The sequence below is a fragment of the Pristiophorus japonicus genome, chromosome 20 (assembly GCF_044704955.1).
Source record: "Pristiophorus japonicus isolate sPriJap1 chromosome 20, sPriJap1.hap1, whole genome shotgun sequence".
Classification (NCBI taxonomy): Eukaryota; Metazoa; Chordata; class Chondrichthyes; family Pristiophoridae; genus Pristiophorus; species Pristiophorus japonicus.
Genome location: NC_091996.1, coordinates 68194679 through 68266767, shown reverse-complemented (window position 1 = coordinate 68266767; position 72089 = coordinate 68194679). Strand labels below are relative to the sequence as shown.

Here is a 72089-nt window from a genome sequence, read left to right as displayed (position 1 = left end):
ACCAAAGTGGATAACCTCACACTTATCCACATTATGCTGCATCTGCCATGCATTTGCCCACTCACCTAACCTGTCCACGTCCCCCTGCAGCCTCCGAGCATCCTCCTCGCAGCTCACACTGCCACCCAGCTTAGTGTCATCTGCAAACTTAGAGATATTACATTCAATTCCTTTGTCTAAATCATGAATGTATATTGTAAATAGCTGGGGTCCCAGCACTGAACCCTGTGGCACCCCACTAGTCACTGCCTGCCATTCTGAAAAGGACCCATTTATTCCCACTCTTTGCTTCCTGGCTGCCAACCAGTTCTCTATCCACGTCAATACATTACCCCCAATACCATTTTGCACACTAATCTCTTGTGTGGCACCTTGTCAAAAGCATTTTGAAAGACCAAATATACCACATCCACTGGTTCTCCCTTATCCACTACTAGCTACATCCTCAAAAAACTCTAGAAGATTGATCAAGCATGATTTCCCTTTCATAAATCCATGCTGACTGGACCGATCCTGTCACTGTTTTCCAAATGCGCTGCTATTACATCTTTAATAATTGATTCCAGCATTTTCCCCACCATCGATGTCAGGCTAACCGGTCTATAATTCCCCTAACCTGTCCACGACCGCCAATGGTGGGGCGATGGAAATGGGGAATGCACAAGAGGCTGGAATTGGAGGAGCACTGAGAGTTGTAGGGCTAGAGGAGGTTACAGAGCTATGGAGGAGTGAGGCAATGGAGAGATTTGAAAAACAAGGATGACCATTTTAAAATGGAGGCATTGCCTGACCGGGAGCCAATATACTCAGCAAGCACAGGGGTGATGGATGAATGTGACTTGGTGGGAGTTTTCTATCTACTCCTGCCATAGATGATATTTCGATGAATTCAAATTTACAGAGGGTGCAAGGTGGGAGCTGGCTAGAAGAGTACTGGAATACTGTCAGAGTACTGCCACAGTACCGAAACGGCTCTCATCAACGTCACAAATTACATCCTTTGTGACTATGACAAATGTAAACTATCTCTCCTCATCCTTCTCGACCTGTCTGCAGCCTTTGGCACGGTTGACCACTCCATCCTCCTCCAACACTCTCCTCCACTGTCCAGCTGGGTGGGACAGCACTCACCTGGTTCCATTCTTATGTATCTAATTGTAGCCAGAGAATCACCTGCAATGGCTTCTCTTCCCACTCCTGCATCGTTAACCTTGGCCTCCTCCTATTTCTCATCTATATGCTGCCCCTTGACCCAAAACACGACACCCAGCTCTACCTCCCTACCACTTCTCATGACCTCCTCCATGGTCTCTTAAATTGTCAGACTGCTTGTCCGACATCCAGTACTGGATGAGCAGAAATGTTTTCCAATTAAATATTGGGAATATTGAAGCCATTGTCTTTGGTCCCCACCATAAACTGCGTTCTCTAGCCACTGACTCGATCCCCCTCCTTAGCATCTTTCTGAGGCTGAACGAGACTGTTTGCAACTTAGGTGTCATATTTGACCCTGAAATTAGCTTCAGGCCACATATCCGCAGCATAACTAAAACCGCTTATTTCCACCTCGGTAACATTGCCCATCTCCGCCCCTGCCTCAGCTCATCTGCTGCTGAAACCCTCATTGATGCCTTTGTTACCTCTAGACTTGACTACTCCAATGCTCTCCTGGCTGGCCTCCCATCAACCACCCTCTGTAAACTTGCTCAGGCCTGAGTTTCCAGGGCAGGGTTGACTGCTCCAGCTATTGCTGACATGGACTTCGGTTGGGAGAACTGTGATTAAAGGGCTTCAGTGATCCTATTAGTACCATTCATTCTGAGGATCATAATGAGCCAGTGTTCAACAGCACAGGTGTGGCCAGAACAGACAGAGATGATTGTGCTGTCTCAGAATGGCAGCACATGTAATCCCTCCACACAGCCTCCTCCAGTGGCTGCAGCAATGGCAGAGAGTGCACAATTGCAGAAGTGGCAGAGTCTACAGCTGAGCCAGGGTTCTACAGCCGAAGGGTTTCTTGCTCACACACTGCAGCCAGCCACGCCTTCAGTTCTACCACTCAAGTGGATGTAAAAGATCCCATGGCACTATTCGAAGAAGAGCAGGAGACTTCTCCCGGTGTGCTGGCCAATTTTTATCTCTCAACAATCATCACTAAGATCAGATGCTGTTTGTGGGATCCTGTTGTGCACAATTCCTGCATTACAACAGTGACTGCACTTCAAAAGCACTTAATTAGCTGTGTTGCACTTTGGGATGTCCTTAGGTTGGGGAAGGTACTATATAACATTATCACTCAGGTCATCATCATAGGCAGTCCCTCGAAATGAGAATGACTTGCTTCCACACCAAAAATGGATGAGTTCACAGGTGTTTCAATGAAGGACCTAATATTCCAGGTCCTGAACTACATATTGAAGGGTGGAAGATACCTGTATGTGGATTTTTTTTTTAACATGTGGTGGCCATTGCACACCAGTCACCACACGGGCAGAGGAAATGTTTCAAGGTGTGGGGTTGTAGAGTTGGGTGCAAAGGGTTGAAGTATCTGGTGAGAGCTCAGCAAGATCATCATCATCATAGGCAGTCCCTCGGACTTGCTTCCACTCTAAAAGTGAGTTCTCAGGTGACTGTACAGTCCAATGCGGGAATTACAGTCTCTGTCACAGGTGAGGCAGACAGTGGTTGAAGGAAAGGGAAGGTGGGGAGTCTGGTTTGCCACACACTCATTCCACTGCCTGCGCTTGTTTTCTGCATGCTCTCGGCGACGAGATGCTCGAGGTGCTCAGCTCCCTCCCGGATGCTCTTCCTCCACTTTGGATGGTCCTGGGCCAGGGATTCCCAGGTGCCGATGGGGATGTTGCACTTTATCAAGGAGGCTTTGAGGGAGTCCTTGAAACGTTTCCTTTGCCCACCTGGGGCTCGCTTGCTATGTAGGAATTCCGAGTAGAGCGCTTGCTTTGGGAGTCTCGTGTCAGGCAAGCAGACAATTTGGCCCGCCCCACGGTGCTGGTCGAGAGTGGTCAGTGCTTCGATGCTGGGAATGTTGGCCTGAACAAGGACACTGAAGTTGGTGCATCTGTCCTCCCAGTGGATTTGCAGGATCTTGCGGAAGCAGCGCTGGTAGTACTTCTCCAGCTTCCGATGGCGTTCTGCTCTCACCACAAGAGAACGATACTCACCCCTCTCTCAGGTACAGATCGACAGGGTGCACATTTTCAGGATATTTTCTGTCTCAGGTTTCCAGCATATGTGCGTTGTTTTCTTTTTTATCAGCCCTGAACTTCTTCAGTGTTCGTCTCTGAGCTGCCCCAGGCTCGGTCGAGAGTGATTCTATTTGAAGTTGTTTTGCTGAGATCTGAGCTGGCAGCACTCTGAGAATTTGCATGGTTCACATAATTTGCATACAGCTGTCAGGCTGAGTTGTTTCAGAAAATTTCCTGATGGCTTGAGGCATGTTCTAGTCAGTAAAATATTCTGAGTAAATACCCAGAGTGTATATCTCATCACCTTTCTTTGGATCTGCAAAACACAAAGGTGTCTTCTGTAACCAGCTAAGTACATTCAGTGTGATAACTGCTCAGAAAAGTCGCTTTTCGTTGTATTCTTTTGAGGAGAGTATGCAAATTTTATCTTAAAGGATTTTAACTTGAGTTTTGGGGCCAAAAGATAACATTTAGCTGTGAACATCTTTAGAAGGGCCGTCAAGGCCATAGAGAAGCTGCAGAGAGGATTTACTAGAAGAATGGTACCAGGGATGAGAGACTTCAGTTATATGGAGAGACATACATAGAATTACATAGAATACACAGCACAGAAACAAGGCCATTCAACCCAACTAGTCCATAGAAACATAGAAATTAGGTGCAGGAGTAGGCCATTCGGCCCTTAGAGCCTGCACCACCATTCAAGAAGATCATGGTTGATCATTCAACCTCAGTACCCCTTTCCTGCTTTCTCTCCATAACCCTTGATCCCTTTAGCCGTATAGGCCATATCTAACCCCCTTTTGAATATATCTAACGAACTAGCCTCAACAACTTTGCGGTAGAGAATTCCACATGTTAACAACTCTCTGATTGAAGAAGTTTCTCCTCATCTTGGTCCTAAATGGCTTACTCCTTATCCTTAGACTGTGACCCCTGGTTCTGGACTTCCCCAGTATTGGGAACATTCTTCCTGCCTCTAATCTGTCCAATCCCGTCAGAATTTTATATGTTTCTATGAGATCCCCTCTCATTCTTCTAAACTCCAGTGAATACCAGCCCAGTCGCATCAGTCCTGCCATCCCGGGAATCAGTCTGGTGAACCTTCGCTGCACTCTCTCAATAGCAAGAACGTCCTTCCTCAGATTAGGAGACCAAAACTAACACAATATTCCAGGTGTGGCCTCACCAAGACCCTGTACAACTGCAGTAAGACCTCCCTGCTCCTATACTCAAATCCTCTAGCTATGAAGGCTAACATGCCATTTGCCTTCTTCACCTGCTGTACCTGCTTGCCAACTTTCAATGACTGATGTACCATGGCACCCAGGTCTTGTTGCACCTCCCCTTTTCCTAATCTGTTACCATTCAGATAATATTCTGCCTTCCTATTTTTGCCACCAAAGTGGATAACCTCACATTTATCCACATTAATACTGTATCTGCCATGCATTTGCTCACTCGCCTAACCTGTCCAAGTCATGTTGCAGCCTCTTAGCATCCTCCTCACAGCTCACACTGCCACCCAGCTTAGTGTCATCTGCAAACTTGGAGATATTACATTCAATTCCTTCATCTAAATCATTAATGTATATTGTAAATAGCTGGGGTCCTAGCACTGAACCCTGCAGCACCCCACTAGTCACTGCCTGCCATTCTGAAAAGGACCCATTTATTCCGACTCTCTGCTTCCTGCCTGCCAACCAGTTCTCTATCCACGTCAATACATTACCCCCAATACCATGTGCTTTAATTTTGCACACCAATCTCTTGTGTGGGACCTTGTCAAAATCCTTTTGAAAGTCCAAATACACCACATCCACTGGTTCTCCCTTGTCCACTCTACTTGTTACATCCTCAAAAAATTCCAGAAGATTTGTCAAGCATGATTTCCCATTCATAAATCCATGCTGACTTGGACTGATCCTGTCACTGCTTTCCAAATGCTCTGCTGTTTCATCTTTAATAACATTTAATAACATTAACAACATTTTCCCCACCACCGATGTCAGGCTATAATTCCCTATGTTCTCTCTCCCTCCTTTTTAAAAAAGTGGTGTTACATTAGCTACCCTCCAGTCCAAAGAAACTGATCCAGAGTCAATAGAATGTTGTGCTGGTGTTTATGCTCCACTCAAGCATCCTCCCATCTTTCTTCAGCTAATTCTATCCACGTAACCCTCTATTGCCTGCTCCCTCATATGTTTATCTAACCTCTCCTTAAATGCATCTATACTATTCACTTCCACCACTCCCTGTGGGAGCGAGTCCCACCTTCTCACCACTCTGGGTAAGGAAATTTCCTCTGAATTCCCTATTTGATTTCTTGGTTACTATCTTATACTGATGGCCTCTAGTTATGCTCTTCTCCACAAGTGAAAACACTCTGTGAATACTCCCATCAAAATCTTTCATCATTTTAAGGATACGATCGTTGCCAACGTAACTGCAGGAAATGAATGTCTTGCGCTGCGCACTTGCAATTTAATGACGTGCTGTGATATTCAGTGACTCTGGTCTCTTCTAAGCCACACATGCGCCTGCGATTCTGAAAGTTAAAAAGGTTTTTGTAATATATATATAGCTCCATCCAGTGGATGAGTGTGGCAATGCAGCCATTGCTGTTGACAACAATAAAGAGGGAACAGGTCACTTGACGGGTTCCTGAAGTTATCAGCCATCTTAAAGCTCATGTAACATTGGCGACGAAGGATAGGCTTTCTGGATAACCTAGCTGAAATTTTTGTTGGTAGCTGATTCAGCCAACTGACAGAGAGACTTTGAGGGCTTCTTTGTTTTGATGAACAGCTAAAAATCCAAGGTAAATTACAAGCACACTTGGCTGAACTGACAGAGTCCAGATGGCAGCGCCGATGGGAATAATAGAGCGTTGGGTGAGTTTCAACGTCATTGTGAAACTTATGGAGCGTATGTGGAGCGGCTAGAAATGTTTTTCACCATGAATAGTATCATCGAAGTCCCCAATGATGAAAATCATAACCGGGTGGTGTTGGAAAGAAAACGGGCTATTTTCTTAACTGAAGCAGGCCCCGATGTGTATGAATCCCTGAAAAATTTGCTTGTGCCTGTCAAGCCAAAGGACACATCACTTAAGCAGACAGCACTACAGTCCTGAGCCCCTGGAAATTGCTGAAAGTTATCATTTTGGAATACGAGATCAGTTAACCAACGAAAGAATCAGTGAGTTCATTGTAGCATTAAAAAAGCTATCTATTCACTGTCATTTCGGAAACTTTCAGGACCAAATATTGTGTGACCGCTTTGTTTGTGGGATGGAAAATGAAGCAATCAGAAGAAAGTTGTTGACAACTCCTAACTTGACTTTTGATTTAACTTGTCAGACAGCTATGTCAATGGATATGGCCGACCAATATTCTCGAGAATTTCGTACCATTTCCAGTAATCAGACAACTGAGGTGAAACGCCTGCAGGTTAAAAGTAAAAGGCAGTTGGGCTCCAAGGCCTCAGAAACTGGCCAATGTAACATTACATTGAAGTCATGCTGTCGGTGCCTGGGACAACACATTGCTCAAAGTTGTCCATATGTGAAGGCAGAGTGTTTCTTTTGCAGGAAAACTGGGCATCTTGCGAAGGCATGCCAACTGAAGAGTAAACCAACTTTCAAGGCTATAAGTAGAAATCGCCAGAGACTACATATCATAGAAGAAAAGCAACAGAATGAAGAGATACACATCATCAGGAGCACGAGGGTATCTAACTGCGATTCAAAAAGTATCATCATCCCGTCGATGTTGCAGGAACCAGGATACCAATGGAAATCGGCACTGGTGCATCCGTGAGCGTAGTACCGGAATCGCTATATCTCAACAAATTGCTTGATTCCCCATTGGAGAAATCCAAGATAGAGCTGCGAGGCTACTCGGAAGAGAACATTTCTGTGGTAGGTCGTATCACCTACCGGTGAAATACAAGGATCAATTTCAGAGCTTGCCTCTCTTAGTAGTGGCAGGAGACAAGCCTGTCTTACTAGGAAGAAATTGGTTAGGATCATTGAAGCTGGATTGGAGTGAGATTTTTCATGTTGAAACGAGATTTGCATCGAAGGATGATGTCATCAACAAATATCCGAAGGTGTTCTGTGAAACAAGCAGTCCGATCCAAGGCTTCAAGGTGAGTATCAGGGTGCAGAAGGATGCTAGACCAGTTTACTGCGATCCACATCCCACACCATACGCACTCGAGGAGAAAGTTGAGCAAGAACTCAAAAGACTAGAGACTGAGAACATTATCTCTGAGGTAGATCTATGTAATTGGGCTACACTCATTGTTGTGGTACTTAAGTCAGTTAGTAAGATAAGGTTGTGTGGTGATTATAAAGTAACCGTAAACCAGGTTCTAGAGGGTAATCTCCCCAATACTTTGCCAAATGTAGAAGATTTGTTCACCAATGCTGACAGGTGGTCAGATCTTCTCAAAGTTGGATTTTACAAATGCCTACTTAACTTGAACTAGATGAGGACTCCAAGTCATGCTTGACTATAAATACTCATCAAGGCCTATATCAATTTAATAGGCTACCATTTGGAGTGTCTTCCGCCCCTGCCATATTTCAAGGGGTGATGAACCAGATTTTGCAAGGTATTGAAGGGTTAGTATGTTATTTAGATGACGTACTAATTTCAGCAAAAAACAGGCAAATCCATAATAACATTGAATGAAGTGCTCAAACGGCTAGAGAAGCACTGAATACGAGTGACTGCTCGCAAGTGTGAGTTATTTCCAAACTCAGTGGAGTACTTAGGGTACAGAGTAGACAAAGGTGGTTTACATCCAACCAAGAGAAAACTGGATGCAATTAGAAATGCACCCACTCCCAAGAATGTCACTGAACTTCGATCATTTTTCGGTCTTTTGAACTATTAGGGAAAGTTCCTACCAAATTTGGCTACAGTGTTACATTCACTGAATGAACTTTTGAAAAAACAGGTCCATTGGAAGTGGTCAAAAGAATGCGATGCAGCATTCAAGGAGTGTAAAAGCCAATTGGTAGAGCGTACCATGTTAGTTCACTATGACGTAAGTAAGGAGATCAAGCTAGCATATGATGCCTCTCCGTATGGAGTTGGGGCAGTGATCTCTCATGTATTACATAGTGGGAAGGAGAGACCAATTTCTTTTGCTTCACGCACATTCAGTGCCAGCGAGCGTAATTATGCGCAAATCGAAAGGGAAGCTTTGGCATTCATTTTTGGGGTCAAGAAGTTCCACAAATACTTGAATGGTCATAAGTTTACCATTGTTACGGACCATAAACCCCTGACAGCAATCCTTCATCCAAAGTCCCCAGTTTCAACATTAGCTGCAGCCCAAATGCAGAGATGATTTGATTTTGTCAGCATATACATATGATATTGAATACAGACGATCAACTGATCACAGTAATGCTGATGCTATATCTAGATTGCCTTCCCCATCACAAGTTACACCCAATAATGAAGTTTTCTATTTTTCATACATTGATGAACTGCCAGTCACAGCTGAAGAGATTGATAAAGTAACCAACCGTGACCCAGTTATGTCAAAGGTGTGTAATTATATTGCAAATGGCTGGCCAAACCAGGTAACATAAACATATTCATCCATTCTTCATTCGTAGGAATGAATTGTCCGTGGATAAAGATTGTATCATGTGGGGTGCAAGAGTGGTTATTCCAAATAAATTCAGGTCCAAATTATTAGGAGATCTTGCTTGACCAAGAGTTTTGCACGCAGTTACTTATGGTGGCCAGGTCTAGATAAAGATATAGAGTACATCGTTAGTCATTGTACAACATGTCAATCGGTAGGCAAGAAACCACCATCAGTACCATTACAGCCATGGAAATGGCCTCCCGGGGTGTGGCAAAGGTTACATATCAATTTTGCTGAGCTATGGCTATCATTGTGATTGATAGCCATTTGAAGTGGGTCAAGGTGTTCCCAATGCGGAAAATAACAAGTAAAACATTAAACATTTTGAGACGAGTATTTTCTTCATAGCCTCCCAGAAGAAATTGTTTCTGATAATGGACCACAATTTTGTTCAGAAGAATTTGCACAGTTCATGAGCAAAAATGATGTGAAACATACCAAGGTTCCAACGTACCACCCTGCTTCAAATGGCACAGCAGAGCGCAGAGTACAAATTGTAAAACGTGCCCTCATCAAACAGATGTTGGATCCAAATCCAAAGAAACAACAGTTGTCATTGGATCACAAATTGACTAATTTTCTAATTACGTATCGTAATACTCCTCATACAACTACTGGTAAAACACCAGCAGAGTTGTTTCTCAAACGACAGCCACGAACCAGATACTCGTTGTTAAAACCAAATTTGGCATGGTCCGTAGAAGAGAAACAATTAAGACGAAGAGAATCATGATAGAGGTAGAGTAAAAGAGAGAGAAGTGTGAAATTAAATCAGAAAATGAGAGTGAAGAACTATCACCATAAATAGTTAAAGTGGTTACCAGGAAGAGTGGTGAAGATATGTGGTTCTCGCACATATTTGGTCAAGATGTTTGATCATGGACAGGTTAGGTTTGTTCACATTGATATTTTATCTACAGATGTGGAAGGAGTTGAAGGTTGGAATGATTTGATTATTTTTGACTCATCAGATAGTTTTGATACAAGTAGAGTACCAGTAGCATATCCTACTGGAAACAAGTCCAAGAGAAAGTCAGAATTTAAGTCTGAGTCCGAGTCAGGCAGACAAACAGTCTAAAGTTGTAGAGTTCAAATATAAATCAAGGGCATCCCTTGGAGGAAAACTTTCCTCAGGATCAGCCTAGAATGAGTCTAAGTTCGACACCGTGTTTGGGAAGTTCCGTTCGAGAATGACGGTATCCTCTTCGAAACAGAAAACCAATGGTGAAGCTTGATTTGTAAATATGGCAAAATAGTATAACCATGCAAGTTATGTATTATGATTATTATAATTACTTTTTCATTCAGGAGGAAGAAGTGTAATATATATATATAGCTCCACCCAGTGGATTACTGTGGTAATGCAGCCATTGCTGTTTACAACAATAAAGAGGGAACAGGTCACCTGACAGGTTCCTGAAGTTATCAGCCATGTGAAGCCTGTGTGTTTGTGAGCTCGTACAGAAAATATAACAGTTTTAAAGAAAGGAAGTAGTATCCGTATTGTTAAAATATCGTTGCATGAAAAGTGCGAGCAAAATTTGACTTGAAACTGCCACCTGAAGAGTCGGGGGAACAGGTCTGGATTTATCTCTGTCTCTGAGACGGAATGTAAGTTTGGGATTCATTCTGTGTTCATCAGGCTCTGGTACTTTGTGTGGGGGATTCATTCTGTATCTGTCAGTCTCTGATAAAGTGTGTGAGTGGAATTCAGTCTATATCTGTCAGTCACTTGTCCTTTGTGTGAGTGAGGGATTTAATCTGTACCACTCCATCTCTGGTACTGTTTTGACAGATACAGAATGAGGCTCACACAGTACCAGAAACTTGCAGATGCAGAATGAGTCTCAGTCAGTGGTTCTGTGTGTGTGTGTGTGTGTGTGTGGGATTCAGCCTGTATCTGTCAGTTTCTGGCACTGTGTGGGACTCATTCTGTATCTATCAGTCAGTGGTACTGTGTGTGAGATTGACCAAAAAAAGGTATATTTTAAGGAGTGTCTTAAGGGAGGAGAGGAGATGGAAAGGTTTAGGGAGGGAATTCCAGAGTTGGGGCCTAGAAGTACAACTACCAATGGTGCATTGCCTAAACAGTCATTGTCCCTGTGTGAGCTTGAACATTGGGCATTCAGCCATGGAAGGGGCATCACAGCCCAGCACCTCATGTATGCTTTCCAACATGAGTCACTGGATAGTGATCAGGAGCTGTAGGCTTAGCTAATTTATTTATTTTCCTGACCCAGTGACATTGCAGTGAATTGAAACACGCTGCCTACTGCCTTGGCCTGAGCTGGGATTCTCTGATATGTTGTCTTGGGCCAGTCTTGGGGTGGGATGGCCATATTCTGTGTTGGTAAACAAATTAGAATTAGTGCAGCACTGAGGGAGTGGTGCACTGTAGAAGGTGACGTCTTCAGATAAGATGTTATACCGAGACCCCATTCCCTGCTCGAGTAGATATAAAAGATATGATTCAATGAAGAGTAGGAGAGTTCTCGTTTCCTGGCCTACATTTATCCTTTAACCAGCACTACTTGTTTTTTTGTGGGATCTTGCTGGGGGCAGATTACAGCGTTTCCTACATTCCAACAGTTATTACACTTCAAAAATTATTAATCGGCTTTGGTATGTCCTGAGGATGTAACATATAGGATGAGTGCTTTATAAATGCAAGTGAATTCTTTCTGTACCCAAACTTTTGTTTTAACATCTCATCCAAAGGCTGAATAAAACATAAACACATTACCAATGCAAGTGGATAGGAATATTACTTGTTACGGGTGAAAGCAGGAATATGCATCTTCACTGTCCAGGTTTACTTGATGCTTCGCATTAAATTGTAACAACCCCACCCCCACTCTCTCCATTTGATTGTATTTCATGGGTGTTCGCTGTCATAGGAACAGGAGGAGGCCATTCAACCCCTTGAGCCTGTTCCGCTATTCAGTTAGACCATGGCTGATCTGTACCTCAATTCCATTTACCTGCTTTTGCTCTAAATCCCTAGATACACACAGCATTCCTGGGTTGGGACAAGGCAGCAATGGCTTCCATCGCACTGCCCATTAACACCCACTAGTGCAGCGGTGCCCAACTCCATCAGCACACTTGTGGACCTAGCCATGATGCAGCATCTGTTGGCCAATGTCTCAGTTTCCATTGCAGCACAAGCAGCAGCCACTCAATGTTTGGGTGCTGGAGTAGGATTTCAGACTGCTGTCATACAAGGTCAACTTGCAAAGCAAGCGCTCTACTCGAAACTCCTACACGGCAAGCGAGCCCCAGGCGGGCAGAAGAAACATTTCAAGGACACCCTCAAAGCCTCCTTGATAAAGTGCAACATCCCCACCGGCACCTGGGAATCCCTGTCCCAAGACTGCCCTAAGTGGAGGAAGAGCATCTGGGAAATCAAGCGCAGGCAGCGGAAGGAGTGTGCGGCAAACCAGACACCCCACCCACCCTTTCCTTCAACTACTGTCTGTCCTACCTGTGACAGAGACTGCAATTCCCATATTGGACTATACAGTCGCATGAGAACTCATTTTTAGAGTGGAAACAAGTATTCCTCGATTTCGAGGGACTGCCTATGATGATGATGACTTGCTGCCTTGCAAGCTCAGACTGCTGCCATTGTAGCTCTGGATTCCAGTGTTCAAACTAATTACTAGGATTGCTGAGTTGCCATCCTGGGGAGTGGCAGTGGCTCCGTGGAGGACAAACCTGCTGCCCCCTCTCAGGATGACAGCATTCATCCTCCAAGCACTGCCACTCCGCCAATCTCCTTGTTGTTGTCTGTCAGCCAACCGGTCCGGGCTGCTGGCACCCATGCTGAGATGGTGTAGTCTGCAGCTGGGCCTTCTAGGCCCAGAGCTTATATTCTCCCTGGAGCAGAGTGGGGTGTACTTGGAATCTTAAGAAAACCGTTTTGGTGCATTGGAAGTCCTCTCCATGAAGGTTCAGTTGAATTGAGCATATTTTTTGTTGAGTCCTTAATGTTTAAAGCAAAATGCAAAATAAAGGAACATTACTTTGAAATACAATTTCTGCATTAATTCTGTCTTTTCCCTTTCACATAAAAGTCACTTGCATATTAATGAAGATTTACTAATGGGCCAACTTGAGAATCAAGTTACATGATATTAACAATTTGATTGGGAAAAAGACAATACAACTTTAAAAACAATATTGCATGAACAAAAATATTACTGTTTCAAAGTAAAGAATGCACATAATTTTCTTCATTTATTCACCAGACTATTAAAGGGTAATTTAAATGTTACAAAGGATTGTCCTGTCTGCCAGGTGATTAAGTACCTGTGCTGTTCTGAGATATAAAGACATACATTATATATTAATAACACTTCACACAGTGCTAATATTTCATGCTGCTCCAAACAGATATATTTTTATAAATAAAACCAGAAAATTCTGGAAATACTCAGCAGGTCAGGCAAACAGCGTTTGGAGAGAGAAACAGAGTTAACCTTTCATTTCAGTGACCCTTCCTTAGAACTGAAGAAAGTTAGTGATGTTGCAGTTTTTAAGCAAGTACTGAGGCAGAGCAAGGGGGGAGGGAAAGAACTAAAGGGAAGGTCTGTGATAAAGGGAAGGCAGGCATGATTAAAGGACAAAAGGGATGATGGTACAAGCTGAAAGGAGATGGTAAAGGGAGAAGTAAAAGAATAAAAGATGGGTCTAGAGGAAATGTAAATGGAAATAGCAGAATCAACAGCTGTTGTCTGAAAAAATGGAGGCAGAGGTTATAGTCTGAAATTATTGAACTCAGTGTTGTATCTGGAAGGCTGTAAGGTGCCTGATCTTATATTTTCATGCATTTATATTCATATAAATTTCAATATATTTCCATACACCTCTATGGGGAATTTGTTAACACACTCAGATGGAGAAGCCAAAAAAATTGTTAGGCCAATAGGACTGCACTAAATTAAAATCCAATGAAGCAAGGGAATAAACTATAATCACCAAAGTGATTACAAGTGCTATTTAATAACTTCATACAATACCTATAGTTCAAACAATTGGCTGAGATTCTCCAATTTACGTAAATCTCCAGTGCTTGATTGCCAACCTAATCTTACTGGAGAATAATTTAATATGCAATAGATCCTCTACTGAAAGAATGAAATAAAAGCTTTTTCATCTCTCCTTGATTTTGATTGTAGTAATTCTGGAAGCAGATGACTATATGCACTTGTATTAGACAAGAAATTTGGATGGGTTCAAAATAGAGAGACCATCTTATAAACAAACAAAGAACCTGAACCAACGTTATTGTCAAAAATCATCAATGAGATCCCAGTGATGCTGCAAATTCACTTTCAATTAGCTGTAATTGGGTTCTTGCTCACTTCATTAACAACAACTGGTATTTATGTAGCGCCTTTAATGTAGGAAACATCCCCAAGCACTTCACAGAGATGTAATCAAAAAATGGATGGCAGGAAATAACAGGAGGGGAACTTGGTCACAGAGATGGTTTCTAAGGAGGGTCTTGAAGGAGGAGAAGGAAGTGAAAGGTATAGCAATTTAGGGAGGGAATTTCAGAACAGGTGGGTTAGGTGGCTAAAGGCACGCCCACCAAAGGCGAAGAGCATTTCAGGGCCTCGGGGCAGACCCCGCTCCCTCGTCACAGATGCTGCGTGTGAACAGCAATGTGTCAGTGTTTATATTGTAATGACTCTGGCAACTCTGCCGTGCCGCCTTCGTAAAAGTTGCAATATTTTGATCCAGAGGTTGTTTGCAGTTCCTCTGCGTGAGGCTGGTTTTACTGGGGGGGTAGGGGGGGGGGCATATTTTCTCCTAACTTGAAGGAAGGGGGTATATTTCAGCAGTATTGTCCTTTATTCTAACTGTGGTCTTACTAAGATTTTATATAGTTTTACCATTATATCTCAACTTGACTCATCTTGTATGTAGGTCATGGATTTCTGGGCAAGAATTTTGTGGGCAATTATCATATAATTGGGCATTTTATATACAAGCACATATGGTACGTAACAAAAATGTCATCTAACAGGTTTAAGATAATTGTTTTTTATTTTAAGTTTCTCTACATTATTTATTACAATTTATAATTACAGCACTGCCTCTGTGTCATGCACCAGAGTATTGTTGTATTTTTAACTCAGACAATGCTTCATGGGTTGCATGATTAGACTCCCAAACTCAATCCTGTTCCAATTCAATTCATGTCAGGTCTCCACAGCAGAGCCATCTCCAAGTTTCAATAAACAGATTTGATTTTCTCTACTTTAGTTACACACAAGCATTCTGAATAAATGCGGGGGTGGGGGTTTTGGGGGGGGGATTGGGCGGGGCATTTGAGTACCCCACTCTACGCTCAATTCCAGTCTCTAGGTTGGGAATGCGGGAATGGAATGGGATGGGACCGGACGCTGTCATCATATGAACAATACATATTCTTATCAAAATGACAATCTCCAACACACATTTAGTATCAAAATAAAAAAAGAATTTTCACAACACAAGTGAGTTCAAATTCAACATTTCTTTCAACTGCAAGTGAAAAGGCCTCAGCTACATTTTGTATGTTGGAGGCAGCGGGCATCGATTGAGGCACAATTGCACTATTGGTCATGAGGTGTGGCACTCGGGATCCACTCCACTGGGAAGCAGCAATGGTGGAACCAGCGTGAGCTGCGAGCCACCCGCCCAATCACCCCAAAACCCAATTTCCCCCCCTGGCCAATCCCCCCCCACCCAACCCCTCCCCAATTCCCCCCGAATCCAATCCCCCCCCCCCCCGCCCAATCCCCTCCGCCCAATCCTCCCACCCAATCCCCCACGCCCAATCACCCCCCCTCCCAATCACCCTGCCCAATCCCCCCTGTGAATTTACCGGCTCAGTGTAGCGCTGGCTAGACGAGCCGCTCACGTGGCACAAGCTGCAAAATGGGTAATTTTTTCTTCTTTTACTCGCTGTTTCTTCTGCCTGAATGTTTCCTGTCGGGCGTCCTCGTTGTTTGGTGCACACCAGCCAACAAGCACGGAGCTCCAGGAGGCTCTGCCGTCATGTCGGGTGTCAGAGTTCGCGAGGAAGCTGGTGGTTGTGTGTCAGCGCCATTGTTTTTTTCCAATGTGGCCCGTGAGGTGTCTGGCTCTCCCAGTGTGACAGGCCATTGGGAAGAGGGGGGCCCTGGTGAGCGAAGTAGAGTGGTGTCCAGGCGGGCACACTTGTGGTGCAAGTGCTCAGGAGATCATCACAGGCAATCCCTCGAAATTGAGGAAGACTTGCTTCCACTCCAAAAGTGAATTCTCAGGTGGCTGTACAGTCCAATACGGAAATTACAGTCTCTGTCACAGGTGGGGCAGACAGTCATTGAAGGAAGGGGTGGGTGGGACTCGTTTGCCGCACGCTCATTCCGCTGTCTGCGATTGGTTTCTGCATGCTCTCGCCGACGAGACTCGAGGTGCTCAGCGCCCTCCTGGATGCTTTTCCTCCACTTAGGGCGGTCTTTGGCCAGGGACTCCCAGGTGTCGATGGGGGTGTTGCATTTTATCAAGGTGGCTTTGAGGGTGTCCTTAAAACGTTTCCTCTGCCCACCTGGGGCTTGCTTGCCATGTAGGAGTTCCGAGTAGAGTGTTTGCTTTGGGAGTCTTGTGTCGGGCATGCGGACAATGTGGCCCGCCCAACGGAGCTGGTCGAGTGTGGTCAGTGCTTCGATGCTGGGAATGTTGGCCTGGTCGAGAACACTGACATTGATGTGTCTATCCTCCCAGGGGATTTGCAGGATAGAAACATAGAAAGTAGGTGCAGGAGTGGGCCATTCGGCCCTTCAAGCCTGCACCACCATTCATTATGATCATGGCTGATCATGCAACTTCAGTACCCGATTCCTGCTTTCTCACCATACCCCTTGATCACTTTAGCCGTAAGGGCCACATCCCTTTTGAATATATCTAACGAACTGGCCTCAACAACTTTCTGTGGTCGAGAATTCCACAGGTTCACAATTCTCTGAGTGAAGAAATTTCTCCTCATCTCGGTCCTAAATGGCTTACCCGTTATCCTTAGATTGTGTCCCCTGGTTCTGGACTTCCCCAACATCGGGAACATTTTTCCTGCATCTAACCTCTAAATCCGTCAGAATTTTATATGTTTCTATGAGATCCCCTCTCATTCTTCTAAATTCCAGTGAATATAAGCCTAGTCGATCCAGTCTTTCTTCATTTGTCAGTCCTGCCATCCCGGGAATCAGTCTGGTGAACCTTCGCTGCACTCCCTCAATAGCAAGAATGTCCTTCCTCAGATTAGGAGACCAAAACTGTACACAATATTCAAGGTGTGGTCTCAGCAAGGCCCTGTACAACTGCAGTAAAACCTCCCTGCTCCTATGCTCAAATCTCCTCATTATGAAGGCCAGCATGCCATTTGCTTTCTTTACTGCCTACTGTACCTGCATGTCAACCTTCAATGACTGATGTACCATGACACCCAGATCTCATTGCACCTCCCCTTTTCCTAATCTGTCACCATTCAGATAATATTCTGCCTTTCTATTTTGCCACCAAAGTGGATAACCTCACACGTATCCACATTATACTGCATCTGCCGTGCATTTGCCCACTCACCTAACCTGTCCAAGTCACCCTGCAACCTCCTAGCATCCTCCTCGCAGCTCGCACTGCCACCCAATTTAGTATCATCTGCAAACTTGGAGATATTACATTCAATTCCTTTGTCTAAATCATGAATGTATATTGTAAATAGCTGGTGTCCCAGCACTGAACCCTGCGACACCCCACTAGTCACTGCCTGCCATTCTGAAAAGGACCCATTTATTCCCACGCTTTGCTTCCTGTCTGCCAACTAGTTCTCTATCCGTGTCAATATATTAGCCCCAATACCATGTGCCTTAATTTTGCACATTAATCTCTTGTGTGAGACCTTGTCAAAAGCCTTTTGAAAGTCCAAATACACCACATCCACTGATTCTCCCTTATCCACTCTACTAGTAACATCCTCAAAAAACTCTAGAAGATTTGTCAAGCATGATTTCCCTTTCATAAATCCATGCTGACTTGGACCGATTCTGTCATTGTTTTCCAAATGCGCTGCTATTACATCTTTAATAATTGATTCCAGCATTTTCCACTGATGTCAAACTAACCGGTCTATAATTCCAGGTTTTCTCTCTCCCTTCTTTTTTAAAAAGTGGGGTTACATTAGCTACCCTCCAATCCATAGGAACTGAACCAGAGTCCATGGAATGTTGGAAAATGACCACCGATTCTAGGGCCACTTCCTTAAATACTCTGGGATGCAGACTATCAGGCCCTGGGGATTTATCGGCCTTCAGTTTTCCTAACACCATTTCCTGACTAATAAGGATTTCCCTCAGTTCCCCCTTCTCGCTAGACCCTCGGTCCCCTAGTATTTTTGGGAGGTTATTCATGTCTTTCTTAGTGAAGACAGAACCAAAGTATTTGTTCAATTGATCTGCCATTTCCTTGTTCTTCATTATGAATTCCCCTGATTCTGACTGCAAGGGACCTACATTAGTCTTCACTAATCTTTTTCTCTTCACATATCTATAGAAGCTTTTGCAGTCAGTTTTTATGTGCCCTGCAAGCTTACTCTCATACTCGGTTTTCCCCCTCCTAATTAAACCCTTAGTCCTCTTCTGCTGAATTTTAAATTTCTCCCAGTCCTCAGGTTTGCTGCTTTTTTCTGGCCAATTTATCTGCCTCTTCCTTGGATTTAACACTTTCCCTAATTTCCCTTGTTAGCCACGGTTGAGCAACCTTCTCTTTTTTATTCTTACGCCAAATAGAGATGTACAATTGTTGTAGTTCATCCATGTGATATTTAAATGTCTGCCATTGCCTATCCACCTTCAACCCTTTAAGTATCATCCTCCAGTCTATCCTAGCCGATTCACGTCTCATACCGTCAAAGTTTCCTTTCTTTGAGTTCAGGACCCTCGTCTCTGAATTAATTGCATCACTCTCCACCTTAATGAAAAATTCTATCATATTATGGTCACTCTTCCCCAAGGGGCCCCGCACGACCAGATTGCTAATTAATCCTCTCTCGTTATATAAGACCCAGTCTAGGATGGCCTGCTCTCTAGTTGGTTCCTCGACATATTGGTCTAGAAAACCATCCTTTATACACTCCAGGAAATCCTCCTCCACAGTATCTTGCGGAGACATCATTGGTGGTATTTCTCCAGCAATTTGAGGTGTCTACTGTATATGGTCCACGTGTCTAAGCCATACAGGAGGGCGGGTATCACTACAGCCCTGTAGACCATAAGTTCAGTGCCAGATTTGAGGGCCTGATCTTCGAACACTCTCTTTCTCAGGCGACCGAAGGCTGTGCTGCCCCATTGGAGGCGGTGTTGGACCTCATCGTCGATGTCTGCCCTTGCTGATAGTAGGCTTCCGAGGTATGGAAAGTGATCCATGTTGTCCCAGGCTGCGCCATGGATTTTGATGACCAGAGCGCAGTGCTGTGTGGTGGGGTCAGGCTGGTGGAGGACCTTTGTCTTACGGATATTTAGTGTAAGGCCCCTGCTTTCTTACGCCTCGGTGAAGATGTTGACAGCAGATGTTTGTGTGGTGCAAGTGCTCAGGAGAGGATCACTGTGAGACAGGGATGACGACGTGCTGCTGATGTCCTGGACAACATTCAGGCTTGCGCTGGTAAGTAGCAGGTTACATTCGTGCCACACAAGTGCCAGGCAATGACTATCTCCAACAAGCGAGAGTCTAACCACTTCCCCTTGATGTTTAACAGCATTACCATCGCCGATTCCCCCACCATCAATATCCTGGGGGTCACCATTGACCAGAAACTTAATTGGATCAGCCACATAAACACCGTGGCAACAAGAGCGGGTCAGAGGCTGGGTATTCTGCGCTAAGCGTTATTGTGTTCCTAACACAGATGAGACTGCACACAGGGAGGTTAAAGTAACAGTGACCTCAGTCTTTATTAAGACACTTCAGAGTGAGGAACAGGCCTTAGTGGCCGGCTTATATACAGTGCTCCCAAGGGATGTTGGGATCCCATGGGACTTCAGGGGATGCGCTCCCTGGTGGCGGAACATGGGAGTGCATGCTTTACAGATAAACAACATCACTCCCCCCCCCCCAAAAGTCAAAGTGAAAACTATTTACAAGGTGAGGCGGTCGGGAGCCTTTCTTTCCCTGGTGGACCACCTCGGTACAAATGCCTGTTCTGGTGTATTGGCTGTGCCCTCGCTGGGCTGGTGTGTTGTTGGCCCTGCAGGGCTGCTGGGTGAGCCTGGCCTTGCTGGGCTGTTGGGTGTGATGGGTTCAATTTCCTGGTCCGGGGTGGTGTCGTTGATCCTTTGGGTGTGTGTTGTGGGCTCGAAAAAGGTGGTGTCTGCTGTGGGTTGTTCAGGGCAGTCTGTGAACCGCAGCCTCGTTTGGTCCAGGTGCGTTCTGCAAATTTGTCCATTGTCTAGTTTGACTACAAACACCCTACTCCCTTCTTTAGCTATCACCGTGCCCGCGATCCACTTGGGACCATGTCCATAGTTTAGCACATATACAGGGTCATTCAGATCAATGTCCCGTGACACAGTGGCGCAACCATCATTTACATTTTGTTGCTGCCGCCTGCTCTCTACCTGATCATGCAGGTTGGGGTAAACCAGCGAGTGTCTGGTTTTAAGTGTCCTTTTCATGAGTAACTCAGCCGGGGGCACAGGGATCTTGTACGGTAGCTGAGCAGTACTCGGGACAGGCGGGTTTGGAGTGAGCCTTCTGTGACTCGTTTGAGGCTCTGTTTGATTGTTTGTACTGCCCGTTCTGCCTGCCCATTGGAGGCTGGTTTAAACGGGGCCGAGGTGACATGTTTGATCCCATTGCGGGTCATGAATTCTTTAAATTCGGCACTGGTGAAACATGGCCCGTTGTCACTGACAGTATGTCAGGCAGGCCGTGGGTGGCAAACATGGCCCTCAGGCTTTCAATGGTGGCGGTGGTGGTGCTTCCCGACATTATTTCACATTCAATCCATTTTGAAAAAGCATCCACTACCACCAGGAACATTTTACCGAGAAACGGGCCCGCATAGTCAACATGTGACCAAGTGGATCCGCACCTTCGCCCCGGAAAAGTTTCCAGTGCCTGGCTCAAAAAGGGAAGGAAATTTGTTGAGAACCTGGGTACATGAAGCCTCATCGACATGTGATAGCGCTCGGATGTCATCCCAGTTCCAGTGGATTTTGCCCAGCCAGCTCCTTCCAAGCAGTGTGGGGCCATCGCCCGGGACAATCCAGAGTGGCAGTTCATGCACCGTGCTCTCGTAGGTGACCTTGACCATGGCGCTGCCCAGGACAGTGATGAGCTCTTTGGTGTATGTTCTCAGTTTTCGTGTGGATGGGACTCATTGCTGGTCTGAGTGCCTTGTTGCACCACAGTCTCTCAAACATCTTTTTACTCATGATGGATTGGCTAGCGCCAGTGTTCAGTTCCATGGCTACGGGTAAGCCATTCAATTTTACATTTAGTATTATAGGTAGACATTTCGTCAAAAATGTGTGCACCCAGTGTACTTCAGCATCTGCTTCCTCTTTCTGAGGCTTGAAATTGCTTTGATCCACCATGGACCGATCTTCCTCTGCCATGTGGTGGTTAGCAGGTTTTGCAGAGCTTATAGCTCGTCTGCAAGTTCGTTGGAGGTACCCCATTGTTCCACAGCTCTTGCAAACATACCCTTTGAAGTGGCATGAATAGGCTGAATGGAAGCCTCCACAACACCAACAAGGTGTGAATTGCCCTGCATTCATCCTTTGTTGCGGACTCTGAGTCATCTGGGTCACCTGAGGCCTGTTGGCAGTTGCAGACTCGTGGTTCTGCCCTGTACATTTCTGCTCGCAAACACAGTTGCAGTTAATTTATGAACATTGTGTGCTGAGAGATTTGTTTGGTGTTATCACTGGTGGACATAAATGCCTGTGCTATTGCAATGGCCTTACTGAGGGTCGGTGTCTCTACAGTCAAAAGTTTTCATCGGATGGTCTCATGGCCAGTGCCCAGGACATAAAAGTCTCTGAATATCTGCTCCAGGTAGCCATCAAACTCACATTGTCCTGCAAGTCGCCTTAGCTCAGCGACGTAGCTCGCCACTTCCTGACCTTCAGATCGCTGGCACATGTAGAACCGATACCTCGCCATCAGCATGCTCTCCCTCAAGTTAAGATGCTCCCGAACCAGTGTACACAGCTCCTCATACGACTTATCTGTGGGTTTCACCGGAGCCAGAAGAATCTTCATGAGGCTGTAGGTCGGTGCCCCGCAAACCGTGAGGAAGACCGCTCTCCTTTTTGCAGCGCTTCCTTCTCCGTCCAGCTCGTTAGCTACAAAGTACTGGTCTAGCTGTTCGACATAGGCCTCCCAGTCCTCATCCTCCGAGAACTTCTCCATGATGCCCATACTTTGCTGCATCTTTGCGTTGGATTCGTATACGTGTCATCAGTTATTGTGTTCCTAACACAGATGAGACTGCACACAGGGAGGTTAAAGTAACAGTGACCTCAGAAGACACTCCAGAGTGAGGAACAGGCCTTAGGGGCCGGCTTATATACAGTGCTCCCAAGGGATGCTGTGATCCCTTGGGACTTCAGGGAATGTGCTCCCTGGTGGCAGAACATGGGAGTGCATGCTTTACAGATACACAACAAGTGTCTCATCTCCTGGCTCCCCAAAGCCTTTCCACCTTCTACAAAGCATGAGTCAGGAGTGTGATGGAATACTCTCCATTTGCTGGATGAGTGCAGCTCCAAAAACACTCAAGAAACTCGACACCATCTAGGACAAAGCAGCCCGCTTGATTGGCACCCCATCCGCCACCTTCAACATTCACTCCCTCCACCACTGGCACACCGTGGCTGAAGTGTGTTCCATCTACAAGATGCAATGCAGCAACTCACCATGGCTTCTCTGGCAGTACCTCCCAAACCTGCGACCTCTACCACCTAGAAGGACAAGGGCAGCAGGGGCATGGGAGCACCATCACCTGCAAGTTCTCCACCAAGTCACACACCATCCTGACTTAGAAATATATCGTCATTCCTTCATCGTCGCTGGGTCAGAATCCTGGAACTCCCTCCCTAACAGCACTGTGGGAGTACCTTCACCACAAGGAGTGTAACGGTTCAAGAAGGTGGCTCACCACCTCCTTCTCAAGGGCAATTAGGGATGCGCAATAAATGCTGGCCTTGCCAGCGATGTCCACATCCCGGAACAAATTTTTTAAAAAGTCCTCTGCCTTGAATCCTGAGGTGGGGGGCGGGACTCATGTGTAGACTGGGTAATCTGGAATGACCAATCCGGTCACTGCATTCTGTATGGTGCTTAGTTTGGTCAATTTGGTGGCAACCTGGAGGGGACTGGTTAATGGATGGCGACCGCTATGGATGATATACTTTCCATCACTAGCGAGGCAGTGGCATTCCTAGTGCTCCCCTCAGAGACTCCTCCCATCCGAACCGTGAACCCCAGTGTCCCCGTGGGAGGCTTTAATGATTGGCTCTGCATGAGATGGGCGTGTTGTTTATACTTTGTACTCAGGTTTAAGACCAAGGCCAGTAGGCCGCTAGAATCCGCATGCGACCATGACTCCTTCAGGCTTATCTCCTGCTCAACACTTAATTCCCATACTCATCAAATGGCGCCCTTGATTGTTCACTCTCCATCTGCTCCCATCATGCTGCATCACCGTGATCTATTCACGGTTCGAATCAAAGTACAGACAGTGAACGACACACTGCACAATTAGAAGTATCGCAACTGCAACACCTACCGCTGACTTGGTCTCACGCCAGTGGAATGGGTCTGTGGCTGTCCATCCTGGATGCAGCATAGTTTCAGCGAGGCCCACTTGAAGTGGCTGGGAATTTGGATCCTTCATTTCTTGTTCTCCGTCCCAAGAGCATGGGTGGAGAATATCCTAACCAAACTGCCCGTTGTCTATAACAACAACAACAACTTGCATTTATATAGCACCTTTAACATAGTAAAACGTCCCAAGTCACTTCACAGTTGTGTTTACGGAACGTCACCTATTGAAACTCCTGTAGTTTACTGTGGAAATGGTCGTAACTCTTGAAATCCAGGGGCGCAAATATGTCAAGGGATTGCTGTGTTGCATCAACTGGAGTCGCCTTCGTAAACATCAACATCTCAGGAAAACTGCAAATGAATCAAACGGCATGCATCAAATTAAGGCTTATGAAAGCTCAAGTACTCACATTTAAAGCAATTTAAAGTTGCTTTATCAGTTTAAAGATGTTTTCTCTGTTTCAAAGTGTCAGCTTCAAAGGTCCTTGATGATTTAATTTCATAGTCCCTCTTTGCCTTCTGTTATGTAATGATGCGTGTATCGTCCCAGTACCTTAAATGTAATGTAAGTACTATGCCACACCACAGAGGGCGCTGCGGTGGGAAACCCTGGTAGTACCTGTAACAAGGCCTATATAAGGGTGACCACCACACCTAGGAGGCACTCTGGAGCTGAACAATAAAGGACGAAGGTCACAGCAGTTAGATTTACACCAGACCGTGTGGAGTCAGTGATTTGTGTGCTACATACACCACATTGGCAACGAGGACACGGACGAACTCCACGCAACCATGGCTACTCTGGGCTCGCTAAAGGATTTTACCGTGGGCAATGATTGGGAGGCCTTTACGGAAAGGCTCGAGTACTACTTCACAGCAAATAACCTGACAGAGGACACGGACGCAATGAGAGTAACCGTAAGGCGATATTGTTCTCCAGTTGTGGAGATGAGGTTTACTGTCTCGTCAGGGATTTACTGGCACCCGGGAGCGCCAGGGACAAGTCATACGAGGAGCTGACTGAACTCATTCGTGACCAGTTGAAACCGAAGGAGAGCATCCTCACGTCCAGATACAAATTTTACCATCACTGCAGACCTGAGGGCCAGGATGTCACCAAATATGCTGCGGACCTCAGGAGACTCGCGGCGCCGTGTGATTTTGGTGCACACCTTGACGAGACTTTGCGGGACGTTTTCGTTATGGGGATTGGCCACGAGGGCCTCCTTCACAAGCTGCTCGCCACGGAACCCACAGTCACTCTGACAAAGGCCATCACCATCAGCCGGGCATATATGACCTCGACTTGCAGCACCAAGCAAATAATCCACACAGTCTCGAACCCGGCAGGCACTATCCACAGGGTAGCGCCCACCACGGACAAAACTGCAGAACGTGGCTCTGCCCGGGGCAGAGAGCACGGACCTCGGGATCCTGGAGCTCAGAGTCCGCCGAGGGGGGCCAATCAAGCAGCACCATGCTGGCGCTGTGGAGGAAGCCATGGGGTCACCGGTGCAGGTTTGCAGAGTATACGTGCAATACCTACCACGTTAAAGGCCACCTTCAGCGTATGTGTAAAAGAAATCAGACTCACCGTGTGGCTGAGGAGATGGGGGATGATCCACTGTTCAGCGAGAAGCAGGTAGAAGAAGATGAGGTGCTTGGACTGTATACGTGCACCGACGATTCGCCCCCAGTGATAAGTGAAGTAAAAATCAACGGAGTCCCAGTGAGTATGGAAGTGGACACGGGCTCGGGTCCGTCGTTGATGAGTCGGAGAACTTTTGATAAACTGTGGATTAACCCAGCTGCACGACCCAAGCTGGTCCCGGTCACGGCGAAGCTGCGTACCTACACCAGGGAACTATTGTGTACAGTTTTGGTCTCCTAACTTGAGGAAGGACATTCTTGCTATTGAGGGAGTGCAGCGAAGGTTCACCAGACTGATTCCCGGGATGGCGGGACTGACCTATCAAGAAAGACTGGATCAACTGGGCTTGTATTCACTGGAGTTCAGAAGAATGAGAGGGGACCTCATAGAAACGTTTAAAATCCTGATGGGTTTAGACAGGTTAGATGCAGAAAGAATGTTCCCAATGTTGGGGAAGTCCAGAACCAGGGGTCACAGTCTGAGGATAAGGGGTAAGACATTTAGGACCGAGATGAGGAGAAACTTCTTCACCCAGAGAGTGGTGAACCTGTGGAATTCTCTACCACAGAAAGTTGTTGAGGCCAATTCACTAAATATATTCAAAAGGGAGTTAGATGAAGTCCTTACTACTCGGGGGATCAAGGGTTATGGCGAGAAAGCAGGAAGGGGGTACTGAAGTTTCATGTTCAGCCATGAACTCATTGAATGGCGGTGCAGGCTAGAAGGGCTGAATGGCCTGCTCCTGCACCTATTTTCTATGTTTCTATGTATGTTTCTAATACCTGTTCTCGGCAGAGCGATGGTGCAGGTATCCCACGGGGACGAGACGCACCGTTTACCTTTGTGGGTCGTTGCAGGCGATGGGCCGACACTCCTCGGCCGGAGGTGGATGGGGATGGTCCGTGGGAGCTGGGAAGACTTCACCACTCCACAGGCTGCTGCTCCCTGGGGTGCTGCCGTGCCCCGGGTCCCAAGAGAGCATCGCCGACCGAGCTGAAGCTGCAGCCTCAATCCACCCACAGGCAAGCCCCAGGCTCGGACCTCACACAGAGACCCTGCAGCCTTAATCCCCACAGGCAAGCCCCAGGCCCAGACCTCACACAGAGACCCTGCAGCCTTAATCACCACAGGCAAGTCCCAGGCTCGGAACTCACACAGAGATCCTGCAGCCTTAATCCCCACAGGCAAGTCCCAGGCCCGGACCTCACACAGAGACCCTGCAGCCTTAATCCCCACAGGCAAGCCCCAGGCCCAGACCTCACACAGAGACCCTGCAGCCTTAATCACCACAGGCAAGTCCCAGGCCCGGATCTCACACAGAGACCCTGCAGCCTTAATCCCCACAGGCAAGTCCCAGGCCCGGATCTCACACAGAGACCCTGCAGCCCCAGCCCCCACAGGCAAGTCCCAGGCCCGGACCTCACACAGAGACCCTGCAGCCTTAATCACCACAGGCAAGTCCCAGGCCCGGATCTCACACAGAGACCCTGCAGCCTTAATCACCACAGGCAAGTCCCAGGCCCGGATCTCACACAGAGACCCTGCAGCCCCAGCCCCCACAGGCAAGCCCCAGGCCCGGACCTCACACAGAGACCCTGCAGCCCCAGCCCCCACAGGCAAGTCCCAGCCCCGGACCTCACACAGAGACCCTGCAGCCTTAATCCCCACAGGCAAGTCCCAGGCCCGGACCTCACACAGAGACCCTGCAGCCTTAATCCCCACAGGCAAGCCCCAGGCCCGGACCTCACACAGAGACCCTGCAGCCTTAATCCCCACAGGCAAGTCCCAGGCCCGGATCTCACACAGAGACCCTGCAGCCCCAGCCCCCACAGGCAAGCAGCCCTGCACAGAGGGGCCCAAGGGGGGTGTGGGGGTTGAGCTGGCGGGGCGCTGCGGGAGGGGTGCTGAGGGATCCAGGGGCCGGCGGTTCGGAAGGGCCCCGCAGAGGAGCTGGTAGCGTCGGGCGGCCATGGCATCCGCAGGGGAGGCCGCTACGGAGGCCGTGAGGGACGCGGCAAGTGCGGCCGCTGGAGAGGCCACGACGGCCGCAGGAGAGGCGGCAAGTCAGGTGGCAGCGGAGGGGAGCAGAGGCTGCGACGGCGGAATCGAAGATGGCGGCGGCATCGTGTCGGAGCTGCAGAGCATCAAAGATGGCGGCGCCCAAGGAGAAGTCTTGTGGAATCCTCCTGCATCAAAGATGGCGCCTTAAAGAGGAAATGCACCCGGGAGTCTTAAAAGGGCCTTACAAAGAGGTGGTCCCCACAAAGGACTTCTGTTTGGCAGAGCGAGTCTAAAATGAGCAATGTTAATGTGAGATAGTGAATTTATAATAAGAATTACTTTTTTTATGCTGAATGCTCACTGTATTTGTGTAAAATAATGGATGAAGTACAATTAATGATAACGGTTAGCAAGGAAATCAAGGTTCCGCTACCAGTCAATAACCAGTTAATGTACCAGATAATATGTACCATACTAACGCACTGTCTATGCCCACCTGCCTTCCGTTGGACAAGTGTGATGTTATGTAATGATGTGTGTATCGTTGTCCTGCGTCCAGGTGGGGGGGGGGGGGGAAGGTGATGTTATGTAATGATGCGTGTATCGTCCCAGTACCTTAAATGTAATGTAAGTACTATGCCACACCACAGAGGGCGCTGCTGTAACAAGGACTATATAAGGGTGACCACCACACCTGGGAGGCACTCTGGAGTTGAACAATAAAGGACGAAGGTCACAGCAGTTAGACTTACACCAGACCGTGTGGAGTCAGTGATTTGTGTGCTACACCACACCTTCCGAATTGTTTTTTGACTTCTTTCCTAATCCCTTCGCATTCTCCCTTGTCATTCTCTCGGCTGTCCATGTACTTAATGTATGCCTCTTTCCTTAACCTCAAATTTCCTTTATGCCTTAATTCATCCATGGTGTCTGATTAGTGTTTAGTTTGTTCTTGTTTTTTTAACAGAATATATTTTTCCTGGACTCTGTTGAACACTGTTTTAAATGTTTCCCATTGCTGTTCTACATCATTGTTTAGCAATATTGTTTCCCATTTTATTTTCCCAAGTTCTATTCACAGCCCTTCAAAATCAGTTTTTCTCCAATCTATTACCCTGGTCTTTGTCATGCTTATGTCCTTCTCAATTATTATCTTAAACCATATTATATTATGGTCACTGTTGCCTAGATGTTCCCCTACTTTTATTTCTCTTATCTGCTCTGGTTCATTTCCCATTACTAGATCCAGTAGCGAATCCTCCCTTGTTGGGCTTTTTACATATTGGGTTAGAAAGGATTCCTGTACACATTGTAGGAACTCTATTCCCTTTCCCCCATTTTCTTACCTCCTCTGTCCAATTAATATCGGGGTAGTTGAAATCCCCAATGATTATTACTCATTTTCCAAATTTGTTTGTATATTTCTTCTTCCACCTCCCTTCCACTATTAGGTGGTCTGTAGACTACACCTATTAGTGTGATTGATCCTTTATTATCTTTTATCTCTATTGATATGGATTCTATTTTTGTCTCACTGACAGCTCCGATACTTTTTTCTACTGCCATTATGTTATCTCTAATAAGTACAGCTACTCCACCTCCTCTTTTCCCCTCCCTATCTTTTCTAAATATGCTATATCCAGCCTTGATTTGTCTGTAGTAATCCTGACTATATCTGGCTCCTCACCATGTATTATTGTCTCCAGTTCCCCTGTTTTATTGCATTGCTGTACAGACAGTTTAACTCATTTTCGATAGCAGTTCCTCTCCCTTTATTTTTAACCATCTTTTTACACCCCTGTTCTATAATTCTATTTATTCCCTGGCCATTTATATCCTCTCCTAATTTAGTCTGCCCCATGCTGTCCTTTCCTGTTTTGTTTATATTTAGGCTTGTTTCATTCCTTATAAGTACTCCCCCAACCCCCCACCCCACTGCTCCTCCATCTAACTAGTTTAAAGCCTTTGCAACCTCTAGACTAGAGAAGCTGGGGTTGTTCTCTTTAGAGCAGGGAAGGTTAATGGAGATTTAATTGAGGTGTTCATAATTATGAGGGGTTTTGTTAAGGAAATATGGATAAATCATTTCCAATGGCAGGAGTATCGATAACCAGAGGACACAAATTTAAAATAATTCGCAAAAAAGCCAGGGGGGAGTTGAGAATGATTTCAAGCAGTGAGTTATTGCGATCTGGAATGCACCGACTGAAAGGGCAGTGGAAGCTGATTCAATAATAACTTTCAAAAGGGAATTGGATCTATACTTAAAGCGGAGACATTTACAGGGCTCTGGGGAAAGAGCGGGTGAGTGGGACTAATTGAATCGTGTGACTAAAGAGTGGCAGAGGCACGATGGACCGAATTACCTCCTTCTGTGCTGTAACTTTCCATGATTTATGATGACTGTGACATTTGCATGGGAACAGTGTCCAGAGCCAGACAATATACTCATTGCAGGTCTCTATCAGCCTGTAAATCCTCAGCGGTATTTTTCAGAGTTTGATTTTGCTCTTTTAGTGAAGAAGATAAGAAAATCTAGGCGGGAAAATTGTGTCGTGCCCCGTTTTGGGGCGGTAACATCTGCAAGGTGGAACTTCCTGTGCCGGGCATGGAAGTCCCGCCCCTTCACAAAATTGGGGTTCCCGCCCCAGAGAGGAAGTGGAACGCAAAAAAGGTGCTCCACTTCCTCTCTAGGGTGCTAACGGGGTGGGAGCTAAGTAAGCGGGGTGCAGCAGTAAGCACTGGGCCACATAGCACTGTTGTGTAGGAGGGGCCCTTCCCTTCATTAAAGGGGAGGGCCAAGCTGCAGACTCTGCGGGGCCCGGCCTGGAGCACCGGGGAGTGGGGGTGCCGTGCCATCAGCCCCGCACTCAAGCAGAGTGCCAGGCTGCCAGATCGCGGCATGGGCCATGACAAGTAAGTCGGACAATTTTTTATTCACGTGGGCGCCACCTCCCCTTTAACTAGCACCCATGAGCGACCGGCCACCATATATAAAGGTATACAACGTGGCAAAGATTAGTGGTAGGCCAGAGGATTGGGAAAGTTTTAGAAACCAGCAAAGGATGACAAAAAAATAACGAAGAGGGAAAAAATAGATTATGAGAGTAAACTAGCAAGAAATGTAAAAACAGATAATAAGAGCTTCTACAAGTATAGAAAAAGGAAAAGAGTGGCTAAATTAAATGTCGGTCCCTTAGAGGATGAGACTGGGGCATTAATAATGGGAAACAAGGAAATGGCAGAGACTTTGAACACATATTTTGTATTGGTCTTCACGGTAGAAGATACTAAAAGCATCCCCAAAATATTAGGAAATCAGGGGGCAAAAAGGAGGGAGAAAATTTAAACAATCACTATCCCTAGAGAAAAAGTACTAGGCAAACTAATGGGACTAGAGGTGGACAAGTCCCCTGGTCCTGATGGCCTGCATCCTAGGGTCTTAAATGAAGTGGCTGTAGAGATAATGGATGTAATCTTCCAAAATTCACTAGATTCTAAAAAGGTCCCAGCGGATTGGAAAACCACAAATGTAATGTCCCTATTGAAGAAAGGAGGGACATAGAATGCAGGAAACTGTAGGTCAGTTAGCCTAACATCTGTACTGGGAAAATGCTGGAATCCATTATGAAGGAAATAATAGCTGGACATTTATAAAATTATAATATAATCAAGCAGAGTCAACATGGTTTTATGAAAGGGAAATCATGTTCGACAAATTAATTAGAGTTCTTTGAGAATGTAACGAGCAGGATGGATAAAGGAGAACCAGTAGATGTAGTGTATTTGGATTCCCAAAAGGCATTTGATAAGGTGCCACATGAAAGGTTACTATACAAGATAAGAGTTCCTGGTGTTGGGGGTAATATTTTAGCACGGATAGAGGATTGGCTAACTAATAAAAAACAGATTCTGTATAAATAGGTTATTTTCAAGTTGGCAAACTGTAACTAGTGAGGTGCCACAGGGATCAGTACTGGGGCCTCAACTATTTACAATTGATATTAATGACTTAGATGAAGGGACCGAGTGTATTGTAGACACATTTGCTGACAATACAAAGATAGGTGGGAAAGCAAGTTGTGAGGACACAAAGGCTGTGATTTTGCCAACAAGTGCAAGTTGGGTGCAGGCGGCATCGGTGGTGTGTGGGGAACGTGCTCCTGGCTCCAGCCCACTTTTTGACAGCAATCTTCCGTTGATGGGGTGTGTTAAGCCCGTCCTGCGGGGTTCCCAGCCAATTAACAGGCAGCCAGTCTGATGAGTACTAGGGCCTCAACTAGTTACTCGGTTTCCTTAAAGGAACAATGGCCAATCTTTTTCTGGCAGTTCTTCTGACAGAGTTTTGCAGCATTGAGTTGCTGCAAACACTGACAAGCACTGCACAAAAGTGCACGGCTGCACCCAGGCTCTCCCATGACTCCCATCAGATGCTTATGGAAGGAGTCACAGCACGCTGGGAGATTCTCTTCCCTTCCAATAGATGGAACAGACCTCCCCAGGACACCAATACAGCCTGAATGCACATTGTACAAGAGGGCACAAGCAGGGATGTCATCAGGAGGACCAGGCTGCAGGGGCACAAACCTTTCAATGATCTCAGTAGGTCACGAAACATTACTGCAAAGCCTCACTCAACCTCATTCCGCTGTGCCATTCATCATATCCCCATCACTCTGCCTTCCTTACCCTACTCTTGCACATCCTTACTCACCGCAACTGACCTTATACCTCCACCCTTCCCTCTCTCTCTCCATCTACATTATCACTTCCCCATCTCACTAGCTGCCTCTGACACTCACCCTCATCCTTGTCCAATCATACCAACTAACAAAATGCAAGGGTAGGCACTTTAGGGTAGGCTAGGTGTTCATGTAGACTTTCTGCTAATCTGTTGTCAAACATTGAAATCTTTATTTTGAACACTTTGAGTTCTTGGACAGATTTGTATGCACCTTTGGGAGTGGCTTAGTGAGGTGTTGTGAATGGTCAGACATATGGATACCCTGTACAATGGCGATGAGTGTGAAAGGAATGGGTTGGGCATTGCAGAGATGTGATATGGTGTGGGATGGTGCCAACCAGGCACATCATGTGGCAGCCAGGGTGCACAGTGTCAAGTGAAGTAAATGTGGCCATGGTGAGGCCATCCCTGGCCTCCAGGGCAGCAATGTGGTCAGGTGCGGATGCCCTGTGTCCTGTGCAGCATCAGTTGATTGTGGAGAAGGTTGGTGTTGTTGTTGGTGATGCTGGTGTGACTGGTGATGTTGGTGTTGGGCTGATCGTGGTGGGATTCTGAGGACCAAGGTGAGATTTTGTCAAGGGCACCGATGCTGCTGGAATAGATGACAGGTGAGGTTGATTCTAGCTTTTTAAAAATGTTAGGGAGTGCAAAACAAAGATTGGGCTCTCACATGGGGAAAAGGCAAACCTGAAAAAAAGATGAATAAACTTTTTAAAAGTTTGTATAAATTTGATATTCCACAAAATTAAAATGAGTTTTTCAGGGCCGTAACATTTAGCAGCACCTAATCCGACGTTGCCAGTTCACCGACATCAGGACCGCCTATTTCGGGCCATTACTATCACCAGGGAAACCAGCTAACAATGCAAAAAGCCCGAACTTTTAGCATCTACCGGGTATCCCCAAGGCCTCAGACATTACATAAGAACATAAGAAATAGGAACAGGAGTAGGCCATACAGCCCCTCGAGCCTACTCTGCCACCCAACAAGATCATGGCTGATCTGATCATGGACTCAGCTCCACTTCCCCGCCCGCTCCCCATAACCCCTTATCCCCTGATCGTTTAAGAAACTGTCTATTTCTGTCTTAAATTTATTCACTGTCCCAGCTTCCACAACTCTCTGAGGCAGCAAGTTCCACAGATTTACAACCCTCTGCGAGAAGAAATTTCTCCTCGTCTCTGTTTTAAATGGGCGGCCCCTTATTCTAAGATTATGCCCCCTAGTTCTAGTCTCCCCCATCAGTGGAAACATCCTCTCTGCATCCACCTTGTCAAGCCCCCTCATAATCTTATACGTTTCGATAAGATCACCTCTCATTCTTCTGAATTCCAATGAGTAGAGGTCCAACCTACTCAACCTTTCCTCATAAGTCAACCCCCTCTTCCCCGGAATCAACCAAGTGAACCTTCTCTGAACTGCCTCCAAAGCAAGTATATCCTTTCTTAAATATGGAAACCAAAACTGCACGCAGTATTCCAGGTGTGGCCTCACCAATACCCCATATAGCTGTAGCAAGACTTCCCCACTTTTATACTCCATCCCCTTTGCAATAAAGGCCAAGATACCATTGGCCTTCCTGATCATTTGCTGTACTTGCATACTATCCTTCTGTGTTTCATGCACAAGTACCCCCAGGTCCCGCTGTACTGCAGCACTTTGCAATCTTTCTCCATTTAAATAATAACTTGCTCTTTGATTTTTTTCTGCCAGGCTCCTCAATCTCATCTCCTTTGTGAAGAGAAAGGGAAAGAAAGAACTTGCATTTATATAGCGCCTTTCTCAACCTCAGGATGTCCAAAGCACTTTGCAGCCAGTGAACTTCACTGTTGCAATTTAAGAAACCCGGCGGCCAATCTGTGCACAGCAAGATCCCATAAACAGCAATGTGATAATCTGTTCTTAGTGATGTTGGTTGAGGGATAAATATTGGCCAAGAAACTGGAGCTTTGCTTCGAATAGTGCCATGGGATCTTTTACATCCACTTGAGAGGGCAGAGGGGGCCTCGGTTTAACAACTCATCTGAAAGACGGCACCTCTGACAGTGCAGCACTCTCTCAGTACTTCAAGAAAACTTTAAGAAGCGGTTTGGGATATCCTGAGGTCGTGAAAGTCGGTATATAAATGTAAATCATTAGTTTTTCTTCTCAGAAACAGCTGCCAATCAAAATCACTAAACCAGGATATTTGGAATGAGTGGGGCTTTGATTCAATGATTTGTGCCAAATAACTTGAATGGTTTACTGCACAGGCCCTCATCGAGGACACCGTGAACAGTCAAACTGCATACAGACGACATCCTCAACTGTGCCCTACCCCGAGGTGCAGAAACAACTCGCACCAACTGACCTTAACCCTGCAGGTGTACTGTGGCCCGTAATAAACAGCCCAATAAATAATCTGAGGTGTGTGCGATTGCGTCCTGCTGCAATATAAGCCTGTGTGTGTGACTGTGTGTCTGTGACTGTGTGAGTGAGTGAGCGAGCGTTTGTGAGCGAATGTGAGTGTGTGCGCGTGTGTGTGTCTGTGTGTGAGTGAGTGCGTGAGTAAGTGTGTGTGTGTGTGCGTGAGTGAGTGTGTGAGATAGTGTGTGTGGTTGAGTGTGAGTTAATGTGTGTGGTTGAGTGTGAGTTAGTGTGTGTGGTTGAGTGTGAGTTAGTGTGTTTGAGTGTGAGTGTGAGTGAGTTTGAGTGTGAGTGAGTATGAGTGTGTGTGTGAGTTAGTGTGTGTGAGATAGTGAGTGTGTGAGTGTGTGTTTGAGTGTGAGTGAGTGTGTGTGTTTGTGACTTAGTGTGTGTGAGTGAGTGTGTGAGATAGTGTGTGTGTGGTTGAGTGTATGAGATAGTGAGTGTGTGTATGTGAGTTAGTGTGTGAGAGATAGTGAATGTGTGTGTGTATGTTTGAGTGTGAGTTAGTGTGTGTGTGTGTTTGCGTGTGTGTGTGTGTGTGTGTGTGTGAGTTAGTGTGTGGTGAGTGCGTGTGAGATAGCGTGTGTGTGGTTGAGTGTGAGTGTGTGTGAGTGAGTGTGTGAGATAGTGAGTGTGTGTTTGAGAGTGAGTTAGTGTGTGAGTGAGTGTGAGTCTGTGTGTGTGTGTGAGTGAGTTTGTGAGATAGTGAGTGTGTGTTTGAGTGTGCGTTAGCGTGTGTGAGTGAGTGTGTGTAAGTGAGTGTGAGTGTGTGTTTGAATGTATGTGTGTGAGTGAGTTAGTGTGTAAGTGTGCGTGAGTGAGTTTGTGAGATAGTGAGTGTGTGTATGTGAGTGTGTGTTTGAGTGTGCGTTAGTGTGTGTGTGAGTGAATGTGTATGTGAGTGTGAGAGTGTGTAAGTGAGTGTGAGAGTGTGTTTGAATGTGTGAGTGTGTGTGTGTGAGTGAGTTAGTGTGTGTGTGTGAGTGAGTGTGTGTGTGTGAGAGTATGTGTGAGTGAGTGAGTGTGTGTGTGTGTGAGTGTGAGAGTGTGTTTGAATGTGTGAGTGTGTGAGTGAGTTAGTGTGTGTGAGTGAGTTAGTGTGTGTGTGTGTGAGTATGTGTGAGTGAGTGAGTGTGAGTGAGTGTGTGAGTGAGTTAGTAGGGAGTTAAACAATAAAAAGCAATGGATTTTACTAACACTGAATTTGAGGGGTGCTGAGCTGCTCCAACTCCCTGGTGCCTTCAGGGCCAGCGTTTGAGGGTCCGCTCTCACAACCAGTCAATGCCCAGGGTGGGACCCTGCTCCAGGACTATCTGCCAGCAGCTCCTCTGTGCAGCCTTCTCCTATAAACAGGTACAAGCGGGACATTTCCCGTACTCAGGACGTGTGGACATTGTGTCACTTAACTACACAAGTAATGCTAGAGCAAGCAGCAGGCACGTAGCTCATGCTGGGTTGCGGCCAGGACTGCAAGCTTCAAAATCTGATGTGACAGCACATTCTTACAGCAGAAAAACAACAGGTGTTCATCAGTTCAGAAAGATAGTGCCTTGAACTACCTCAGAATGTCCTAGAGCGCTATACAGCCAATGAAGTACTTTTGAAGTGTTGTCACTGTTGTAATGTTTGGAAACCCAGCAACCAATTCAGGCACAGCAAAATCCTACAATCAGCAATGAGATAATAACCAAATAATCTGTTTTAGTGGTTGGGAGATAAATATTGGCCAGGGCGCCTTCCCTGCTCTTCTTTGAGATGTGCAGTGGGATCTTTTGAATCCACCTGAACAGTCAGATGGGACCACGAGCGCTACGACTGAACCAAGGTAGATACGTGTAATGTGCGGGAACAATCGGCAGGGCGATGTGCATGTTTGCTCAGTGACACTTGCACCGACACGCTGTGAGAGCACGCTGTGTCCCAGGACCAGTTCACTCGGCCAGACTCCATTCTCCTGCTCACATCCTGCTCTACACAGAGGGAGCCCACCTCGGCCAAAACGGATCTCACAGGCCGAGCTCCAATGCTGCATGCTGGAGAACTGCTGGTCCTTTCTTTCAATGACCGATTTCTACCTCCTCAGCGAAAGTGGCGCTGAAAGGGGCAACCAGCAGCTCTTTAAGAGCTGCTGCTCCGGACCGGTGTCTAACAGGGCTGTGTCATCGCTGTAACCCTCTTCTCAATCTTCCTCGCTGCCATGCTCCACCTCAGAGTCAATAAGCTCCACTCTGGAGTGGAACTAAACTACAGAACCAGTGGAAAACTGTTTAACCTTCGCCGTCTCCAGGCCAGGTCCAAGACCACCCCAATTTCTGTCATCGAGCTACAGTACGTGGATGACGCCTGCGTCTGCACACACAGAGACTGAACTCCAGGATATAGTCAACGTATTTACTGAGGCGTACGAAAGCATGGGCCTTACGCTAAACATCCGTAAGACAAAGGTCCTCCATCAGCCTGTCCTAGCCGCACAGCACTGCACCCAAGTCATCAAGATCCACGGCGTGGCCCTGGACAACGTGGACCATTTCCCATACCTCGGGAGTCTCCTATCAACAAAAGCAGACATTGATGAAGAGATTCAACACCGTCTCCAGTGCGCCAGTGCAGCCTTCGGCCGCCTGAGGAAAAGAGTGTTTGAAGACCAGGCCCTCAAACCTACCACCAAGCTCATGGTCTACAGGGCTGTAGTAATACCTGCCCTCCTGTATTGATCAGAGGCATGGACCATGTACAGTAAATACTTCAAGTCGCTGGAGAAATACCACCAATGATGTCTCCGCAAGATCCTACAAATCCCCTGGGAGGACAAACGCACCAACATTAGCATCCTCGACCAGGCCAACATCCCCAGCATTGAAGCACTGACCACACTTGATCAGCTCCACTGGACAGGCAACATCGTTCGCATGCCAGACACGAGACTACCAAAGCAAGCGCTCTCTCAGAACTCCTTCGTGGCAAATGAGCCAAGGGTGGACAGAGGAAACGTTACAAGGACACCCACAAAGGCTCCCTGATAAAGTACAACATCCCCACTGACACTTGGGAGTCCCTGGCCATGGCCAAAGACTGCCCTAAATGGAGGAAGTGCATCTGGGAGGGCGCTGAGCACCTCGAGTCTCATCGCTGAGTGCGTGCAGAAATCAAGCGCAGGCAGTGGAAGGAACGCGTGGCAAACCTGTCCCATCCTCCCTTACCCTCAACGACTATCTGTCCCACCTGTGGCAGAGACTGTGGTTCTCGTATTGGACTATTCAGGCATCTAAGGACTCATTCTAAGAGTGGAAGCAAGTCTTCCTCGATTCCGAGGGACTGCCTATGATGATGATGATGATGATGAAGAGCTGCTGTTGCCGGGCATCCTGCTCCTTTGATCTCTGCCCACTCCCAGGTCATCACCCGATCCATCCTGGGTTCACTGGAACGTTATGTGAATTAGTTTTACACTGAGAGATCAGCTTCAGCACTCCAGTCAAAGATTGATGACCCACCATCGCGGTATCAGGTTCATTAACCCCCGGGACTAGATTCACCTCCATGAAACTCCCTAAAGTTGGACACGGCAGCAATGGAGAATGAGGGAGAATGTGTGTGCTGCGGCATACATCTGCCTTGCCCCTTGACCTGCATTTCCCCCCTTCACCCCCCACCTTCTCCTGGTCCACTGCTGGCTGCGTGCAACTAACAGTGGGGGTTGTGTGTGGATTGCTGAAAAACTTCCCTCCTGGGTGTTACCACCACCCGCATGGCGGCCCAGGGACAAAGTGGTTCCGGCACTAAAGTCTCTCCATGAGGCCCCCTCGCCCTCCATTCTAGCCCCCAGCTATTTCAAAGGGAACGGCGGTCATTTCAGTGGGGATTCTCCAGATCGCCCACCTTAGCTATGTGTGCAGGGTCCCACATGGCCACATCAGTGCCAGCAATATTGCCCTGGACTCTGGGGAACTCTAAACTTCAGAAAAGTTAGTGTGCTGTCATTACGTTGTTGGTTTTCCATGGGGAAATTGAAAGAGTGTCTGTCCTGTTTAACAATGGATTAGTGACTTGCTAGATACAGCCATGAAGTGTGGATTGACTGATGTTGCCTTGAAGCAGCCTGGAAGGAGATGGGGGCATAAAAGTTGAAGGCTGTGTTGGGGTTCACTGTGGTCAGCAGTGTCTCCCACATGAAACTCAGTCTGTCAGGTTGGATGTCATAGAATCGGCCACAGACATTCTTCAATCAGTGCACAAAGACCGTATGCTTGCCAGTGTTTAGGGGTAGTGCTGGTAGATTTTTTTTTATTTGTTGTGGGCATCGCTGGCAAGGCCAGCATTTATTGCCCATCCCTAATTGCCCTTGGGAAGGAGGTGGTGAGCCGCCTTCTTGAACCGCTGCAGTCCATGTGGTGAAAGTACTCCCACATTGCTGTTAGGAAGGGGGTTTCAGGATTTTGACCCAGTGACGATGAAGGAACGGTGATATATTTCCAAGTCAGGATAGTGTGTAAGTTGGAGGGGAACTTGCAGTTAATGGTGTTCCCATGCACCTGCTGCCCTTGTCCTTCTAGGCAGTTGCGACAACAACAACTTGCATTTATATCGTGTCTTTAATGTAGAAAAATATCCCAAGGTGCTTCACAGAGCTCTAATCAATAAATTGAATGCTAAGCCAAAAAAGATCTTGAGAGGGGTGACCAAAGGTTTAGAAGATGAGGTGGGTTTTAAGGAGGGCCTTAAATGAGGAGAGGGCGATTGAGAGGTGGAAGTGTTGGAATGGAATTTCAGAGCATGGGGCCTAGATGGCTGAAAGCACAGCTGCAATGGTGGAGGGGGGAGGTGTGCACAAGAGACCAGCGTCAGGGTAACAAGAGTTTCGGGGAGCGAGGTTGTAGGGCGAGAGGTGGTTACAGAGAAAGGGAGGTGTAAGGCAATGGAGGGATTTGAGATTTACCTCTTTTGTAAGCGGACGTTCCCTTCATTCTCTTCATCTTTGAACCAAAAACTGAATCATGGACAAACATCCCGAGGAATTTGGATGATAGCAATCAAAAATACTGCTTTAAGTAACCATTTATCTGAGCAAGCTGAAGGCACATACTGGCAATATGATCAGTGACTATCAATAGGGATCAATTGCATCACCATGAAATGTAGCCATTAAGAGAAGTTCTGGAGCATTCTGTGCGAAGAGTAATTAGTGGGAATGATTCTGCCAGTTGGAACATCCATCTTATGAAATCTCAGATGAAGACAAATTGAATTGTGTTAAATGGGCCCACTCCCCACCTGAGAGTACTGGCAGTTGGACTCACTCTGTCCATTCCTTGGGAAGCAGATTCTGCAATCCCATCCTCTCCCCACAGAGATCAAACTCCCGCACAGAGGCCATTACTTAACCATCCACTGAATGAATTCCACCCCGCACTGTCACCCAAACCCCATCACCCGAACCTCCGTCACCCAAACTCCATCAACCAAACCCCCGTCACCCAAACCACCGTCACCCAAACCCTCGTCACCCAAACCCTCGTCACCCAAACCCCCGTCACCCAAACCCTCGTCACCCAAACCCTCGTCACCCAAACCCTCGTCACCCAAACCCCCGTCACCCAAACCCCCGTCACCCAAACCCCCGTCACCCAAACCCTCGTCACCCAAACCCCCGTCACCCAAACCCCCGTCACCCAAACCCTCGTCACCCAAACCCCCGTCACCCAAACCCCCGTCACCCAAACCCCCGTCACCCAAACCCTCGTCACCCAAACCCTCGTCACCCGAACCTCCGTCACCCAAACCCTCGTCACCCGAACCTCCGTCACCCAAACCCTCGTCACCCAAACCCTCGTCACCCAAACCCTCGTCACCCAAACCCTCGTCACCCAAACCCTCGTCACCCAAACCCCCGTCACCCAAACCCCCGTCACCCAAACCACCGTCACCCAAACCCTCGTCACCCAAACCCCCGTCAACCAAACTCCATCACCCAAACCCCATCACCCGAACCTCCGTCACCCAAACTCCATCAACCAAACCCCTGTCACCCAAACCCCCGTCACCCAAACCCCCGTCACCCAAACCACCGTCACCCAAACCCTCGTCACCCAAACCCCCGTCACCCAAACCCTCGTCACCCAAACTCCATCACCCAAAGCCCCGTCACCCAAACCCCCGTCACCCGAACCCCCGTTACCCGAACCCCCGTCACCCAAACCCCCGTCACCCAAACCTCCGTCACCCAAACCCCCATCACCTGAACCCCCGTCACCCAAACCCTCGTCACCCAAACCTCCGTCACCCAAACCCCCATCACCCGAACCCCCGTCAGCCAAACCCTCATCACCCAAACCCTCTTCACCCAAACCCTCGTCACCCAAACCCTCTTCACCCAAACCCCCGTCACCCAAACCCCCGTCACCCAAACTCCATCACCAAAACCCCCGTCACCCAAACCCCCGTCACCCAAACCCTCGTCACCCAAACCCCATCACCCAAACCCCCTCACCCAAACCTCCGTCACCCAAACCCCCATCACCTGAACCCCCGTCACCCAAACCCTCGTCACTCAAACCCCATCACCCAAACCCCCATCACCCGAACCCCCGTCACCCAAACCCTCTTCACCCAAACCCTCGTCACCCAAACCCCCGTCACCCAAACCCCCGTCATCCAAACCCTCTTCACCCAAACCCCCGTCACCCAAACCCCCGTCACCCAAACCCCCGTCATCCAAACCCTCTTCACCCAGACCCTCTTCACCCAAACCCCCGTCACCCAAACCCCCTTCACCCAAACCCTTGTCACCCAAACCCCCGTCACCCAAACCCCCGTCACCCAAACTCCATCACCCAAACACCAGTCACCCAAACCCCCGTCACCCGAACCCCCGTCACCCAAACCTCCGTCACCCAAACCCCCATCACCCGAACCCCCGTCACCCGAACCCTTGTCACCCAAACCCCATCACCCAAATCCTCATCACCCAAACCCTCTTCACCCAAACCCTCGTCACCCAAACCCCCGTCACCCAAACCCCCGTCACCCAAACCCCCATCACCCGAAACCCCGTCACCCAAACCCTCGTCACTCAAACCCCATCACCCAAACCCTCGTCACCCAAACCCTCTTCACCCAAACCCCCGTCACCCAAACCCTCGTCACCCAAACCCTCTTCACCTAAACCCTTATTGTTATATATGTAAATATGCAAATACCTTGTATAGCCACCAGAGGGCTCACCCCCTGGAGTCCCAAGGGATCCCACAATCCCTTGGGAGCTCAGGTACTTAAGGAGGCCTCAGAGGCTGGAGAGGTACTCTGGAGACCTGCAATAAAAGACTGTCACACTTTCCTTTGAGCTCACAGTATCCAGTCAGACTCTTTATTCATACATAATAACTGGCGACGAGATACATATGACGATCCCAATGATGCAGAGAACAGTGGGCATCCTGTGAAATTCTCAGAGGGAGATGATTGGGAAACTTCGTGGAGTGACTCTGCCAATACTTCGTGGCCAACGAGCTGGAAGGAGAAGCGAATGCTGCCAAATGAAGGGCGATTCTCCTCACTGTCTGCGGAGCACCAACGTATGGCCTCATGAAAAATCTGCTTGCTCCAGCGAAACCCACAGAGAAATCATACGATGATTTGTGCACACTGGTCTGGGAGCATTTGATCCTGAAGGAAAGTGTTTTGATAGCGAGGTATCGGTTCTACACCTACAAAAGGTCTGAAGGCCAGGAAGTGTCGAGTTATGTCGCTGAGCTAAGACACCTTGCAGGACATTGCGAATTTGAAGGACATTTTGAGCACATGCTCCGAGACTTTTTCATACTTGGCATTGGCCATGAAGTGATACTTCACAAACTTTTGACTGTAGAGACCCCAACCATCAAGGGTGAAGAATGCAAGGCCTTGTTGGCGCTGCGGGGGTGATCATCATTTCCATTCATGCCGCTTCAAAGAGTACATTTGCAAGGGCTGTGGAATAATGGGACACCTCCAACATATGTGCAGGCGAGCTGCAAACCCTGTTAAACCTGCAAACCACCATGTTGCAGAGGAGAACAGATCCACGGCAGATCACAAAGAACCAGAGCCTCAGACCGAGGAGGCAGAGGTATATGGGGTGCACACATTTACCACAAAGTGTACCCCGATAATGCTGAAAGTTGAATTAAATGGACTCCCGGTGTCAATGGAGCTGGACGCGGGTGCGAGCCAGTCCATTATGAGCAAAAAGACTTTCAAAAAATTGTGGTGCAGCAAGGCCTCAAGGCCAGTCTTGACTCCCATTCACACGAAACTGAGAACTTACACAAAGGAACTGATTCCCATAATCGGCAGTGCTACTGTAAAGGTCTCCTACGATGGAACAGTGCACAAGTTACCACTCTGGGTGGTACCGGGCGATGGTCCCACGTTGCTCAACAGGAGCTGGCTGGGAAAGATACGCTGGAACTGGGATGACTTCCCAGTGCTCTCGTCCACTGATGACACTTCATGTACCCAGGTCTTAAACAAGTTCCCTTCGCTGTTCGAACAAGACATCGTGAAGTTCCAAGGAGCAAAAGTGCAGATCCACCTAATTCCGGGGGTGCGACCCATCCATCACAAGGCGAGAGCAGTACCGTACATGATGAGGGAAAGGGTAGGGATCGAGCTAGACCGACTGTAACGAGAGGGCATTATTTCGCTGATCAAATTCAATGACTGGGCCAGTCCGATTGTTCCAGTCCTCAAAGGAGACAGCACCATCAGAATCTCTGGTGATTACAAAGTAACTTTTAATCATTTCTCCCTGCAGGACCAATACCCACTACCAAAGGCTGATGACCTTTTTGCTACGCTGGCGGAAGAAAAGACGTTCACGAAGCTGGACTTGACCTCAGCCTACATGACGCAGGAGCTGGGGGAATCATCGAAGGGCCTCACCTGCATCAACACGCACAAAGGTCTCTTCATTTATAACAGATGCCCATTTGGAATTTGATCAGCTGCGACAATATTCCAGAGAAACATGGAAAGCTTACTGAAGTCAGTCTCACGCATGGTGGTCTTCCAGGATGACATCTTGGTTACAGGTTGGGACACAGTCGAGCATCTGCAGAACCTGGAGGTTCTTAGTCGACTCAACTGGGTGGGGCTCAGGTTAAAATGCTCGAAGTGCGAGTTCCTGGTGCCTGAAGTGGAGTTTCTGGGGAGAAAAATTGCGGCGGACCGCATCAGGCCCACCGATTTGAAGACGGAGGCAATCGAGAACGCACCGAGGCCACAGAATGTGATGGAGCTGCAGTCGTTTCTAGGACTCCTGAACTACTTCGGTAACTTCTTACCGGGTCTCAGCACACTGTTAGAACCACTGCACGCCTTACTGCGTAAAGGAGATGAATGGGTATGGGGCAAAAGCCAAGAAAATGCCTTTGTAAAAGCTAGAAAATTGTCATGCTCAAACAAATTGTTTGTGTTGTATGATCCATGTAAGCGTTTGGTACTAGCATGTGATGCGTCATCGTACGGCGTTGGGTGTGTATTGCAACAAGCTAATGAATCTGGGAAACTACAACCGATTGCTTATGCATTCAGAAGTCTGTCTAAGGCTCAGAGAGCCTACAGCATGATTGAAAAAGATGCGTTAGCGTGTATTTATGGGGTAAAGAAAATGATTAATATCTGTTTGGGCTCAAATTTGAATTGGAAACTGACCATAAGCCACTAATATCCCTGTTTTCCGAAAGTAAGGGGATATATACGAATGCATCGGCCCGCATCCAGAGATGGGTGCTCACATTGTCCGCATACAAGTACGCCATCCGTCACAGACCAGGCACAGAAAACTGTGCTGATGCTCTCAGTAGGCTGCCTTTGCCCACCACAGGTGTGGAAATGGCACAGCCCGCAGATTTAGTCATGGTTATGGAAGCATTCGAGAGTGAGCAATCACTTGTCACAGCCTGACAGATTAGAACCTGGACAAACCAGGACACTTTACTGTCCCTAATTAAAAATTGTGTGCTTCACGGGAGCTGGTCCAGTGTCCCAGTGGAAATACAGGAAGAGATAAAGCCGTACCAGCGGCGCAAAGATGAAATGTGTATACAGGCAGACTGCCTTCTGTGGGGTAATCGGGTAGTGGTCCCCAAGGAGGGCAGGGGCACTTTCATCAGTGACCTCCACAGTACTCACCCAGGCATCGTAATGATGAAAGCGATAGCCAGATCCCACGTGTAGTGGCCCATTATCGATGCGGACTTAGAGTCCTGCGTGCACAGATGTAACACGTGTGTAGTTAAGAAATGCACCCAGGGAGGCACCACTAAGTTTATGGTCTTGGCCCTCCAAACCGTGGTCCAGGGTCCATGTCGCTTATGCAGGCCCATTTTTGGGTAAAATGTTCCTTGTGGTTGTAGATGCGTACTCCAAATGGATTGAATGTGGGATAATGTCGGCAAGCATGTCCGCTGCCACCACTGAAAGTCTGCGGGCAATGTTTGCCATGCATGAACTGCCTGATGTCCGTGTGAGCGACAACGGGACATGTTTCCTCAGTGCTGAGTTCAAAGAGTTCATGACGCACAACGGGATCAAACATGTTACATCTGCCCCGTTCAAACCAGCATCCAATGCTCAGGCAGAGAGAGCAGTGCAAATTATCAAGCAGGGCTTGAAGAGGGTAACTGAAGGCTCACTGCAGACTCGCCTATCCCTGCTTAGTTACCGCACGAGACCTCACTCACTCACTGGGATTCCGCCCATGAACTGCTCATGAAAAGGACACTTACGACAAGGCTCTCGTTAGTTCACCCTGATCTACCTGGACAAGTAGAGAGCAGGCGGCTTCAACAAAGTACATATCATGATAGCACAAATGTGTCATGCGAAATTGAAATCAATGATCCTGTATTTGTGTTGAACTATGGACAAGGTCCCAAGTGGCTTACCGGCACTATTGTGGCCAAAGAGGGGAGCAGGGTGTTTCGGGTCAAACTTTCAAATGGACTAATTCACTGGAAACACTTGGGGCAAATCAAACTCAGATTCACGGACTATCCTGAGCAACCCACTTTGGACCCAACTTCTTTGACCCTTCAACATACACACCAGTGGCAACCGACACCGCGGTTGGCCACAAAGCAGAAACCATCACCCGCAGCAGCCCAGCAGGACTCACCACACCAGGCAGCCCAGCAAGGCCAGCTGCACAGCAGCCCAGTGAGAGCCCAACAAACGATTCACCAAAACCAGCTTTTGCACCGAGACGATCAACCAGGGAAAGAAAGGCCCTAGATCGACTCACCTTGTAAATAGTTACACTGTTGACTTTGGGGGGGGGGGGAGCGTGGTTATATATGTATACCTGTATATACCTTGTATAGCCACCAGAGGGCTCACCCCCTGGAGTCCCAAGGAATCCCACAATCCCTTGGGAGCACAGGTACTTAAGGAGGCCTCACAGGCTGGAGAGGCACTCTGGGGACCTGCAATAAAAGACACACACTTTACTTTGAGCTCACAGTATCCAGTCAGACTCTTTATTTATACATAACACTCATCACTCAACCCCCCCCCCCCTATCTGCTTCCTCTCCCCTCCTGGACCTTGCTTCAGTTATTCCCCCACTCTCTAAACCCATTTGACCTGAACAATGGCCCAGGTCTCAACTACAGTGCGACGGGCAGGGGCGGATTAACCATGGGGTGGATGAGCTGCAGCCCCAGGCCCATCAAAGAACATAGTCCCACCAAATAAATGTAGGAAAAAATATATAAGGCCTCCCAAATAGGCTGAATAGAATTGACAAGAGAGGAAAAACAAGACCGAGGAGAATATTGTTTATTGGCCTAACGTATACATATCTATTTTTGCAGAGACAAGATCTTTACTATTTGTCTGTGTTATTATTTAACTGTTATTATATAATATATTTAATATATAAAATATATGTTAATATATAATATATTAATATATTATAATATAAGTCCACCATAGTAATGTGTTATTATATTGATGCATTTGATTTATTTGTTTCAGGCTAGACCAGCTATCACAGTCATAACCAGCCCCAAACACTAACTATTTGGATCAGCTTGCCTTCATCCGGCCCTGGCGACGGGAGATTGACTGTTACACAATGGGCCAGAATTTGCGGTCAGCAGCGAAGCAAAGGCTTGCTCTTGGCCCCGAAGTACGCTCCGCACGAGGATTTTTGTTTACGTTTCTTAGAACTTTAAACTTTTATTAAAATGGACAAATTTTACACTGCACAAAATTTTCCAAGCCCTTAACATGTGTTTAGCGGTAATAATGCTGTCAAAACCCCAGTAAACCCAATCACTTTGGGTCATACTTTTAGTGGGGACTGTAACTGCGGACTTACTGCGGAGGAACCGAAGTTTTGGTTGGTTTGAATGATTTATGAGATTTCACTGATTGCCGGCTCTGTGGGAGGAGGGGAGGGAGCAGGAGCGGAGTGCAGCCTGTTTCGGAGCTGTCAAAGACTGACCGCAACTTTGGGGTTTCCCAAATCCCAAAATTGCGGTCAGTTTCAAAGGTGGAATAACGCCGAATGCTGCGACCATCATCCCGACCGCAGAATTCCCGGCCAGTAACAACGGGGTGACTTAATGTCATTAAGTGTGACAGTAATTGACTGCACGATCAATGTCAATCCACTTCACTATTAATGTCACTACTAATGTCAATCAGTTCGACGATTGTTCGTGTAATGAACAATTTATTGTCATATGCAAATGTATTAAAATAAATTGATTTCTCCAGGTCTAGATAATAATAGCAGTCAAAAATTGAAAAACATTTAATATGGGTTAGAGTTGAAGCCAAACACAGGAAGGAAATCTTCAAATCCCTGAGCTGTGATAGCAAATAACCGGCAGGAGAGAGACTGAGATATTTCAGATCTATCAGGATTAACCTGAGTAAAGAGCAGGCAGACTGGTTGGAAAGAGGTGGATCGGGTGCTGAGGTAAACACATCGTGCTGAGTGAGTGCACAGTCAGATAAACAGCTGAGAACGTGGCACTGAGCCCAGGGGAAGACATCGACAGCTGCAGCAAACACCTCACCAATCGGGGCCCCGACCGCCGTGGCAAAACATCGAGAACTCAGACGCTGAGGTGGACCAATCTTAACTGTGAAGATACGACCGTTAAAGCACAAGTAAAGCCGTGTGTTTATCGCAATGAGTGTGAAGCAGTGTGTTTAATCCCACTGAGTGTAAAACAGTCTGTTTAATCTCATTGAGTGTGACTGCAGTGTGTTTAATATCTCACTGAGTGTGAAGCAGTGTGTTTAATCTCACTGAGTGTGAAGCAGTGTGTTTAATCTCACTATAAATGAGTGTGAAGCAGTGTGTTTAATCCCACTATAAATGAGTGTGACTGCAGTGTGTTTAATCCCACTGAGTGTGAAGCAATGTGTTTAATCTCACTATAAATGAGTGTGAAGCAATGTGTTTAATCTCACTATAAATGAGTGTGACTGCAGTGTGTTTAATCCCGAGTGTGACTGCAGTGTGTTTAATCCCACTGAGTGTGACTGCAGTGTGTTTAATCCCACTGAGTGTGAAGCAGTGTGTTTAATCTCACTATAAATGAGTGTGACTGCAGTGTGTTTAATCCCACCGAGTGTGACTGCAGTGTGTTTAATCCCACCGAGTGTGACTGCAGTGTGTTTAATCCCACCGAGTGTGACTGCAGTGTGTTTAATCCCACCAGGTGTGATTGCCCCCTCTTATCTTGCTGCCCTGGTGAGGTTTTGCAGTTCTACAGACATTGATGAACTTGTACAGGGGTTCCTGGATGTGACAGTCACTGTCAAGGACAACTGCTTCCAGTGTCGGTCTTCATAAGAACCTTTCCAGTGAGTGCGGATTCACTGTGACTGATCTAAAGGCAACTGGACAAGTTCTTGCGACTGGAAACCGTCTCCAGGTTTGTGCAGATAACAAGGATGGTGGCGCTGCACCACAGTCCCAGAGAGAATGCTCGATTGTCTGCGGGGGTCCGAGCTGAATTTCCCAGAATTTTTTTCCTAAACTGGCCGAAGGTTTTCTATTTGTGGTTTTGCCTCTCCGAGGAGACATGGGGTGGTGAGGGGCGTGGTGGGCGTCGGTGGAAGTCTAATGGTGCGATAGGTTGCAGCACGTTTGGATGGGGCAGCTGGTCCTTTCCTGTCCTATCTCATATGCTGGGATGTTTGTTGCTTGTATAATATCACAGCATGTAAATTACCCATAATTGTTTTTGTATCTTCATGCTCTTCCCTTGGTGAACAGTGTTAAGTAGTGGAAGGATTCGCAGGCTGATTAACAGCCTGACAGTCCACAACATGAACTCTCCTTCCATGGTCATAACCATCTTCATACCAGCCGATAGAGTGGATAGTGCGAGGGGTTTATGGGCTCCCACAACTCCTACAACAAGGGGGCACCCACACCCACATCCACCGGACACGAGTATCCAGCAGGATGTCATCCCAGAACTCGGAGCCAGAGCACCGACTCCATTCACGGGGACTATCTGGGATACTGCGTTCAGTTCAGGGCACCACATCTCAGGGAGTTATATTGGCCTTGGAGGGGGTGTAGTGCAGATTCACCAGAATGATACCGGGGCTAAAGGGTTAAATTATGGGGACAGGTTGCATAGATTAGGCTTGTATTCCCTTGAGTTTAGAAGGTTGAGGGATGATTTGATTGAGGTGTTTAAAACATTAAGGGATTCAAGATATAGAGAAACTATTTCCTCTGGTGGGGGAATCCCGAACAAGATGACATAATCTTAAATTTAGACAAGCACATAATCTAGGCTGACACAACAGTACTGTACTGAAGGAATGCAGCATTGTTGGAGCAGTCGTCTTTTGACAGATACCAGGCCCGAAAGGGTTAAATTATGATGACAGGTTGCCTAGATGAGACTTGTATTCCCTTGAATGTAGAAGATATAGAGTGATCTAATCGAGGTGTTTAAGATGATTAAAGAATTTGCTAGGGTAGATGTAGAGAAACTATTTCCTCTGGTGGGAGAGTCCAGAACAAGGGGGCATAACTTTAAAATTAAACCTGTGCTGTTCAGGATAAATGTCAGATAGCACTTCTTTAGGCAAAGGGTAGTGGAAATCTGGAACTCAGGGTCAATTGACAATGTCCAACTTGAGCTGATAGATTTTTGTTAGGCAAGGGTATTAAAGGATAATGAGTCAAGGCATGTACATTGAGTTAAGATACAGATTGCTGATGATCTAATTAAATGAACAGGCTTAAGGGGCAGAATGGTCTACTCCTGTTTCTGTGTCTGGAGTGAGGTTTGATCCCTGCACCTTCTGACTCAGAAGCACTAAACTACCACTGAACCAAAGGCTCGCTCCAAGTACATGTTTATATCTGCAAAAGACAAATCCTTCAAACTATATAGAGCAACAGGGTGAAAAATGATCTACCCTGTCTGGTTTCATTTCACAGTAAAATTAACACGAGTTTTGCAATTTATTCATGGTGGAAAAAAGCCTTGGCCTAAGCCAAACTTGGCTGGCAAAACTGGGTGATGGCACTCAGAGAGAGAGAATCTGCAGAAACCTGGATGACGACGCTCAGTGAGAGAATCCAGTGCAGATCACTAGTGAAAGCTGGGTGTTCCTACAAAGAGTGCCAACTGGCTGGGAGCCTGTGCAGACTGCCGTTACTGAGCTGGCACGGAGCCGGTGAGCTGTAAGTGCCCATGAGAGCAGTTCATCAGCAGCATGTTACTGAGGCCTGATGCTGAAATTGGAGCCAGGCCTCCGACTGGAGGGATTGTCTGGCCGGCCCCGATAGTCACACTCTACCCTGTGGTGTCAATCAGATGTGGTGTGCTGTAACTCAAAATTACCTTCCAGCAAGAGGGTTTTGAGCTAGGAGGAGCAGGCCATAAGGGATGGATATTCCTGGGCATGTTCCGTCCGCGACGATTTGACCGTGTGCTCGGCCTGGAAGAAGACCTAAGCACCCAAACTTCCTGTCAGGAGCACATTGGACCCACAGGGCACTCTGAGCTCAGCACAGACCCACAGGGCACTCTGAGCTGGGCACAGACCCACAGGGCACTCTGAGCTGGGCACCAGACCCACAGGGCACTCTGAGCTGGGCATGGACCCACAGGGCACTCTGAGCTGGGCATCGGACCCACAGGCCACTCTGAGCTGGGCACAGACCCACAGGGCACTCTGAGCTGCACACTGGACCCACAGGGCACTTTGAGCTGGGCATGGACCCACAGGGCACTCTGAGCTGGGCACAGACCCACAGGCCACTCTGAGCTGGGCACAGACCCACAGGGCACTCGGAGCTGGGCATGGACCCACAGGGCACTCTCAGCTGGGCACCGGACCCACAGGCCACTCTGAGCTGGGCACAGACCCACAGGGCACTCTGAGCTGGGCACCGGACCTACAGGCCACTCTGAGCTGGGCACCGGACCCACAGGCCACTCTGAGCTGGGCACCGGACCCACAGGCCACTCTGAGCTGGGCACCGGACCCACAGGGCACTCTGAGCTGGGCACTGGACCCACAGGGCACTCTGAGCTGGGCACTGGACCCACAGGGCACTCTGAGCTGGGCACTGGACCCACAGGGCACTCTGAGCTGGGCACCGGACCCACAGGGCACTCTGAGCTGGGCACTGGACCCACAGGGCACTCTGAGCTGGGCACCGGACCCACAGGCCACTCTGAGCTGGACACTGGACCCACAGGGCACTCTGAGCCCAGCACAGACCCACAGGGCACTCTGAGCTGGGCACAGACCCACAGAGCACTCTGAGCTCGGCACAGACCCAAAGGCCACTCTGAGCTGGGCATAGACCCACAGGGCACTCTGAGCTGGGCACCAGACCCACAGGGCACTCTGAGCTGGGCACCAGACCCACAGGCCACTCTGAGCTGGGCATGGACCCACGGGGCACTCTGAGCTGGGCACAGACCCACAGGGCACTCGGAGCTGGGCATAGACCCACAGGGCACTCTGAGCTGGGCATAGACCCACAGGCCACTCTGAGCTGGGCACAGACCCACAGGGCACTCGGAGCTGGGCATGGACCCACAGGGCACTCTCAGCTGGGCACCGGACCCACAGGCCACTCTGAGCTGGGCACAGACCCACAGGGCACTCTGAGCTGGGCACCGGACCTACAGGCCACTCTGAGCTGGGCACCGGACCTACAGGCCACTCTGAGCTGGGCACCGGACCCACAGGCCACTCTGAGCTGGGCACCGGACCCACAGGGCACTCTGAGCTGGGCACTGGACCCACAGGGCACTCTGAGCTGGGCACTGGACCCACAGGGCACTCTGAGCTGGGCACTGGACCCACAGGGCACTCTGAGCTGGGCATGGACTCACAGGCCACTCCGAGCTGGGCACTGGACCCACCGGTCACTCTGAGCTGGGCACCGGAAGGAGCGGACCTGTGTGGAGCACAGTGAGAACGGAGCAGATAAAAGGAGCGTGGCGGCAGGAACCCGAGACCATAAAACAAATTCTAGGAGTGACATGACAGAATAGTTTGTAACTGATCGGTTGGTTGGTTAAGGGCACATCGGTTTTTTTTTTGCTGTTCAGGTTAGGTGCCAATGAGTATCACTGTTGTCTTTTCTTGGTGAGTATCACTATTGTCTTTTCTTCTCTCTAAGTTAGGGCAGAGGGCTGATGTTATGTAGGTTAACTGGGTTTTACCTGCCACCGGAGGGCGCGACTGTTGGAGTCCTAATGGTCACTGGCAGACACGTGTAAGCCGTGTATATAATATTGGCAGCCATGTTGAATCCTCACCTTTGAGAATAAATAAACTGGACTAAGGTCATGCCTGAAGTAGCTCACTATACTTAGCCTCGTGGAGATATTCGATATTTAACAATTGGCGACGAGTTAAAAATATGAAGTTTCACGCAACCATGTTTGTTGGAATTTTGGAGAGATTCATGGAAGGGGAAGACTCGGAGGATATCATTGATTGCCTCGACCAGTACTTCGTAGCCAACGGATTGGAAGGAGCTGATGACGCAATTAAGCGAAGGGCGGGTCTCCTCACCGTTTGTGGGTCAAAGATTTATGGCCTTATTAAGAATCTACTCTCACCAACTCGACCAACGGATAAAACTTCCGATGAATTGTGTAAGCTGGTTCGGAACCACTTTAAACCAAAGGAAAGCATCATCATGGTGAGGTATCGTTTCTATACGCACAATCGCTCCGTGGGCCAGGACATGGTGGAATTTGGCGCCGACCTGAGATGCCTTGTTGTGCTGTGCATCTCGGAGCTGCATTGGATGAAATGTTGCCGGACTTTTTCGTGCCTGGCATTGGCCACGAGGTCATCCTTCGAAAGCTGCTGGCTGCTGAATCCCTAGGCCTGAGCAGGGCCATCACGATCGCCGAGGCATGCATGTGCATGGACGAAAACTCAAAACAGATATCTTCCCAGCATCAAAACTCACCGGCAAGTACTGTGCATAAAATAATATGTTGGCAGGCAGAGCTACACATGGCAGGGCCTACTCGTCCGTGTTCATACGACCTGTAATTGCTCAAAGTCCGCCATCGAAGATGAATCAAATCTCGCCTTGTTGGCATTGCGGGGGCTATCATCAGGCCCATCAATGCCAATTCAAGTAATACGTGTGCAAAGGCTGTGCAACAATTGGGCACCTTCAGCGAATGTGTCCGCAACCGAGCAAGCGTGCTGCGACACACCACGTGGCTGAGGATGATCGATCCAGTGTGGATCAAGCGACACAGGTAACTCAACCCGAGGTACAGGACGAAGAAGTGTATGGGGTACATTCTTTTCCCAAAAGTCCTCCGATAATGCTGGAAGTTAAATTAAATGGAGTTCCAGTATCCATGGAATTGGACACTGGTGCGAGTCAGTCAATAATGAGCCAGAGGGCTTTTGAAAAGCTGTGGGACACTAAGGCAAAAAGACCCAAAACTGAGCGCAATCAATACGAAGCTGCGTACCTACACCAAAGAGCTCATACCAGTCATTGGCAGCGCGGCAGTAAAGGTATCGTACGATGGAGCTGTACATGATTTACCATTGCCCACAACTGGGGTGGAAATGCCGCAGCCCGCAGACTTGCTGCTGGTTATGGATGCCTTCAAGAGCGAGGGGTCGCCCATCACGGCTCGCCAAATTAGGACCTGGACCAATGATATAGCTATTACTGAGACTTGGCTGAAAGAAGGGCAGGAATGGGAGCTCACATTCCTGGTTACAGGGTTTTCAGAAGGGATAGAGAGGGGGATACAAAGGATGGGGCGGGGGGTGGGATGGTCATGATATTGATTAAAGAAACAATTACAGCTGTGAGGAGAGATGATATGTTAGAAGGATCATCAAATAAGGCCATATGAGTTGAACTGAAGAACAAAAAAGGGGCGATCACACTGCTATGAGTGTACCATAGACCCCCACACAGTCAGAGGGAGATAGAAGAGCAAATATGTAGGCAAATTTCTGAGAAGTGCAAAACTATAGGGCAGCAATAGTAGGGGATTTCAACTACCTTAATATTAGCTGGGATAGAATTAGTGTGAAGGGTATAGAGGGTGCGGAATTCCTAAAATGCATTCAGGAGAACTTTTTTTTAGCCAGTACAACAAGGGAGGGGTGATTCTGGACTTTGGTTCTAGTGATCATAATTCAGTTAGATTTAGAGTAGTTATGGAAAAGGGACAAAGATAGACGAGGAATAAAAGTTCTCAATTGGGAAAAAACCAATTTTACTAAGCTGAGCTGGGATTTAGCCAAAGTGGACTGGAAACAGCTACTTGAAGGTAAATCAGTGTCAGAGCAATGGGAGGCATTCAAGGAGGAGATCCTGAGGGTTCAGAGCAAGTATGTTCCCTTAAAGAAAAAGGGTGGGACCAACAAATATAGACCCACCTGGATGTCAAGGGGCATACAGGGTAGGATAAAGGAAAAAAGGGAGGCTTATGACTGATACTAATGACTCAATACTGCAGAAACCTTAGAGGAGTATAGAACGTGCAGGAGTGAAATTAAAAAGGAAATTAAGAAAGCAAAGGGAGAGAATGAAAAAAATGTTGGCAAGTAAAATCAAGGGAAACCCAAAGATGTTTTATAAATACATTAAGAGCAAGAGGATAACTAAATAAAGAGTAGGGCCGATATGAGACCATGTGTGTGTGGAGGCAGAAGATGTGGGTATGGTTCTTAATGAATACTTTGTGTCTATTTTCTCAAAAGAGAGGGGCGCTGCAGATATTGCAATCAGGGAGGAGTGTGAAATATTAGATGAAATAAACATAGTGAGAGAGGAAGTATTAAGGGGCTTAGCAGTTTTGAAAGTGGATAAATCCCCAGGCCCGGATGAAATGTATCCCAGGCTGTTAAGAGAAGCAAGAGAGGAAATAGCAGAGGCTCTGACCATCATTTTCCAATCCTCTCTGGCTACAGGTGTGGTACTGGAGGACTGCTAACATTGTACCCATTGTTTAAAAAGGGAGAAAGGGATAGATTGAGCAATTACAGAACAGTCAGCCTAACCTCGGTGGTGGGAAAATTTTTGGAAAAAATCCTGAGGGACAGGATAATCATTTAGAAAGACGTGGAATAATCAAGGAGAGTCAGCATGGATTTGTTAAGGGAAGGTCGTGCCTGACTAATTTGATTGAATTTTTTTGAAGCGGTAACTTGGAGTGTTGATTGCGTTTGATGTAGTGTATATGGATTTTAACAAGACTTTTGATAAGGTCCCACATGGCAGACTGGTCACGAAAGTAAAAGCCCATGGAATCCAAGGAAAAGTGGCAAGTTGGATCCAAAATTGGCTCAGAGGCAAAGGGTAATGGTTGATGGGTGTTTATGTGACTGGAAGGCTGTTTCCAGTGGGGTTCCGTAGGGCTCAGTACTAGGTCCCTTACTTTTTGTGGTATATATTAATGATTTAGATTTGAATGTATGGGGTATGATTAAGAAATCGCCAGATGATACATAAATTGTCCATGTAGTTGATAATGAAGAAGAAAGCTATAGACTGCAGGAAGATATCAATAGATTTTTCAGGAAGAAAGAACAGTGGCAAATCAAATTCAATCCGGAGAAGTGTGAGGTAATGCATTTGGGGAGGGCTAACATGCAAGGAAATGCACAATAAATGGTAGGACACTGAGAAGTATAAAGGAACAGAGGGACCTTGGAGTTCATGTCCACAGATCCCTGAAGGTAGCAGGACAGGTAGATAAGGTGGTAAAAAAGGTTTACAGAATACTTGCCTTTATTTGTCGAGGCATAGAATATTAGAGCAGTGAGGTTATGCTTGAACTGTATAAAACACTAGTTAGGCCACAGCTAGAGTACTGCGTGCAGTTCTGGTCACCACATTACAGGAAAGATGTGATTGCACTAGAGAGGGTAAAGAGGAGATTTACGAGGTTGTTACCAAGACTGGAGAATTTTAGCTATGAGGAAAGATTGGATAGGCTGGGCTTGTTTTCTTTGGAACAGCGGAGGCTGAGGGAAGACCTTATTGAGGGGTATAAAATTATGAGGGGCCTGAATAGAGTGGATAGGAAGGACCTATTTCCCTTAGCAGAGGGGATCAACAACAAGGGGGCATAGATTTAAGGTAATTGGTAGGCGGTTTAGAGGGGATTTGTGGGGGGGGGGAATGTTTTTACTCAGAGGGTGGTGTTAGTCTGGAACTCACTGCATGAAAGGGTGGTAGAGGCAGAAATCCTCATAACATTTAAAAAGTACTTGGATATGCACTACAAGGCTACGGACCAAGAGCTGAAAATTGGGATTAGGCTGTATAGCTCTTTGTCGACCGGCACAGACACAATGGGCTGAATAACCTTCTGCCTTGCTGTAAATTTCTATGATTCTATTGACCCGCTGGGCACTGGACCCATGTCACTGAGGAGGCCTGTGAGCTCCTGGTGCTTTGTCATTAAAGGAACTGGTGCAGGAGGAAGCTGAGGAGAAGCCAATGTATCTCAATGCCTAGATACAGTAATGGAAAGTCTGCGCCATGGTGGATGAACACTTTCACTATTGACAACTCCAGCTGTTCTGAGTCACTCTGTTACCATCATTGCACAGGGGATGGTTTCTGAATATTGGGAACAAAGGTTACCGCGAGTCGATTTTCCTCTGCAATGTTAATGATAATGGTTTCAAAATACAACTTATGGTTCAAATACAAATGTCAGCTATTTGTCCCACATCACACTTTCTCAGAAGCTGCTTTGCCGAAGTAACCAGGATGGCCACATTGCAGCTCGGGAATCAGTGGCATCTGGTGTTTATGGGAGGAGCGAGCTCCTGATCTGCCCCCAGTGTGACTGCAGGAAATTTGTGTGCAGAACCACCTGACATTCCATTACATTCCTGCCCTTCAGATACAGTTAGGTGCAGCCACTTGGTGCAGTGCTCTCTGTGTGAAAAACAGGGAGAAGGGGCGAGCACCCATTTCTTCTGTGGGTTGCACCAGTTTTTGAAATGCTCTTTGGCAGTTAAACCCAGCAAGATTTACCCTTAAATGCGTTGTCCACGGATTATGGTATTTCTAAACACTGGAACTGGATTTGAAACCAGTTTTTACCCCTCTTCTGCTAATTGAGGGATTAAAGGGTCTAGTATCTGAAAGTTTACCAGGATTGGGGTTCTGTTCTGTATGGGCGGGCACAGGAGGAATTTGCAATAGCATACCTGCCCAGGGATAATCAGGAACGAGTGTATGTGCAGCACTTCTGAGGCACAGTCAATCAGTCAGACAGAATGAGCTCACAACAAACTCATATCCCACCCAAGTGACAACAGCTCATCAACCTTGCTGACATTCCCTGTGCAGTGAGAGTTAATCAAACATCACTGTCCTATCGATTGAACATAGCAACAAAAGAAGGCCATTCAGCCCCTCGAACCTGTTCCACCATTCAGTTAGATCATAGCTGATCTGTACCTCAACCCTATTTATCTGCCTTTAATCCATATCCCTTGATACCCTTACCTAACAAAAATCTAGCGATCTCAATCTTGAAAGCTCCAATTGACCCCCAACATCCACAGCCTTTTATGGGAGAGAGTTCAAGATTTCCACGACCCTTTGTGTGAAAAAGTGCTTCCTGAATTCATTTCTGAATGGCCTAAGTCTATGCCCTTTCGTGCTAGATTCCCCCACCAGAAGAAATAGCTTCTCTCTATCTATTCTATCCTTTTATCATTTTAAACACCTCGATTAGATCACTCAATCTTCTAAATTCAGGCTAATACAAACTAAGGTAATGCAACCTGTTTTCATAACTGTTAGACTGAATGCTGTTTATCTCCAAGAGGTATGACCTTGGCTCTGCTTTATTAAGGCCCAAAGTGACCAATATACAAAATGGCTGGCCTTTTATACTTGGGCTGCACACTGTGCGTGCAGCCCAATGGCCTCCAACAGTGACGCCATCTAGTGGCTTGTGATCCCAAGAGTACACCATGACAATACCCCCCTCTGAGATATTAACACAGTCTTTTACAAATTAAGACGGTCCGGTGTTTTACGCTCCCGGGTTGACCGTCTCAGTTCAACTCCAGCCTTGGGCGAGTGTTCAGAGTCTGTTGTGACTGGTGGCTGGGTGGCTGTCCTGGTGGGAGTGGCGATGGCCATGTCAGGGATTGAAAGTCCATTTTCATTGAACATGTCAGTGGTTGAAAGTCCCGATTCACCGATGACCACTGAGTCCTCTGATGACTGGGGGTAGGTTGGTTGATCGTCGATTGTCTCTTCCTCCGACTGTTCCGGTTCGTATGTGTGCCACAGCTCTGTCTGATCCATATGTTTCCTGCATGTTTGCCCATTTTTGAGCTTGACAATAAATATTCTGTTGCCCTCCTTGGCCATGACCATATCAGCGATCCACTTGGGACCCTGACCATAATTCAGAACATACACAGGATCATTTACAGAAATATTGCGTGACACAGCTGTGCGATCGTGATACCATTGCTGACCTTGTCTTCTCTATTCAACATGATTATTCAAGTCAGGGTGTGCAAGAGAGAGCTTGATGTTAAGACCTCTCTTCATCATTAGTTCAGCAGGCGAGACCCCGGTAAGTGTGTGTGGTCTTGTCCTGTAACTAAGCAGTATGCATGACAGGCAGGTCTGTAGTGACCCTTGGGTTACTCACTTCATACTCTGCTTTATGATTTGGACAGCACATTCTGCTTGCCCATTGGATGCAGGTTTGAACGGTGCTGACCTTTCATGTTTGATACCATTGAGTTTCATGAACTCTTGAAATTCCTGACTGGTGAAGCACGATCCGTTGTCGTTAACAACGATGTCAGGCAGACCATGTGTCGCGAACATGACACTGAGATTCTCAATGGTAGCTGTGGATGTGCTGGATGACATGATTATACACTCTATCCACTTCGAATATGCATCCACCACAACTAAAAACATCTTCCCCAGGAAGGGACCGGCAAAGTCTATGTGGATTCTGGACCATGGTTTGGATGGCCACGACCACAGACTCAGCGGCGATTCCGCTGGTGCTTTGCTGAGCTGCATGCAAGCGTTGCACTGATGCACGCATGATTCCAGCTCAGAGTCAATTCCCGGCCACCATACATGAGACCTTTGTTTTCAGAGAACAGTGAAATGAGTGACTTGTGATCTGTCTCCAGTTCAAACCAAAGACCAAACAGATACCGATGCATCTTTTTAACCCCATACACACAGGCTAGTGCTTCTTTCTCTACCATGCTGTAGGCTCTTTCCGCTTTAGACAAACTTTTTGAAGCATATGCGACTGGTTGAAGTTTACCCGACTCATTAGCTTGTTGGAGTACGCAACCAATTCCATATGACGAAGCAATATTAAACGTTTACATGGGTCATAATGTACCAGCAGCTTGTTAGAGCAAAGCAGATTAGTGGCTTTCTCAAAAACTCTGTCTTGAGATGCACCCCACACCCAGTTGTCGCCTTTTCTTAGCAGCATGTGCAGTGGTTCAAGTAAGGTGCTCAATTTAGGTAGGAAGTTACCAAAGTAGTTGAGTAGACTCAGGAACGAACGCAGCTCTGTCACATTCTGTGGCTTGGGTGCATTCTTGATGGCCTTGGATTTTGCGTTCGTGGGCCTGATGCCATCTGCAGCAATTTTCCTCCCCAGGAATTCAACTTCTGGTGCCATGGTGACACACTTTGAGCGTTTCAGTCTGAGTCCCACTTTGTCCATACAATGTAGAACCTCTTCCAAGTTGTTCGGAGTCACGACCTGTGATCAGGATGTCATCTTGGAACACGACGGTTCTGGGAACGGACTTCAGTAGACTCTCCATGTTCCTCTGAAATATTGCTGCAGCCGAGTGAATTCCAAAAGGGCATCTGTGATAAATAAATAGTCCTTTATGCGTGTTGAAGCACGTAAGTCTCTTCGACGTCTCGACCAACTCTGGTATCATGTAGGCCGATGTCAAGTCCAGTTTGGTGAATGACTTCCCCCCCCACCCCCCCGGTTAGCGTTGCAAACAAGTCATCAGCCTTCGGTAACGGTTACTGGTCCTGTTTCGAAACCCTGTTGATCGTAGCCTTGTAGTCGCCACAGATTCTGAACTGTGTCATCACTTTTCAGCACAGGAACAATGGGGCTGGCCCATTCATTAAATTCAACCGGTGATATGATCCCTTCATACTGGAGTCTGTCCAATTCGATTTTGACCTCCTCTCTCATCATATACGGAACTGCCCGAGCTTTATGATGGACGGGTCTTGCATTTGAGTCCACGTGGATCTGTACCTTGGCTCCCGTGAAGTTGCCGATGCCTGATTCGAACAGCGAGGGGAACTTGCTCAGTACTTGGGCACATGTATCTTTCTCCGACGACAACGCCTTGATGTCATTCCAATCGCATCTGATTTTTTCAAGCTAGTTCCTGCCGAACAGCGTTGGGCCATTGCCTGGGACAATCCATAGCGGTAACTCGTGAAACGCACCGTCATATGACACTTTAATTGTGGCCCTGCCAATCACCGTTATGAGTTCTTTGGTGTACGTGCGCAACTTGGCATTGACTGGACTCAGCCTGGGCCTCACAGCCATATTATCCCACAGCTTGTCAAATGCCCTCTGGTTCATTATCGATTGACTCGCCCCCGTGTCCAGTTCCAGCGATACTGGCACCCCATTAAGTTTCACGTTGATCATTATCGGTTTGCTCTTCGTTAGGAACGAGTTCAGTCCATACACTTCCTCCTCTGGTATCTCGGATTGCGTATCCGGATCCGCGTTGGTCTGACCATCATCCTCCACGTGGTGTGTCACAGCTCGCTTGCTCATCTGCGGACACTTGCACTGAAGATGCCCTACTCTCAGATAGCTTTTGCAACTATATTGCTTAAATTGGCACTGCTGATGCCGGTGATTTCCCCCACGACGCCAACACATAGAAATCGGATGCATTCCCACTGGCGGACTTTGGGCAGCCACAGGTTTCACGTATGCAGTCGGGTAGGCCCTGCCATGTGCCGCTCTGCCGAACGGCAAATCAATCATATTTACAGTACTTGCCGAGTTTTGATTTCACTGATATCTGGTTTAGATTTCCATCATCCGTTGTCATGCCTGACCGAGCGATCGTGACGGCCCTGTTCAAGTCCAATGTCTCCACCGTCAGTAGTTTACACAGGATCACCTCGTGGTTGATGCCGATTACAAAGAGGTCCCGTAGCATGTCTGCCAACACAGCCCCGAACTTACACGGTCCCGCTAGACATCTCAGGTTGGCAACGAATTCCGCCGCATTCTGGCCCCCTGAACGAACGTGCGTGTAAAATCTGTATCTCGAGATGATGATGCCTTCGTCTGGCTTAAGGTGATCCTGTACCAGTGTACACAATTCTTCATACGTCTTCTCTGTTGGACTCACAGGCAGGAGTAGATTCTTTATTAGACCATAAATTTTTGGACTGCAAACCGTGAGGAACACCGCCCTGCGCTCCATTTTGTTGGCCAAGAAGAACTGACTGGCTCAAATGGCTCACAAAGTCAGCTCAATCTTCTCCTTCCACAAATCGTTCCAACAATCCAATTGTGCTCATTTTTGCATGCAAAGGTTCTTGTTGCCTCGTCGCCAAATGTTGTGTATGCAATAACTGTTAGACTGAGTACTGTTTAACTCCAAGAGGTATGACCTTGGCTCTGCTTTATTGAGGCTCAAAGTGACTAATATACAAACTGGCTGGCCTTTTATACTTGGGCTGCACATACTTGGGCTGCACATACGTGCGTGCAGCCCAATGGCCTCCAAGTGTGACGCCATCTAGTGGCTAGTGATCCTAAAAGTACATACATGACAAAAATGCTCCTTAAAACCTACCTCTGTCACCTATCCTAATATCTCCAAATGTGGCTTGGTGTCAAATTTTGTTAGATAATGCTCCTGTGAAGTGCCTTGGGACATTTTACTATGTTAAAGGCGCTATATAAATGTAAGTTGTCCAAAACTCCACAGTTCCTAGATCTCCTCATTAAGAAGATATTCTGATCTGCTTTCTTCGATCCATGATGGATGACCTCGCACTTCCCCACATTGAACTCCATTTGGCATAATTTTGCCTACTCACATAGTCAGCCAATGTCCCTTTGCAATTTCCTTCTCCCATCTACACAACTTACTGTCTCCTAACTTCTGTTAACTGCAAATTCGGATATACAACTCTTTATTCTTTTATCCAAGTTATAAATACATTTTTCATTCTCAGGATGTGGGCATTACTAGCAAGATCGGCGTTTATTGCCCATTCCTCGTATCCTTGAGAAAGTGGTGGTAGGTCTTCTTGAACTGCTGCAGTCCGTGTGGTGAAGATGCTTCTACAGTGCTGTTAGGTGGGAAATTCCAGGATTTTGACACAGCGACGATGAAGGAATGGCAATATATTTCTAAGTCAAGATGGCGTGAGACTTACAAGGGACCTTGGAGGCAATGGTGTTCCCATTGCACCTGCTAGCCTTGTTCTTCTAGATGGTGAAGGTGATGGGTTTGGGAGGTGCTGCCGAAGAAATATATATGGTGAAAAGTTGAATTCCCTAGTACAGATCCCCGGGGAACTTTCCTTGCCACATCCTGTCAATCAGAGTACATTATATTTATCCCTATTCTCTGCCTCCTACCTCCCAATCAATCTTTAACCCATATCCAAAGGCTACCTCAAATTCTGTGCGCTTTTATTTTTGCTAATAATTTCTTGTGCAGAATGCCTTTTGTAAGTCCATATAGACAACGTCCATAAACTCTCCCCTATCCACCATACCAGTGACACTGATGACAGCATTCTATATAAAAACAGAAAATGCTGGAAATACTCAGCGTTAACTCTGTTTCTCTCTCCACAGATGCTGCCTGACCTGCTGAGTATTTCCAGCATTTTCTGTTTTTATTTCAGATTCCAGCATTCGCAGTATTTTGCTTTTGTGACAGCATTGTATATGTGGATGATTGTCAAAGGGTGTTCATGAGGCTGTTAGCAGTATTGTATGAAGTATGCATCTGCAATAGCTAGTGAGTGAGTGTAAATGAAAGTGCTGCAGTGGGTCAGTATTAGGGTAGCTCAGTTTTTTTTTTCTCCACTCATTTTGTTTCTATTTTTTTGCAGGTTGTTTCACTTGGACAAGGGCTGCTTGCATGTCAGCCAGTCAGATGAGAGAAAGCTGCCAGCCTGAAGCAAGAGCCTGACACCACCTTTGTGTTTACCCCTCTCTTCTGTAGTGGAACATCATCAGCACCTCTTGGTATGGAAGCTCCACAGAAGTTCATTGGCAACAGGCCTGACCTTGAAGCACAGACACATGCCCTGGACCCGTTTAACAAGCCCATGGACACTGTCCCTCAGTGCTCTATTAAACAGCTCTTCCCCCTGATTGAACCTGTAGCAGTTAAACCAGGGACAAACTGGTCCTCGGCATGTTGCAGGGCTGGGTGTCGGGAACACCCTTGCAGTAAGGTGGTCATTCTTCTCTGTGTTGTGCTTTTTCTCACCTTGGGTCTCTTTCTATTACTGTGGAATTATTATTGCATCATTGTCCAGCATCTCTGCAGCAATGAAATGGATCCTATCACTCCACATCTAACCATGCAACCAACACAAGAGAGTGCTGGGATATTGATTCAAGACCCTGTTGTATCCTTTTAGCTGTCCAAGCAACTGATTAAAGTTTAAAACAGATTGGCATTTTGTCTGATTTGTTCTTGGGATGTGGACAGTACTGCTGAAAAAATAAAAGAAAGTTTGTATTTATATAACGCCTTTCACAACCACCAGATGTCCCAAAATGCTTTACAACCAATGAAGTACTTTTTGAAGTGTAGTTACTTGTAATGTAGGAAACACGGCAGCCAATTTGTGCACAGCAAGCTCCCACAAACAGCAATGTGATAATGACCAGATAATCTGTTTTAGTGATGTTGATTGAGGGATAAATGCATGCCAGGACATTGGGGATAACTTCCCTGTTCTTCTTCGAAATTGTGCCATGGAATCTTTTACATCCATTTGAGAGAGCAGACAGGGCCTCGGTTTAACGGCTCTTCCGAAAGCTATTAACAGTCAACTGGAGTCATGTATGGACTGGGTTAGGGTGGCAGGTTCCTTTCCCTGGTTAGCCACTTGGGTTTTTATGACAATCCAGCAGCTTTCATAGTAATTTTCTTCCAAAAGAAAGACTTGCATTGATATAGCACCTATCACAACGTTAGGATGCTTTAAAGCCAATGAAGTACTTTCAAAAAGTAGTCACTGTTGTAATGTAGGAAATACCACAGCCAATTTTTGCACAGCATGGTCTCACAAATAACAATGAGGTAATGATCAGATAATCTGTTTTAGTGATGTTGGTTGAGGGATAAATGTTGGCTCCTGTTCTTTCAATTGGTACTGTGGGATATTTTGTATCCACCTGTGAGGCTGGCAGCTTTCCCTCCTTTGAAACATGACACTTCCGACAGTGTGGCACTCCCTCAGTACTGCACTGGAGTGTCAGCCTGGATGATGTCCTCAAGTCTGGAATCCACAACCTTCTGACTCAGGAGGCGAGTCAGAGTTACAGCTGACACCTGTGTGTTTCCAGTGCAAACTCATAAATGACTAGATTTATTGAATTCAGTTTCCATTTACCATGGTGGGCTTAGAACTCCTGACCACTGGGGTGCTAGCCCAGTACCACAACCAACAGGCTACAGCACCCACGGTGGTGTTGTATAATATCTACATTCTTGTTTTAGCCATCTTCTGTACACATTTAGTGGCAATGTAGGTGTGATCGCAGAAGGACCCATCATCTGAGGAATTCCTGGGTGTTTCCAATAGAGAGTGAACACAAATGGTTAACAGGAGAACTTGAGGCCTTTGGGTTCATTAATGACTGAGTGCCAAGCGTTTGGAGAAATTACGCCACCGGCTTCCTGATGTAGTGGGATAACTATGTTGTATTTTATTGCTGCCTGAGCAACCTTTACAGCACAGTTCTAACCTGCTTCTTTAGAAATGGCTGCAGGAGATGTTGCTCAGGGAGTGGAATTCCAGGCCCCTTTGCGAAACCGCTGCTCATTTTATTTCTGTATTAAAGTGCAAATAATGACTACACCTGAGGAAATGAACTGTCTTTTTCACTTTGTTAAGTGTTGATACATAGTGATGAGTGCACTGAATCGGGGCAAGGGGTGTTGGAGATCAGGGCCAGGAGGTGTCGGATTCGGGGGGAACGCACACCCCTCAGGCGCTAGTTGTGGCTGTGCTTGTTCCAGAATAAATTCACTTTGCTGCATAACGCTACTCATATCCACAGTATTCCTGGTGTGTATTGCATGATGTGCTGGGAGCACTGTATGACTTGGGGGCCAGAGTGTCAGGTGCAACAGCCAGTAAAAAGAAAGACAAAATACAGCGGATGCTGGAAATCTGAAATAAAAACAGAAAAGGCTGAAAATACTCAGCCAGTCAGGCAGCATTTGAGGCGAGAGAAACAGAGTTAACGTTTCAGGTCAATGACCTCTCATCAGAACTGTCAGTAAAGGGATGCTGGCCTGTAGAATACTGCCAATTTTTGGTGTTGGTGTGGCACATGGTTCCAATTGGAAAAACTGTTTGTTGAAAGCCTGCAGAAAGTAAAAGTGGCTTGAATTTAAAACTAGGGCCACCAGATGCAAAATCCCCATCCCCCACAAGCCTCCCCTGAAGTGGTCATTTCTAATGGCATTTACCATCTGGATCCTCGCATGCTTCACACGGGCTGGCCACATTGGACTGCACAGGTACATTAGATACAACAGAGGCCTCCGACCTCCTCACCTGGTAATACCAGGATCTGGCACCTAATGCACATCAGAATGGGTTACCTGGCAGCCATCCTTGGCCTCATGGCTGCCAGGTAACCCTTTGGCCAAGTGTTTCAGAAGTGACTGAATGTGCTGTAAGTCCCAAAGTGAAAAGGGCAACACACCTTTATTCACTTTAACCTGGGGTTGGAAACATCAACAGTCTCGAAACTTTAGGCAATGGTCGTCATCAGATTCTTTGATTGAAGTTGTTTAAAACAAAAAAATATTTTGTACAGGTGGTAAACTTCACTGTGATGTTGACAGCCAGAGCTTGATGTCTCTCGCACAGAGGGTACCTCCCCAATCACCTTTACCATTTCAGTCCAATGAATGTGTAAAGTAAATTTATCCACTACAATCTCTGCATAGGTGTGCCTGTTATGTGTACCTGTTACAGGCATACCAATTACACACGTACCTGTCAAAGGTCTACATATTACATGTTTATCTTTTATCTGTCTATGTTACCTGCGCTGCTTTTACCTGTGTACCTGTTACTATTGTTATTGTAATAAAAACATTTTATTTCACTTTACAATTGTTGTGCAGTGTCATATAATAACGTAAGTTAAGGTAAAACATGAATGCAGCTGTTGTAAAACAATGGCCAGGCCAGGCCAGGCAAGAATGAAACATAACTCAATGCAAACACAACTGCAGTCTTTCAGTAACCGTAAATGTAACTGCAATTGTGACTGTCCCCAATGTAAATTCATGCAAAGCGTTCATTTATGAGCTGATGGTGCAACAGCTTTGCAGCCGCGTAACTCCCATAGGGTTTTTCCAGTCTTGCGGGGGTGGGGGGGGCGGGGATCCATAGATTCGCTGCCAGGCTGATTGTTCTCCCCAGTCTCCTCCTCCTCCCCCTCGTCTGCCTCTTCTGCCTCCACTCCTTCCTGAGGTGGACTGGCAGCCCCATCTGGCAATTGTTGTCCTCTCCTTATAGCTAGGTTATGCAACATGCAGCACACCACAATAAACTCAGCGGCCTGGTCAGGGTGGTATTGTAGGCTGCCTCCAGAGTGGTCCAGGCATCTGAAGCGCTATTTGAGCACTCCAATTGTCTTTTCGATGATAATGCGTGTAGCTATGTGGCTTTCGTTGTAATGCTTCTCTGCTTCCGTTGTAACGCTTCTCTGCTTCCGTCTGGGATTACGCAAGGGGGGTCATGAGCCAGCTGGCAAGGCCATATCCTTTATCCCCCAACATCCAACCATGACCTTGTGGCTGACTATCAAACAGGTCAGAGACAGCACTCTCACGCAGGATGTATGCATCATGGATGCTGCCTGGAAATTTAGCATTAACTGCCATGATAATTTGGTTGTGGTTGACAACGAGCTGCACATTCAAGGAGCGGAATCCTTTTCAGTTACGAAACACCTCCGCGTTCTGTAAAGGTGCTTTCAGGGCGATGTGCATGCAGTCTATTGCTCCCTGCACCTTGGGGAAATTTGCTATTCTCGAGAAACCCAAAGCCCTCCTGGTCTGTGCCTGCCTGGTCATAAGGAAGCTTATGAAGTCCATCCTGTGAGCGGAAAGGGCTTCAGTCACCTGTCGAATGGAGCAGTGTGTGCCATATTGAGATACCACAGATGTCACCAGCCGAAGCCTGAAAGGAGCCAGGTGCGTAGAGGATAGTGCCGCAGTACCCTTTACCTCAACGGGCAGTGCGGTCCCGATGGTGCTGGTAGGTTGCAGATCCTCCTTGATGAGCTGGCATATCTCATTGATGACTCCTTTCGGAAGTGCAGCCTTCTAAGGCACGTGCCTCCAGACAAGTTGAGGTATGATTGCCTTTCCCTGTAAGTTCGTCGGCTGTACGGCCTCCTCCTCCGCCGCCGCGTGAGTCTGCGACCTCTTCGATTGGCCCCTTCACTAATCCCTTCACTTAACTCAACCTCAGATACCAGCAATTGAGCACTTACAAGTAATGGTAGAATCGCTACAGCCCCCATCACTATAAGGCAGAGGAGCGATGAAAGATCGCTGAGATTTGATGGATGATAGTGACGGAGGTTTGGCAAATGTTTGGTGCGGAGGTGCGGTGGGAGATCTTGGCGGAGGTGCGGCGAGTGTTTTTGTGGCAGAGAAGCGGTGAGAGATCATGGCGGAGGTGCGGCGAATGTTTGTGGCGGAGGAACGACGAGAGATCGTGGCGGAGGTGCGGCGAATGAGGGTACAGGGCCCAGAGGAGCCGAGGGCCCAGGGGCAGCACGGGCCAGCCCACACTGCGATATGTGTGCGCACTAGGTCCGTGCAGCAGAGTAGGTCTCCAGTCGTCCTGGTTAACCATTGCCACTGGATAAAGACCTAGCGCAGTCAAGCCCGTGTGGTGGCTGATGTGCAATGGTCACCACACGTTAAAAAAATCCACGCACAGGCATCTTCCTCCTCCTCAATTGGAGTTCAGGACTGGAACATCGGGTCCTTCATTGAAACATCTGTGAACTCATGTGGAAGCAAGTCATCCTCATTCGAGGGACCGCCTATGATGATGGTTACTTGTACATCCTTCAGCTGTGTATTTGTTATGAAAGGGAAATCATGCTTGACAAATCTTCTAGAATTTTTTGAAGATGTAACTAGTAGAGTGGACAAGGGAGAACCAGTGGATGTGGTGTATTTGGACTTTCAAAAGGCTTTTGACAAGGTCCCACACAAGAGATTAGTGTGCAAAATTAAAACACATGGTATTGGGGGTAATATATTGACGCGGATAGAGAACTGGTTGGCAGACAGGAAGCAAAGAGTGGGAATAAATGGGTCCTTTTCAGAATGGCAGGCAGTGACTAGTGGGGTGCTGCAGGGTTCAGTGCTGGGACCCCAGCTATTTACAATATACATTCATGATTTAGACGAAGGAATTGAATGTACTATCTCCAAGTTTGCAGATGATACTAAATTGGGTGGCAGTGCGAGCTGCGAGGAGAATGCTAGGAGGTTGCAGGGTGACTTGGACAGGTTAGGTGAATGGGCAAATGCACGGCAGATGCAGTATAATGTGGATAAGTGTGAGGTTATCCACTTTGGTGGCAAAATAGAAAGGCAGAATATTATCTGAATGGTGACAGATTAGGAAAAGGGGAGGTGCAACGAGACCTGGGTGTCATGGTACATCAGTCATTGAAAGTTGGCATGCAGGTACAGCAGGCAGTGAAGAAGGTCAATGGCATGTTGGCCTTCATAGCGAGAGGATTCGAGTATTGGAGCAGGGAAGTCTTGCTGCAGTTGTACAGGGCCTTGGTGAGGCCACACCTGGAATATTGTGTTCAGTTTTGGTTTCCTAATCTGAGGAAGGACATTCTTGTTATTGAGGGAGTGCAGCAAAGGTTCACCAGACTGATTCCAGGGATGGCAGGACTGACATATGAAGAAAGACTGGATCGACTAGGCTTATATTCACTGGAATTTAGAAGAATGAGAGGGGATCTCATCGAAACATATAAAATTATGACGGGATTGGACAGATTAGATGCAGGAGGAATGTTCCCGATGTTGGAGAAGTTCAGATCCAGGGGTCACAGTCTAAGGATAAGGGGTAAGCCATTTAGGACCAAGATGAGGAGAAACTTTTTCACTCAGAGAGTTGTGAACCTGTGGAATTCTCTACCACAGAAAGTTGTTGAGGCCAGTTCGTTAGATATATTCAAAAGGCAGTTAGATGTGGCCCTTATGGCTAAAGGGATCAAGGGGCATGGAGAGAAAGCAGGAATCAGGTACTGAAGTTGCTTGATCATATTGAATGGTGGTGCAGGCTCGAAGGGCCTAATGGCCTACTCGTGCACCTATTTTCTATGTTTCTATGTACCTCTTACCTGTGCATCAGTTACTGGTGCCTTTGTTAACTGTGCATCTGTTACCTGTGCATCTGTTACCTGTATACCTGTTACCTGTGCATCTGTTACCTGTGTACCTGTTACCTGTGTACCTGTTACCTGTGCATCTGTTACCTGTGTACCTGTGTACCTGTGTACCTGTGCATCTGTTACCTGTGTACCTGTTACCTGTGCATCTGTTACCTGTGTACCTGTTATCTGTGTACCTGTTACCTGTACATCTGTTACCTGTGTACCTGTTACCTGTGCATCTGTTACCTGTGTACCCGTGTACCTGTTACCTGTGCATCTGTTACCTGTGTACCTGTTATCTGTGTACCTGTTACCTGTACATCTGTTACCTGTGTACCTGTTACTTGTGTACCTGTTACCTATGCATCAGTTACTGGTGCCTTTGTTAACTGTGCATCTGTTACCTGTGCATCTGTTACCTGTGTACCTGTTACCTGTGCATCTGTTACCTGTGTACCTGTTACCTGTGTACCTGTTACCTGTGCATCTGTTACCTGTGTATCTGTTATCTGTGTACCTGTTATCTGTACATCTGTTATCTGTACATCTGTTATCTGTGTACTGTTTACATGTGTACTTTGTGTATTTGGTACATGTATGTTCCCCTATCTTTCAAAAGACGGATTGATAACCATTCCAATGAGACAAAGCCAATTGTAAACTAACGAACTAGATAATTTTTACATGAAATAATATGAATGAATAAAACATATATTTTCAGCAACAACAGCTTGTATTTATGTAGCGCCTTTAATGTAGTAAAACCTCCAAAGGCACATCACAGAAGCGTTATTAAACAAAATTTGACACTGAAACACATAAATAGATATTAGGGCAGAAAAGAGGTAGGTTTTAAGGAGTGTCTTAAAGGAGGAAAGTGAGGTAGAAAGGCGGAGAGGGTTATGGAGGTAATTCAAGAGCTTAGGGCCTTGGTAGCTGAAAGTGCAGCTGCCAATAGTGGAGCGATTAAAATAGGAGGTATTCAAGAGGCCAAAATTGGAGGCGCGCAGATATCTCGGAGAGTAGTAGGTCTGGAGGAGGTTACAGAGACAGGGAGGGATTTGAAAACAAGGATGAGAATTTTAAAATCAAGGCGTTGCTTAGCCGGAGCCAAATGTAGGTCAGTGAGCACAGGTGAATGGGATTTGGTGCGAGTTGGGACAAAGGCAGTATATTTTTTGGATGAGCTCAAGTTTATGTAGGGTAGAACTTGGGAGGCCAGCCAAGATGTGTTGGAATAATCAAGTTTAGTGGTAATAAAGGAATGGATGAGGTTTTCAGCAGTAGATGAGCTGAGGCGACGATGTTCCAGAGGTGGAAGTAAGCAGAATTGGTGATGGAGCGAATATGTGGTCGGAAGTTCATCTCGGGGTCAAAAACAACACCAAGGTTGGGAACAATCTGGTTCCGCCTCAGACAGTTGCCAGGGAGATGAATGGAGTTGGTGACTAGGGAATGGAGTTTGTGGTGGGGACTGAAAACAATGACTTCAGTCTTCTCAATATTTAATTGAGGAAATTTCTGCTCATCCAGTACTTGATGTCGGACTAGCAGTATGACAATTAATAGACAGTGGAGGGTTCGAGAGAGGCGATGGTGAGGTAGAGCTGGGTGTTGTCAGCGTACATATTGGGGCAGAAATTCCGGCCTCCCGGGTCCGTACTGAATGTGTATGGACCCGGGAAGGCATCGCAAAAGCCAGTTTTCAGCGCACAGTGCGCATGCGCTGAAAACCAGCTTTTCCGATCTGTCAAGCTGGAGCTTGACAGATCCCCCACATCTTGGCAGCCAGGATATTTGCATGGGCAAGATTGCGATATTTACCCATATCTTGCCCAGCAAATGTCCTGAAAAATCTTGTGCCTGATAAAAGCAGACGCATAGCCTACTTTTACAGGCGTAAGAGTTTTAAAACACACTTAAAACACAAAAAATAAAATTAAAACACATTTTATTTTTAAAAACCCTGGCCACTATGATAAATTTATTTTAAAGCATAATTTAAAAAACGTTTTAAAATATCGGAAAAATATATATTTTTAATAATACATAAATAACTTTAATTTAAATTAATGTTAAATATGTAGTGTATTTTTTCTACTTTTTAATTAATATTTTGTGTGTTTGTAGTGGGGGTTCTCATTCATAATATTGGGAACTCCTTATGGAGTTTCCATTATTATGAATGAGAACATACTTTACCTGATTGACTGTCTAGAGCCATGTGACTGCAGCTCCAGTCCTGCGCACGTCCTGATGTGCACGTGCTGTGAAGCGCAGTCAGTGGAGGCCTCAGGACTGGGAACTCGTGTGGGCGCAA

At 47.0% G+C, this 72089-nt stretch overlaps 1 long non-coding RNA gene across 1 annotated transcript; it reads left to right on the top strand.

Moving 5' to 3' along the window:
• Nucleotides 1-47504: 47504 nt before the first annotated feature.
• On the top strand, nt 47505-66456 carry LOC139232956 (uncharacterized). The gene is made up of 3 exons (XR_011588120.1): nt 47505-47702; nt 48260-48475; nt 63199-66456. It is a non-coding gene; the product is annotated as an uncharacterized lncRNA (long non-coding RNA).
• The last annotated feature ends 5633 nt before the right edge of the window (nt 66457-72089 follow it).